At 28.1% G+C, this 72,089-nt stretch overlaps 4 protein-coding genes across 4 annotated transcripts; 2 read left to right on the forward strand and 2 right to left on the reverse strand.

The window, feature by feature from the left end:
- Positions 1–4,882: 4,882 nt before the first annotated feature.
- On the forward strand, positions 4,883–11,033 carry Hsc70-5 (Heat shock protein 70 cognate 5). Its single transcript, XM_011496494.1, has 12 exons — positions 4,883–5,156; positions 6,512–6,570; positions 6,834–6,979; positions 7,110–7,233; positions 7,308–7,616; positions 7,702–7,864; positions 8,107–8,563; positions 9,015–9,311; positions 9,679–9,866; positions 9,947–10,087; positions 10,382–10,467; positions 10,623–11,033. Exons 1-11 carry the CDS (start codon positions 5,064–5,066, stop codon positions 10,463–10,465), a joined length of 2,061 nt encoding a protein of 686 aa, XP_011494796.1. The 5' UTR covers positions 4,883–5,063; the 3' UTR covers positions 10,466–10,467; positions 10,623–11,033.
- Positions 11,034–19,136: 8,103 nt separating this feature from the next.
- Positions 19,137–24,836, forward strand: LOC105360029 (zinc finger protein 512B). The gene is made up of 4 exons (XM_011496801.1): positions 19,137–19,238; positions 20,658–20,846; positions 22,703–22,981; positions 24,666–24,836. The coding sequence occupies exons 1-4, from the start codon at positions 19,227–19,229 to the stop codon at positions 24,834–24,836; spliced, it is 651 nt and encodes a 216-aa protein (XP_011495103.1). The 5' UTR covers positions 19,137–19,226.
- Positions 24,837–31,772: 6,936 nt separating this feature from the next.
- Positions 31,773–33,484, reverse strand: LOC105359802 (cyclin-dependent kinase inhibitor 1C-like). Its single transcript, XM_011496496.1, has 3 exons — positions 33,458–33,484; positions 32,760–33,071; positions 31,773–32,108 (listed from the first exon to the last, which is right to left on the reverse strand). The coding sequence occupies exons 1-3, from the start codon at positions 33,467–33,469 to the stop codon at positions 31,842–31,844; spliced, it is 591 nt and encodes a 196-aa protein (XP_011494798.1). The 5' UTR covers positions 33,470–33,484; the 3' UTR covers positions 31,773–31,841.
- Positions 33,485–51,424: 17,940 nt separating this feature from the next.
- Positions 51,425–57,843, reverse strand: LOC105359803 (zinc finger protein 512B-like). The gene is made up of 4 exons (XM_011496497.1): positions 57,766–57,843; positions 54,289–54,513; positions 53,251–53,412; positions 51,425–51,765 (listed from the first exon to the last, which is right to left on the reverse strand). Exons 1-4 carry the CDS (start codon positions 57,775–57,777, stop codon positions 51,643–51,645), a joined length of 522 nt encoding a protein of 173 aa, XP_011494799.1. The 5' UTR covers positions 57,778–57,843; the 3' UTR covers positions 51,425–51,642.
- Positions 57,844–72,089: the final 14,246 nt, after the last annotated feature.

Here is a 72,089-nt window from a genome sequence, read left to right on the forward strand (position 1 = left end):
GTTTTTATATTGTATTTTAAATATCTTCAAAATCTTAAACAAATTTATAATACAAATTTTTAGCAATGATAAACGAATGAAATAATTTTATTTCCTTGAATTATCAAGTATGAACGTGATTTGCACATATTGATGATAAAATCTTAGAATAGCTTTTAAAGTTTTCCAAGCCTTATTTGGACATATTAAAATTAAAAGTAAAAGTAGACGTTAAATATATTATATTAGGAACATTCATAATGTCCATATGTTCCTCGTTTTTTTTTTGTTTTTGTTTTTATTTTCTTTGTTTTTATTAAGCTTAGTTTTCTATAGATATTCCTGATTATATTTGTTTCTACGCTCATTTATTCATTTTATTCGTGCATGATTTAGTTATTTTACTTTCATGTTGTATCGATTTAATTACTTATCTACCGATTCATTTACTCGGGCATTAATTTAATTCAAAAGCCGAATTTCTATACTTCTTATACTTTGAAAGTTTTAGTAACTTCCTTTGAATTCGTTTATAGATTAGAAATTTTTTTTTTTTTTTTTTTTTTTTTTTTTTTTTTTAAACAATCTTATAAAGAATTTGTAATAAATGATTGTGGATTTCGGGTAATATTAAAAATACAATATTAAAAGTAGCTTTTTATAACAAAATCAATATATAAGTAGAATTGAGTGAAAAATTAATGTTTTTTGTCGTATTTCGAATGCTTAATTATTATTTAAAAATAAAAAATCACTTTATCTAGAATTTGAGATTGAAAGCGTCTTAAATGAAGTGAATAATTACTAAGTAATCGTGATTTTCTCCCTTCTTCTATTACTCAGATGTGAGAATCATAGAAAACGTAAATTGTATAGTGTTGACACATTGTAAATTATTTTATTTGAAATTCTCAAGTATATTGAAAAATATTTTGCATAATTATAAGAGTATTAATATATTGGATGAAAAGCTTTTCCTTTTGAAAATTCGTATACTTTTGTCTTGAATGATTATAAACATGGGTCTTTAATATTATTGTTGCACTCGAAAAGAATGAAAATAAAAATAATAACTCTCTCCTCATCGTAAAACTGTTATTTATTGTAACGGAAACGCCTCGTTCTCAATTAATTACTTGTAAAAAAGATTATACATACGAGCCAATTTAGTTTGTAGTACATATTTGAGATACAAGTGAGGGAATTTTCAAATGGAAGGTCGTCGAATGATGCAGATTTGTTCATATGCTACACAAGAAATCACTGTTTAAAGAAAAATAAAAAAATAAAAAAAATCAAGAAAAATATACATCAAGATTTAGTTGACTTAAGCCATGCGTGAAGAAGCCAGTACAGTCCCACAACGCGATATTTTTGCGTGAAAGTATAAAAACTGTGAAAAAGATGAGCGTAAATGTGTATGTGTTTGATTAAATGTTATGTAAGCGTGAGAGAGATAGAGAGAGATGAGAAAGAAAGTGCAGGAGCGTTACGTGGGTTTTAGGATAAATGATCTATTGACAAATGTTGTATATTATTACGAATTATAATGACACTATTATAATTAATTAATTAATTATTATACCCTAAATAATGTGAATTGAATTTAAACGACAAAAAAAAAATACATGAACGATAAGTAATAGGAAATTTTTAATTGTTAGCGAAGCACACAAGGTCGCATGGCAAATATCGATCTGCTCGAAAATGAAAGACAGAAGCGACAAAAAAAAAATTATAATAAATCTTTGTAACACCAATGCCGATGACGAAAGTTAAACTGTGGAAGATGGACATCGAGCGCCTAAATTATTATTTTTTATTTATTAGGTATTAAAAGAAGTGCATTATCAACGATCATTCGATTTAGAATATTATATAAATCACGTGACGTCATCGACTGTAAATAAATAAGTATAAATTATTTCCTTGTATGTTCTTTTTTTATTCTAGTTTTTTCGTTTTTTAACTTCTTTCTTTTTATCCTTAGCGGTCGAATTGTTGAAAATGCATTTTTTTTTTTTTTTTTTTTTTTTTTATTTTATATATATATATATATAATATAAGTACTGAAAGGATTTATCATGTTGTAAGGCAGATTTAATATAAAGGAATTTTTAGAATGTATAGACTGTGGTGTTCCAAAATTCTTAAGCGTCTCCTAAATTAATCATATTTTGAGCAGTGTATTATTGATTTTTTTTTTTTTTTTTTTTTTTTTTTTTTTTTTTTTTTATTAATTTACCGACTTTCATTGATTTTATATATTTACTAAAAATTACATTAAATGACCATATTTCCTAAAATGTTTATTTATAATATATTTGAAGTTTGGAATTGACTGTGTACCTAGAATCGATTGACAATTTTTATCTTTGAACTGTAAGGATCTTCTACTATCTGGTAAAGGATGAAAAATATGTGTAAGTTTCTTGTTATAGCTCAGGGAATAGCTGGATAATAAGATGTTTTTAAAATTTATTATTGATGTTTAAATCTGAATTTTAAAAGCGAATCTAAGCACGGTAAAGAGCAGGTTGTAAATAAAGCTAAAGCCAAAACAAGTCTAGATTTTATAGAGGAATGACTTGAAAAGTCAATTACTAAGCCTGGAGATCTAGACTTTGAGTTTTGGTTTTATTTTTAAAGCACTTAAAAATGAATTTATGTAGCTTTTAAATAATATCAAATGAATTCGGGAAACGAAGCTCCATGTCTGTAGTCCAAGTTTCTTTGTCAGAGTGTCGGTCGGACGATGATTTTAATAAGAACAATTAATGAGCGACGAATGTGCACCGACATAGTGTATAAAAAAATACTAGCGAAATAGGGGCGATTATTGCGTGCAAGGATATAACATTACCCTTTAAGTGGACATGAGTCAGTTCGGTATATTATATTAATATACATTCAAAGTTGACTCATTGCCATGACCAATAAAGTAATAAGGAAAAAAATTGTCATCTAATTACATTTTTACGCACTCCCCAAAAACAAGTTTTTATCCTTGTCATTTGTATTATAGCAACATGTGTTTAAAAGTCCACCATTATATGTATGTAATCAAAATTGTAACTGAGAAAACGTTAATAAAAAACGATATTCCAAATGCAAGTGTTTGACATTTCTTAACCAGCATATTATTTATTCACTGACAACTATATCCTTATTACACTTATTTCATTTTAATTCGTTATAATCTAAATACTTGAAAAATAAAATTTCTATCTGCCATTTAAGTTTTTTTTTTTTATGTAACAACAGTTAGATAATTTTTTTTTACACTTGCATTCCAAATATCTAAAGTCAATTTGTTCTAAATAAAGGCTTAAAAATTCAAATTTACATCAATCTTGTATTTTTGAAAGATTGTTTCTATCTTAATTATTTTTATTTTTATACTAATGCTTTTTACGCTGATTCACGCTGACTTTAAGGTAAGTATACGATGAATAATTTCTATTTAAGATAAAATATTTGAAACATTTTAATTATTAATGGTGTAAGCTCGTGTAATGTCGCTTCAGAGTTCACATGCAAAGTACTCGTATGATGCTAAATAACATTGAGAGGTTTTTTTAAATCACAATTTTCGCGTTATTTATTTCATTATTATGAATAATGTAGAATAAATGCAATAACGATCATGTAATATACGTAATTTACAAATAAGTTTATAAATACAAATACCCATTTTATAATTATTAAAAATTTATATTAATTCAAAAAATCTACTTCTCAGTATATAAAATCAAAAGATATAAAAAATATAATTATTAGGATATGTTCCTGATGCTCGAGCGATTAAAATTCGATGAATGTAATATAAAATTTCTCTTTAATATTATATTTGCATAAAGATACAGTAATTCCGGCGACCTCACTAATTACCTATTTTAAATTATCGTATCTTAATTTTGGCGAATTTTGTTCTCTGTTTTTTCATCTTTTTTATGCATCGTAAATTATAATTAAACTTCTGTATTAATATCGAATTTTATAGTCATCATATCCCCATTAATTATTAATATTCCATGTTATTGTACATAACTTTTTAAATGCTAAAATAAAAGTCATCCTAGTATCAAGTAATAGTAATAGCCATTGATATTTGTTAAAGTGTTTATTAACATTTTATTTAAAGAAACTTTATATTCAGGAATTTATTTAAAGAAATTTCGGCTTATTTAATGTCAGCTAATTAAGATTATTTATAAATTCTTAATTTTCAAAATTTGAAATCGTTTAGTTCGTAATTTATTAATAATAATAATAATATTATTATATAATCCGAAAAAATTTATCATATAATAGAAAGATAGTAAATTCTAAATTATATACATTTTATTTCAACTAAACGAAAAAAAAAAAATACCTATATATATATATATATATATTTATAGAATGCCATTTAAAAAAAAAAAAATTTTCTGAAACTCAACGAAGAATTACGAAATATTATTATAATATTGTCTTCCGGTATACAGATCTAAAAATGAATATTTAAAGCAAGGAATATTTTTATAAATGTTCGTCCTATGCTTGCGCCGCCGTGTTCGAGTATTTTGTTAAATTGAGTGAGTTCCATCGATGAATTTCAAATACACCGGAAGTCATACGAATTTCATACCAATGGTCGAATTAACTGAATTCTTCGACTGTTTTGACGATGCCATTCGGATAAATGAGCGATCATTATCTCACAAAATAATTAATTACCTGGTCGATGCACGCTCTCTCCATGCCCTCTCAAGCTCAATAATCGTCGGCATTTTCATTCAGCTGTGCGCTTGACTCACGTAGTGCTATGGAACTTTCGCGACGATTCCCGACACTCGGCTTGCCGGCTTATATGCTTTGAACTTGTGGCTCTCGACATCCATTGGCTCGTTCCGTCGGAGCCACGTCACAATTGGCCGGCCCACCGAAGCACGTAGGAGTACATTACAGCGAACTGGGAAGAGGTTGCATCACTACATGTGAATTCTTGGTCGTCGACGTTCGTTTGGTATATTGCCACCGCGTTTCTTCTTTCAGAAGTTTTTCTTGTCGTTTAAAGCCGTGACCAGCGCGAGGAGGACAAAATGCTGACCGCTGCAAGATTGTTTAGCCGCCAAGTTGCCGCGACAACCTGCGACATTGCCAGGAAGCAGCAATTCAGCACCATCCTAAGAAATGTAAGTTTCTTTTCTTTTACATATACAACATTTTTATCGCTAACCTACGAGCGAATTTCATTTCATTAATCGCGGATTCAAGTATTATTCAAGTATTTCGGACGATCACGTTGATTTAACGTTTACGCGACTTTTCCGCGACTGTCTCCGGCCCAACTAACCCGTCTTAACATTATTTAAGCTCCATTTATTCGATTTGATTTTATTTTCATATCTCCCGACCACGTTTTACTTCGAAATTGTCGATTATGTTACCCCGGTGGATGGGTGGGGGGGGGCGCGGAGGGGTGACCCTTTCCTCGACATCCCGTTTTTTTTTCTCCAAAATTCGTCCAAAATTCATCTGAGCCCAGATACCGCGTGATACCTATTGAGTTAGGAAGAGGAAATGTATTCCTTCTTCCATCGCGCCGACACGTGCTAAAGGCTGGGCATTATAGCCTCGTCTTATCGGCTACGGGACAAGAGGCATTTTTGATAATCCACTGTTGCTGCATTTCAAGGAACAAACCATAAAGTAAAGTTTTCGGAGAATGAGACAATGATCGAATGAATTTGGGGTTTCGTCGGTCTCTAACCTGAAATACTGCTAAGGCAATTCTTTCGTCTCGTAACAATTTTTTATTTTTCATGTATTTTCTTTTACGTAACGCGTGAATATCTGTATAGACCGAACGGGGTTTAATGAAGAAAAAAATTACGTGTAATAATTGTAATTGCATTTGAGAATGATGAGGAGGATGATTGGCTAAAGAGAATTTTAAAAACTTATGTAAAGCAATTTTAATGCAATATTTATTAATTAAAAGCCAGTATAGGCTAGTGAGAATTATCATTAACTGATAAATGTTGTAATTTTTTCCTTCGAATTTACCAATGAAGTTTGATGTAGGGACTTATAAGATGTCAGAATTGAAGTTTATAAATTTCAATTATAATTAAACATTCTTCTATTGCTCATAAATATAAGTAATAACATAAATATAAGTAATAAATAATATGTTAACGCTCTTAACATCAATATTAATAACATTATAATTTATTTTAAAGTCAAATGCTGACATTTATTAAAGTTTATTCAATTACTTCTCTTGTAATAATTTATATTTGAAAGTATAATTTATAAGGCAAATTTTATGAAATAACTAGATCTTTTTATATTTAATTTAAACGATAATATTGCTGGCATCTATTTGAAACTGATAACAAAAACAAAACAAAAAAAAAAACAAAACAATAATGAAAGAAAATAACAAAAGATAATAAAAACAGAGAAAAAGAACATCAAAAGATATTGGTTTTATCTTTAAAAGGAAATTTTATTTAAATTTTACACATTTATATTAATATTTCAGGTTGCTGCTGTACCATCGGTTGGTAATCAACAAAATGAACTTCAACAATATCGTTTCAAGTAAGTTCATTGATATAACTTAATTTCAAATATCAATTGATTGATTGGCAAATGGACCAATGATAAAGTTTTGTTACCATAGATTAAGTTCATTTAACATGATTATAACAATATTAAACTTGATTGGTTATGTTAAAATTATACCCAACTATAGCATATATCAAAATGTTATAAATCATTTCTTATTAATTTATTTCTTCAAATAAAATTATCAATGAATTTATATTTAAAAATTTGGTGTTATTTTAATTTTATATCAATAGGTCAGATGGAGTCAAAGGTGCGGTCATTGGTATCGATCTTGGAACAACCTTTTCTTGTGTCGCTGTTATGGAGGGAAAACAACCAAAAGTTATTGAAAATGCAGAAGGATCAAGAACGACACCATCATATGTTGCATTCTCAAAGGGTGTGTAAAACAATTTATTCGAGTTTTTCCGTAGGTTTAAATAAACTTTTTATAAAACTATATATATATCTATATATATATATATATATATATATATATATATATATATATATATAATTTTTTTCTATAGATGGAGAACGCTTAGTCGGAATGCCAGCTAAACGTCAAGCTGTTACAAATTCAGCAAATACCTTTTATGCAACAAAACGTTTAATTGGTAGAAGGTTTGATGACGCGGAAGTAAAGAAAGACTTGTAAGTGTCATGTGTTGTTATTGTAAAAATATTCATAGTAAACGCTTGTGTAGTGTAAAATGATTTTCGTTTAGGAAAATGGTATCTTACAAAATTGTTAAAGCAACAAACGGTGATGCTTGGGTACAAGGAAGCGATGGCAAAATGTACTCGCCGAGTCAAATTGGAGCATTTGTTCTTATGAAAATGAAGGAAACTGCCGAAGGTTACCTAAACACATCGGTGAAGAATGCAGTTGTCACGGTACCAGCATACTTTAATGATTCTCAGAGGCAGGCTACAAAGGACGCTGGCCAAATTGCTGGTTTAAACGTTCTTAGAGTTATTAATGAGCCTACAGCAGCTGCTCTTGCTTATGGAATGGATAAAACTGAAGATAAAATGTAAGAAAATTAATTACTTAACTATTGTTTTTTAGGTCGATGTACGAATTAATCCTAAATTATAATCGTTAAATTTCTATTCAAGTATTGCTGTATACGACTTGGGAGGTGGTACATTTGATATTTCTATATTGGAAATTCAAAAGGGCGTTTTTGAAGTTAAGTCCACCAATGGTGATACATTCTTGGGTGGTGAAGATTTTGATAATGCTTTGGTTAATTATCTCGCACAAGAATTTAGGAAAGATGTAAGTAACGTATTTCTTAGAGAAATGTTCAACTGTCGTATGCTAAGAAATAATTTATTTACGCGGTATGTCGCAATGTCATTAGTATTAATAAGTGTTTTTTTATTAATTTAATATTTGGAATTTCGTGAATAATGAAAGGAATTTCTTCACTTACGTATAACTTACCGTGAATTAATAATTGTATTAATATTAAAGATAATAAATATTTCATAAATAATTGTTTTTTGTTCAAATTACAGCAAGGTATTGATGTAACCAAAGATGCAATGGCAATGCAACGACTCAAGGAAGCTGCTGAAAAAGCTAAGATTGAATTGTCAAGTTCACAACAAACTGATATCAATCTTCCTTATCTCACGATGGATGTCAGTGGACCAAAGCATTTAAATTTGAAGTTATCAAGGAGCAAATTTGAGTCTCTTGTTGGTGATCTCATTAAGCGCACAATACAACCCTGCCAGAAGGCTCTTAGCGATGCAGAGGTATCCAAGTCCGAAATAGGCGATGTACTGCTCGTCGGTGGCATGACGAGAGTACCAAAGGTCCAGCAAACTGTTCAGGAAATATTTGGTCGCCAACCCTCAAGAGCTGTCAATCCTGACGAAGCCGTTGCTGTTGGTGCTGCTGTTCAAGGTGGTGTTTTGGCTGGAGATGTTACAGATGTATTATTACTGGATGTTACTCCACTTTCATTAGGTATTTATTATAGAAATCTATTATTGTTTAATGCTAGAAAGTTATTCGATACGTTAAATGAATAATTTATTCAAATGTTCGTAAACATTTGATGTTCAATAAATTATATATATAACGTTTAAAACAATTGAATACTTTGCATCTTTAAGCTGCAATATATATATATATATATATATATATATATATATATATATATATATATAAATGTTAATATGTTTACCGAGATTCATTAATTAATTATTAGTATTTTATTTTTGCTATTTTTTCACTTTGAAATTTTTTAATCACGAAACTTAACAATGATGTATGACTAATCTTCTCTCTGAAATTACGAGGTTGATAATTGTGAATCTGAGTAAGAAGTAGTGCACATTATTTAAGCATACTATACAAATCAATAATTATTTATTTATTTCATCATTGAATATTAATGGAATATTCTATTATACAGGTATTGAAACTTTGGGTGGAGTGTTTACAAGACTGATTACTCGTAACACAACCATTCCAACAAAGAAAAGCCAAGTATTTTCAACAGCAGCTGATGGTCAAACTCAGGTGGAAATTAAAGTACATCAGGGAGAACGTGAAATGGCCAATGATAATAAACTCTTAGGTCAATTTAGTCTTATTGGAATTCCACCAGCTCCACGAGGAGTTCCACAAATTGAAGTTACATTTGACATTGATGCCAATGGTATTGTACACGTTTCTGCCAGGGACAAGGGTACCGGCAAAGAGCAACAAAGTAAGTTTATTTACCTAAATTTTCTTATTATCGGAATAAATGTAAATAAAAATAATTGATAAAAAAGCAATTAATTGTAATCGAATTTCTATCATGTTAAAAATATTGTTTACTTAAAATGTTATCTAACTGCAAATGATTAATTTTAAATATAACTAATGAATTAACCGAATAGTCGCATCGTAAAAAAATGTGGTTTATTTCATAAAAGAAAAATTTACTATAATGATGCTTGATTTTTCGTCTCATAGAGACACAATTAAATGTGTAAGATGTGCTGATAAAATTAACTGATAAATTTTGAATCGATCAACCATATAGGATATCGTAATTTCTTTATAATAACATGCTGCTTTACATATTTTAGTTGTCATTCAGTCCAGTGGTGGTTTAAGTAAGGATGAAATTGAAAACATGGTGAAGAATGCAGAACAGTATGCCAAGGAAGACAGAGTAAAGAAAGATAGAGTAGAAGCTGTTAATCAAGCTGAAGGAATCGTTCACGATACTGAAGCCAAGATGGAAGAGTTTAAAGCACAGCTGCCCCAGGAGGAGGTACAATTAGATATATAAATAGAAAAATATATGCGCTCTATTGTGTATTAATGATTTTAATTATATTAATGTAATTAAAGTGTGACAAACTGAAGACTCAAGTAGCTGATATGAAGACAACCTTAGCCCAAAAAGACTCGATGGATCCCGAAGAAATTAAGAAACAAACAAATGAACTTCAGCAAGCTAGTCTGAAGCTCTTTGAGATGGCATATAAGAAGGTATTGTTTAATAGCTTACAAATGTAAAATAATAAAAAATAATCAATGATCGGTCATAATTTAGAAGAATTTAATGGAAATTTATTCGTATATGTTAATTTTAATAATAAAAATAAATTTATTGGTCGGGGCAGGCATTTGTAAATTTATAAATAAGAAGCAATTTGTTTGGTTTATTTTTATCTTGTCTGTTCAATTTATATTCTTCAATGAAAAATAATTGATATTGTAAAAACTAATTTTTAAATATTAATAAAATACGTATTTCTTTAATAAGCAAAAATGTTTTTGCAGATGGCTTCTGAGCGCGAGAGCAGTCAACAACAGTCACAAGAACAGCCAGAAAATGAGGAAAAGAAGAAAGAAGAGAAGAATTAAATGTAATTATATATATATATATATATATATATAAATCCATATAATTTACCTTCATTATACTACTCAAAATTGACGTTTATATATAAATTTCATATTTTATTGCATGATAAATGGATCACCTTAATAATACTTGTTTTAATTTCTTTTCATGTAATAGGCATTGGTCTTGTGAAGAAGTAAATAGAGTATTATGAGAATATAAATATTGAAGTTCGGATCACTGACAGTTCAACCAATGAAGATCAGTAATTTCAATTTTACAGATCATGATGAAACATTGAGGGCAGAGCTCTCTACCAACATATTAATAATATACCTGCCGATCCAATAGTATGAGCTTAACTTCATTAAACAAGCCAATATTTTCAAAAAATAAATTTTATATCTTAGGCTAAAAGCTTAAAAACTTCGTTACGTTAGGGTTTTCTTCTGATTTCCTTCGTATATTTTAATTTTGCTTGTTGACAAATCTGAATCGAATAATTTAAAACAGTTGTTCACCACCTTATTAGTGGTAACATTTTAAACCAAAGCTCATTGTATGAATCTCTTAAATTAAGAGAATATATATATATATATGAAAGCATACATTAAATAATAATTCGAACTGTACAAGATTTCCAACTAGATTGCTTGAAGAAAACTTAATTAATAAGGTCAAATATTTTGTTTTCATTTATAACTAATTTAGAATATTACGAAAGAAAATAGAGTGAATCAATATGTAAATTGTGTACATACATGTTTGCGTGATTTATAATCGATTATACAGGCGTTACAGTCTTGTAAGTCGTGAGAAATGCATTTTTAGCAAATATTCTACCGTTTCGATTAACTTCTATCTTTTCGATTGATGGATCGGGATGTTATTAATTAAATGTACATCTTAATTAAAATATCCCAATGTTTTAATAATGGTCAATGCTGTAATTTCATAGTAAAAATTTGATTTATTATTTATAAATTTAGCGATCGCATGGTTTTAATGCCAAGACGTAGAGAGGAAAAGTAGGAGAGAGAGAGACGTGTAGTACGAGTTTCGTAAAGCAGACAAAATTATTTAATTTAAGTCAAACACAAAATATATATAGATTAATGTAAGTCCTAATATGTTAAACAACAATGTAATTGTATACTTTATTCACATTTTTTATTATAGAAATTATTATTAATAGTATTTTGTAAGTTTCTGGCGTGTTTGTTCAATAAAAAGTATTTAAAGTAAGAATATGATCAATATTATTTTCTTATATCTGGTCGTTAATGTATGTCACATCGTTAAATCATATTTAAAATTCTTGCATCTGGTTGGTATCACCAGTAATGCGGAGATTATGAATTGTAGTCGATCATTTAATAATACGAAGAGTGTTTATGTAATAAAATTTGTTATTCTAATTTCAATTTTATATTGTGAAATTTTTTTTTTTATCTTCATTCATTTATAAGCTAATGTAATTTAAAGATTCTTTTATTTTTACATTTTACAAACATATGTTAATATATACCTTCATATATATATATATATATATATATATATATATATTATTCTTTGTGTTTTTAAAGATAATTTGTTAATCATTTTTTATAAGTTAGTAATATTTAGAGCTGGGATAATAAAGTATTTAATAGACAGAACCAGATTGTTAATTAAATAATTGAATGAACGTGGATAATGTATTATATATAATACTACATACTAGATGTTAACATTATTTTTAATAAATTTCACTTGTAATGTTTCGGGAAAATGTATATTCGCCTCGAAAAATTTTCTAGTTTACTTATCCATTCATTCTATTGATTTTAAAGAGTCTGTTTTTCATATCAACTATGATAAATTTTTAATTCATATTCTTCTTGCAAAATAAAATTAATTATTATATGAGAGTAATTATTCAAAGCTTCAAGAATAACGTTTAAAATAAAAATTTTCATATCTGATTTATGCGATGGAAAAAAATATAATAAATATATGCTACTGTTGCCGCGTTATAAGCGGGCATTAAAAAATTTCATAGAGAAGATGTAGAATGTATTTTATAATAAATTGCGTATATAAATTATGTGTATTTATATGCATGTATTATCATATTTACTCTCCAATTACTCTACGGTTGGACCGTAAAAATGGCCGCTCAAGTTTTTAATAATCGAGGCTACTATTTTTGTTATTTTATTTATATTTATTTAATGTCTTTATTAATTAATTATAAATTAATGAAATTCTCATATTGCATTTCATGAGATTGCATAACAAATTTACCATAAAATATAGAATCGAAATTCAAACAATAAGCATTACTTTATGTTACCGATAACGTTTGATAAGAGAGGCCATTCTAATATTTATCAATAGGATGTTAAAGCCTTAATTTTAGTACATAACACGTTTTGTAAATAGTTTATAATATTTTTCAGATATCCTGCTTACTATCTTTATAGCGTATGCGACACGTTTGTGTCACAGTTGCTTGACTCGTCATAAATGCACAATTATGGGATTATGATCCTATTTAGTGCACAAAGTCTATTTTTGTAATACCACATACGGTGATTGGCAAAAATTTATAATTAATAATTAGTAGTAATTTATGAATATTTGTAAATGATTAAAAATTGCTTTAAAGCTCAAATATATATATTCTTTTGATGAATTTTAATATATTTGCAAAGTTAGATTAAAAAACTAAAACTCATAACAATATTAGTTAAAATTAATTGAGTATTTCCTTTTTTTCATAGAGTATTTTCATTTCCGTATTTTAGTGTGAATATATGTTGGACTCGGACGTAATTTTACTTATGATTCAATGATTTTTACATTTTGATATTCATTCGTCGCTATTAAAATTAAAGGGGCAAAAGAATTTCTAAAAATATTTTAACAAAACTTTAAACTACCACCAAGTATTGCAAGATTATTAAAATCAATAGCGAACAATGTTCTTATATTATTTAATAAATTATGATAATAAAATATCAATTATAATTATAAATTTCTTAAATCCTGAGCTCAAAATATAACGTATAAAATATAATTCAAAATTTTGTGTGTAAAGTTTAAGATGATTATAGTGCATATTTTGATTTTTATTCGCGTATCAAATGCTTATAATTATAAGTACATTTACAATTTACAATAAATTTGTGTTAAAAACTTGAATTGTATTTTTAATAAGAATGAAGTGTATGTATCACTGATAATATGGTAACAAATGCACTAATACACTAAAGTATTTAAATACCGAATATAGATAAAAATTAATAGAAATTTTATATAATATTATAATATACAGTTAGGTGATTGTAACATGTGAAATTAATTTATGACGAAATGACACGCGACAAATTTATTTCATCTTGTAACTAAGCATACTCTATCGAGCTTATTTTATAATTGAAAAAAATCATCCGTTTAAATAGAAGAAGACTAATGCAAGAACATATGATTTACGAATAATAAAAGATAAAAAATATTTTACAATTTCCTTTAAAAATTGTACCTTTTCTATTTTAACATATTTTTTTTTCACTTTATGTCATATTACGTATAATCTCAATTATTTGAATTTTTTGCTCCCTACTATTGTGTATGTAAAATCTTTGTTAACGTATATTGTTTACCACATAATTTATGAATACCTGGTATTTTCATTTCAGTATTGCTGTATTTTGTTTTTGTTATTAGTATTTAATAAATTATCTCGAAAAATCTTGGTCATATATATATGTTTTGAATTTGTAATGTCGTTTTTTTTTTTTTTTTAACTTTCTTTCGCGCTGAAAATAACGAAAAATTACAGTAAAATCTTCTACATTAAATACTATTTTTTTTTTTTTTTTTTTTTTTTTTTTTTTTAATATATATTTTAAACTGAAAATATATTTTTTATAGTATCAAGGACTGCATTTATTACACATAATATAGTTTTTATTATCTGATGATGAAACTGTCATCGTCCCCCATTGTCAATTATCGATAATCATACATTGAATACAACAATAATTAGGTACTAAATAAGAATAGTAGATAGACCTTACTAATATAATATTAGTAAATACTTGCAAGCTGTCTTATCTAAAGATTAGCTTTGTTAATGCCAGGAGGCTTCGATTTAAACCTGCGCCTTTTATTTCGTTAGTCCAACATGCAAGTTTTCTTTCGTTAGTCGAACATGTAAACCCTATTTAAAATAATATTTAAGCCTTTTTCTGTCTCTCGAACAAAGTTTTGTACGTCGTTTACTAAGTAGCGTACAATCGGCGAGTACCTAAATTTCATTGTTTATCCCAAGACAACTTTTTTCCGAATGCAGTGAATGCGAAAAAATAGCTTTCGATCCATCTGTTTCTTATGGTAAATGGGTTACGTAATTTTTTTATGTCTTTGATATATCCATTATTGTGATGAGTCGTTACATCGCCAGCGTTATATTAATTATTTTACAATTAAATTCATATGTACGGTTACTTTATTGTGCAACATTCTTAAAATACCTTTCAATATTCTTTAGAAATTCCGGAATAAGAAGTTTTAATATTCCCATGAAAATATTTCTCTATCTTTTGACTTAAGAAAAAGAAAAAAAGAAAAGAAAGAAAAGAAAATTATGCTAAATAAAATAGCCATAATACAAGAATATTTTAACTATTCTAAATCTGCATGTAATGTTGCAATGTAATACGTCATTAAATGATGTAATTAGATAAGTAATTAGAATAATCATAACAAAATCGAATATTTACAAAATTAAAATATCGTTGTCATAAAATCGTATCAATAATTAAGATTGTTTTGATTAAGCTATTTTAAATTATTCTAATACATTAAAACTTATTCAATAAATCTATGTGATGCGCGATTTGTTTATTAATTAAAAATAACTTCTTTTTTATAAGATTTATATTTATAAGATAATTAATATTTTATACAAGCTGTGCCAGTATTGCTGTTACTTAAAAATCGATAACAATACTACCTAGAAAGTAAAATGAAAGGACGTGGCCAGAAAGTAAATTGAAGGTAATGATCTATTAGTAAAAAAATTGTTAGCGAAATTGCTATTTGGAAGATCTTTCTTTATTAGATTTATATATACTTTCTAAGAAACAGAAAGTATATTTCATTCTTTGAAAAAAATCTTATTTTCTATAAAAACAAAAAAGAAAAAGAAATATATATATATATATATATATATATATATATAAATTTCAATGAATATTGCTAAAAAATGTTTATTTTACTTAAGTTATTTTTATTTAATTATTATTATGGATTCAAATATCTCTACAATAAATACTCTTTCTTCTCGTGTTATTATTAAGTGTACACGATTGATCCTTGAAATATAAATCTATTATATTTATTTGTTTAAATACTCTATATATTCTTTATTGTTAAGTATAGTTGGTAAAAAATGTTTAAATGCAAAATAAACTTTGATATTTTTAAGTTAAAATAAATTTTATCTTAAAATTAATTAAAATAAAATTTTTATAATTATTTTAATATTATTATAATCAATTAACTTTTAGTAATTTATAGACAAGCTTGTTCGGCGAGTTTCTGATTTTTCTATGCCATCCGAGTTATACATACAACTTGGTCACGTGTAGCAAAACCCCATACCAGTGATGAAGTTTAGAGATCTTTGAAAATTCACTTTTCGCAGGATTTTGGCAAACGCCGTATATTGATTCACGGATATTTCGGTTGCCTCTTCCTTATTGAAAGTACTTTTCTTTCACAGACTTTTCTTTAGCTAAGTGGAAAAAGGTCGCTAATTATTTTGCTCTGTTTAGGCCACTGACTTATATAATTTCGTTGCACAACGATATACCAAAGTACAAAGTGTGCCTAACTTTTACTGTAATAGAATAATTAGATAATTAGGCTTGAATTCAATATAACTACGATTATTGAGTATAACAGTTCCCTTCTGCAATTAAATTAATGTAAGAAATTCAATCGTATACTGCTTAATATTATAGTACATAAGATTATTCGTTTGCGCAATGTTTTAGGAAAAATTTATCCAATTTTAAGATAATAATAAATAGTACACGGCAATGAAATATAAGAATTGTAGAGGAATAAAAATATTCTTATTTTTATTACAAATTCTTTATTACATTTTATATTGCAATAGAAATTTTAAGTTTTTCCACGATGAAAATTATATAGCCGTTACATTTATTCAATTAGTTTATATGAGAAAGATATATTTGCAAGATGATCAATATTTTACAATTAATGGTAAGGTTGGACCGTGTACTTAATAATAATAAGTAATAAATTTAAGGAACAAATTAGTTTGAAGTAACTGTCGTTAAAATTAAACTTATTTTATAAATTCAAGTTATTATAAATGTGTTAATTTTTATGTAATAATTAATGAACTTGAATCACGAATACATTGTTTACAAAATGATTAGTTTTAATGAAAATTTTTGAAATTTTAAATAACCCATTCTTAAAATTGTAGCTAGAAAAATGATATACTACATATAAGTAAAATAAATGCCGTCGAAAAGATATTAAAATATACTTAAAAAAACACTTTATCGAAACATTACAGAAATAATAAATGTAATAAATTTTTTTTTAACAAATATTGATTAAATTCAATAATTAATATATTTCTAATTCCTCTAATTATCTTTAAATATTTAAATTATGATTATAGTATTTCAGAATCTATAACTAGATTTTCTTTAACAAAAAAAAAAAAAAAAAAAAAAAAAAAAAAAAAAAAAAAAAAAAAAAAAAAAAAAAAAAATTTAATATAAAAAAATGCATTATAAATAAAATGTATATATATATAAATGCATATTGAATAATCAAGTAAAAAAAGTACACGATTATCTCAAAATATTATTACAGTCGAATATTCTTTTATAATCGTCTCTCCAACCAGGTTATTAAAACTTTTATTGGCACTCTGTATGAAGCGACCAATGCATCTCGTAATAAGTTTTTTATTACCGGTATTTAAATTGATAAATAGGTTAATTAACTTTCCATGTATTTCTAAGAAGTTCAATTTAAAGTTCCACAAATTTTGACATAATTTAAATCCTTCATTCGAACAAGGAACATTTTCAACAAAAAAAAAACAAAAAAATAAAAAAAGAAGTAATAATAAAAAAAGTAGTTTTTACAACCGAATTAGTTTGTACCCTTTTTTTTTTTTTTTTTTTAATGGCTTTTTAGTTTTATAGCAGCCATAAAGAGTTTTAGTATATTTTAGTGTTATTTTTTGTTTTATCAATTTTTAAGAAATTCTTTGATACTCCATTGTAATATCAACAATCTTCTTCTTTTCATTTCAATACAAAGGCATAAAGTATTTTATAATGTAATTATATAAATCGACATTTTTAAAACAATATTTATAGTGATATAAAAAATCATCTTTGGCTCATATTAATATTATAATATATAATTGCTTAAACATATTATGATTCATTCCATTAGATTCAGCAATTATATTTTATACAGCAATTATACAACGCTAACTGACGCTTCATCATTTGCTAAATCAATCATTTGTTGATCTATATAGCAATTATCAAGCAATGACAATGGCTAGGCTGATAGATCTATTTTTCATTGTTTATCCTATATATTTAGCCTTCTTTATATTTTATATCCTTTCACTTGTCTTCGCTTTTAAATTATTAAAGGCACTTAGAACTTTCGATGTCCTTTCAATAAACATTTTGCCAATCCGGAAAAGATATACGATTACTGCTTCACCGATATTGTTCATCTTTTTCTATTTCTTTTTCTTATAAGATAATTCATTATTTATTATCGACGGCAGTTGCATACCTTCACTTACAATAAATACTTCGAGTGCAATTTTATTTTATTATTTTCATAAAAAATAATTGATTATTAATAACCAATGTTTTTACTTTTAACACTTACATGCCTTTTCACGCATAGATTAATAAGTTTTCAGTACAAAAATATATTCTTATTGTCTTGGATTAATCTTTTCGAAATATTAAGTGACTTAAATTGAAAGAAATTAACTATTCGTGTAATTTACACGACGAATTCGATTCATTTTTATGAAATAAGTTATAGAATTTTTTTTTACACCCACTTTCATCAATGACCATTTTCCTTTAATATGATTTAGTTAGCCCATTGGTTATTACTCTTATTTCTCGTCGTCTATATCAAATAAAGAAAAATGTATTAAATACATTTACGCTTAATTATATATTATAAAGGATTTTATTTAACATGTAGATTTATGAACAATTTGGTTGGTATTGGAAAATAAGCATTTCATCTGCTTACAATAAGCTGCGATATTCATCTTTTATGTATATTAGTTTATGTTAGTAGTCTATGTTATGTATATTAGTGTATATTAGTGTCGCGTTTGATAGGAAACAATCTGGATGGCATCTTATTGGTTCATCCGTACCTTGGTACCTTGGATCTACGCAAAAGGATCGACGATCGCCGCAGGCGGTTCAACGAACCCGCGCGCAAGAAGGAAAATCTATCGATCAGTGAAGGCGATCTCACAGAGTCGTAAGTAAGTGCATTTTCTTTTACTCGACAAAGATAAAGCAGAAACTGAGCGGCGAAGGCTTACGTATATAAGCCACGACGATCGCGCTATTATTTTCAGTTAGCCATCTTTGCTCAATAGGATTGCTCAAATCTTTATTTAAGACCTTCGGGCCTCTCTTGTTGTTAATTTATTTTTCTTCCGATTTTGTTAATTTCCCGAAGATGTTGCGAATAGTAAGATTTATTTCTATTTGATATGCATAACACTAAGGGCATACGTCAACATAGTCAAATGTCGATATTTTCGAGTGTGAACTCTATCTAGTTAATTTAACTGTGACAGTGCCGACCATCGAAATTATTGTCAAATCATAGATGTACCAGATTAAGATTGATCGAGAATAATTTATACATCGTTTTTATCCAATTAATTTTCTTAGTGTATTGGCTATACAATCGAGAGAATAAATAATATCATTTATTTGTGTATAATGTCAAGTGTTAGGAAGTTAAACTTAATATTAACAAAATTATATAAATAATTTTTGCTTGGGTTAGATTAAAAATTTATGTAAAATCCTAGAATTATTTATAGTAAGCATTATTTTAATATTTCAACTATTAATACAAATATTGCATTTTCATAAAAATACAGAAAATAACAAATGGTTTTCTGATAATGATAAACGGCAGAAATTTACAAATTTTCTGCTCATACGTTCTTATTATGTAGAGAAAAATAATAAAGATGTTGAATATTATTAATCTTTAAATTAATATTTAATATTCAAAATAACAACTATTCGAAAATGCACAATTGATTATTTTGCAATAGATATTGAATTGCAATAGAATTTATCATTGTATATCAGGTTACTTAAATATTATATAATTATCCAATATATTCATGTTAATTTGTTTAATAGATAATTAATGTAATTGGATTATAGCACATGTTTCATTGAAATTTTATAGTAAAATAAACTTTTCGGAGAAGATCGAAGAAACTATGAATTTCCAAAAATAAGAATTTTAAGATATTCAATTTATACAATTTCATTATGATGATGAAATAGATGAATTTTTGTAGAATTAAATTTGCTTAGATTTATTCGTATGATAAATTATGATAGTTTTCAATTTATGATAGCTTTTACTTTTTATTTAATTTTATTCGGTTCAATATTAACTCCTTATTATGATTTTTGATTTAAAATATATTTCAATATTTACTTACACGATGAATAAAATATAATTGATTAAATATTTTTTTAATATCCTGGCGTTTTATGTGAAGAATAAAATTTTCTTGATCAGCCATTCTAATAATTACCTAGGAATAGCGCACCTATAGCTTTTAAGCTAAACTAAAAGATTCGATTAACAGCTTATGCGAAAATATAAAATAATATTTGCCCTTTTATATTTGCATAGAAATAAGTGGGCTGATAATTTATAACAATTGAAGAATTTAAGCATTGACATTATTAGTAAATTTAAGTATTAAAATCTACTTAAATATACGTAATGAATTATATGCAATGAATTATAGCAAATACAGGACGTTTGTTGTATTTGTTGTAACATTGCATGTAATATCATAATAATATAGCATTTATTTACCTCTGCGTGCTTTCGAAAATTATTTTCTAGCTGGCATTAGTGGCGTTTTTATTCACGATGACGAAGTCCTCACAGCATTTTTCATACGGCAACGCGCCCCTCTACCCCATTCATCCAAAGCTGATCTCGCAGTCGGTGCAGCTGAAGGAAGTGCCCACCAAGATCATAAAAATCACTAAGACAGTGGCAGTGAAGGTGCCGGTACCCTATCCCGTCAAGGTGGGTGAACTTTTTGCCATTTTCTCTTTGACAACACCACTGTACACAAATTTTATCACCTTTATTCGCCGTACGCAAATAGTGCAAACACAGGGCTTTCGTATACGCGTTTTTGGAAAAGGATTCGTAATGAAAATTTCTAACCTGTAATATTAAATAATATGACTGGCGGCTACTTTACCTCTCTCAACTCATTTGACACGTTTTTCTCTACGTCAAATAACCAATTGTCTCTCAATGTATCGTAAAGTAAAAATTTTGTGCATACCTTTAAATATTTATCGTTGGCCTTTCCTGTTGATTTCTTATTCGGAAGTTGATTCAAAACCGAAATTAAAACGATCTTGATCTTGATCAATTGCGGATGAAAAGATCGTTCATTTCCCTTCCCAAGCAATTAACCCCAACAATGCTATTTTCATCAAGTGCAACTCATAACTCACGAATACTCTTCTATTGCAAGCAAAAAATTTACTAAATTGTTAATAAAAATATGCCATTGAGGCAGATTTTAACAAGATTGCGTGTCAATACATTTTATCTAGGGCAAATTAAGCAGTGAATAACGAAAGAATAAAAACAGACAGAAGTCATTTAATGCTTATATAGTTTGTTCTGTTATGCCTTAACATAAATAAATATTAAAAAATAATTGATATTAAAAATAATATTTTTACGATTAGAGATACTCTTGATCGCATAATTGAAATGCTTGTTTCTTTCGAGATTTAATGATAATTAGAGTAATAAATTGTATATTGTATGTATATAAATATTCGCCCATTCATATAGATTAAAATTAACGATCTGTACTTCCGAATTTATAATTTGATTTTTAACGATTATTACGCTCGAAATCATTGTAATTGAATATTAATTTAATAATAGCATCATTTTAATAATACACTATCTTTATACAATAATATAAATATTTTATATATAATTTATATATATATATTTATTACAATTTTACAATACCGTAAGTTATATAAATATTTTTTTTTTTTTTAATTTGAAAATTTTTATTCAAAGTACATTCTATTTATGATATTTTTCAAAGTTTTCAATTTACAGTCTTCTAAACTACGTTTGCAATTGTATATTTAGTACAATTTCTGATCTCAAGTCAATTCTTAATTTATCGATAGATATTACATTAGATAGTTATTTATTACATTAAAATATAATCAGTATTAATACGTGTATTTATAAACTAATTTTTAAGCTTGTTAAATGTTCAGTTTAATATTTATTTAAAGAGATCATAAAAGAATCTCTTTGATATTATAAAATCAATATTATAATTTTTATTAATTATATACTCATAGTAATTTAATAATACAAGTTTATATATATATATATATATATATATATATATATATATGTATATAATATAGACTGTATAATGATAATGTAACGATATTTCTACTCGAGGGACAAAATCGTATAATGAAGGTATAATTTGTATATTTTGTCAATCATATTTTGCCTTAGCATTATTTATTCATATTGCCTAAGTAATAATGCACATTTAATAAATGGATATACTTGGTAAGGCGTGAATTAAAAACAATATTAATAGCATGAGAATAGCTTATCAAATTTAATGAAATTAATTTTCCTACTAAAATTACTTTCCATTGTTTCCAACTTCCGAGATCTTAAAAGCATGTGATCAGTGACTTACGACGTATGTCAACCAATTAATCGTCTTTCCTTGAGCTTGAAAATTTTGAAAGCTAGAGCTCGAATAAGTCGTCTTGGATGACATTTTGCAATATGAAATATATAATCGTGGATTTCGCTTTCAAATTTATAATAAACTTCGTGTGTTCGGCGGAATGGACAATTTGCAGGTACCACATCATATACCGATACCGGTACCAGTTCACCATCCGGTCGCAGTACCAGTTCCGCAGATAGTGAAAGTTCCGCATCATGTGCCAGTGGAGATTGAGAAGCCGGTTCCCGTGGAGCTTCCTCAGCAGGTGCCGCTCTACCTAACCAAGCCGGTGCCGCTACCGCATCCGGTTCCGGTGCCCCAGCCGATCACCATTAACAGGCCAGTTTACTATCCAGTGCCGCACGCCGTTCCTTACTCCTCTCACAATGGGCACGAGGTACACGAACAGCCGGTAAGTCGACTCGTTCGGTCGTAAGTCTATAAATAAATCGCGAGCGTTCACCTTTTTTCCTCTTCTGCTTTGTCGAGTATAGACAGGGTAAAGAAGAGCTTTTACAATCCCCGTACAAGCTTCTACATCCTAATTCGAAGTGCGATTACCGATAAGGATGTGAGTGTCTTGTGAGTCTCAAGATGTTGCTGTAGCACTGCTGGGAAAGCAACTTAAATAATGATTCTCTCAATAATCGGTCCCACGACTCGGAAATCGAATCGTCAATTCTTCTTATTTTAAGAATGAAAGCACGCGGTGGAAAAATAATGATCGAAGCCAAATGGAACATATATTTACTATGTATTGACTTATTAAAGTCACGTTTTCATAAGTTTCATGATTCGTGTACACTTTACGAGTGTCAAGGTTTGAAAAATTAGGCAAAATCATGAATTGAAAATAATTTTCTTCAATTGTACTCGGTACTCTGAGAACGTAACGATTCCATTAAATACATATTTGTCTTCTGAAATCTTAGAAGCTTTTTCTTTTTTTTAAGCAACTACGATAAGCCATTAGTTTATAATTTATTTTTTTTTAATGATAAAGTTACATATATGCTTTTCTTCACTAGTCGATTAAATATACAAACCGCAATATTTTCTTAAATTTTTTCGTCTTATAGTGTCTGTTATATTGTTTTGAAAATATGATTGGAATTTTAACGAAAAGCAATTTATTATATGCAAAACATATCATTACCTGATTATTCCAAGAAATTTAATTTAAGAAATGCTCGTAATTCACTGCATAAAAGCTTAATTCAAGCTTTCATAATTGATTAAAAAAACTATAGGAATCTAACGAAATGTGTACTTATAGCTATAAATAATTAAATACTGTTATCGTTTACTACTGAATATAATATTAAGGTTACATTTAGTTTTAGATCGATAATTTTATTAATGAAGTGAATTAAGGTGCTATAACGCTAATTAATCGTTAAATCAACAAAAATGAAAGTACTAATAAAGATCAACATCTCTCTCTCTCTCTCTCTCTCTCTCTCTCAAATCAAATTAACTTTCTTTTCCCTAATATGTAAGAATATATTTCTTCATAATTTTATTTTAATCATTAAGAAATAATATTAATAAGAAATTGTTAATTATAATAAAAAAATATCGTACACACGCGTATCGATAAAAATTGCTCATTGTTCAATTAAAATCATATAATGTTAGAACTTAAGGTAAGTTTTAACATAAATTTCAAAATCCATGGATGTAGTGATTTCGCTAGTCAATTAGTTTTTAAATCAAAGTAAAAAAAAAACTATACTATACTACATATATATATATATATATATATATGAAGTAAATCAACAAATTTATCTGTATATCTATATCTATACCTTTATAATTAATTAACCTACATTATAATTTATTCGCCAATTGTATAAGTCAAAGCAAGTGAGAGGATATGGTAGAGTTATAAAAAAATCAGATGTAACTAGAATAATTGTTAAATAGTTATTTAACTTTTCTTTTTAATGAATGCGCGTAGATAGCATAAACAAAAAAAGAAAATAGTTACCACGTTACTTTCGAGAGCTGTAATTTATGTTTTCGACTGGAAGGTCTCGAGGCAATCGTACGTTACATGAAAGACAAATAAGTAATCGATAAAATCGTCTTCGCAGCAGTACGAGGTTCACGCAAGCCTCTTCACCAGGACATCGGACTTTGATTCGAAGGAGGAGAACGAAGGCAACGCGAAGGAAGGGAAGACAGAGAGCCAGGAGTCCACTGCAAGCCAATACAACTTCGATTACTTCCGGCCTTCGCAGCCTGACTATTCCTCCGAGCACTGACTTGGTAGGCGATAGTCCTGGCTGATTCCCAAGAGGAAGGATTTCAGGAAAATACCACGTCCGGACATGGCGCTGCGACGCCCCCGTCCCACCCATTCACCCAAGTCCTGAAAATCGGCTTCTTTAAATCGGAAAGGAGCTCTTTGCATTTTCCCAGATGACACAGAAATGGCATATTTGTGCATTTTGCTCTCACGAGCGATAAAAGCTTGGCTAACTTCATTCCAGGCCATTCTTAACGTTTATCTTTGTTTTATTTTATTCCGCCCCTTTGATTATTACTTTGACGTTTTTATGTATGAGCCGACAACAACTTTTGTAATAAAATTATTATAAAAAAGGCTTTTATCCTTACAATTTATTTATATTGTCTGATGATTATTATGTTACTTTGGATATATATATATATATATATATATATATATATATATATACCGAGATGAGGTATACGAAAGGTTAAAAATGTATTTTCGAAACTCGAATGAATATTTAATATAACTGATGATAATTTATAATTTTATGCAAATTTTGTGCGTCGCTACGGACGGTAAAATGAACGTTTTGTTACGTTACGATTTCATTACTGAAATTATACTAAACCTTATGTAAATCAATATTTCTCTAATTCTTTTATAGTATGTACCCAATTTATGTGACGCGTGATCGTCTATTCATTAATACGAATTCTCAATTAATAAAAATAGAACAATTGCCAAAGTTTAATAAAATAAATAGGAAAAGGGGCGTTAGGAGAGAGGATTGATATTTATTCGAGCATAATAAAATACGATAGAAATTCATTGAAGACAGCAATGCATAGGAGTGAGTGAGTGAGTGCGTGAGAGAGAGAGAGAGAGAGAGAGAGAGAGAGAGAGAGAGAGAGTTGAAAAAGACGGTATTAAGAGTATGTAAATACAAGAGTACAATCGCTGTCTCTATCATTCTCTTATTTTCTCGCAATGTTGTACGCAATTTACTCTCGAGGTTACTTGCCATAGGTGAATTTCGATCGATTTTTAAAGATAAGAATACGGCGCACCATTGATCTCTTGCAACACGCTTGAATATAATGTATTAGATGAAATTCACTATAAATATATTTAATCGAATTCATTTCAAATCATTTTGAAGAGAATACTATAGTTTATTATTTCATAAATATATAATGTACAGTATATACGGATATATGCAATTTAATGTATACACAGGTCAATTAACAATGTCAGTAGTTAAAAAAAAGAAGAGAATCGCTTACTACATATATATATATATATATATATAATTGTTGTATTTTTTTTTATTATATTCGCGAGGAAGAAATTATTAAAACGGTTTGATTTTATACAAGCGTCTTCGTATGAATAATAGTTTATTAAATTGAATTTAAGAAGATAGAATGTAATGCAACTATATCAATTTTGATATTGAAAAATAATCAAAAACGTAAATTAAAAAATTCGATTCAACATATAATTATAATAATATAGTCGATTATTATATTATATTATATTAGTATATCAGCGCTTAACGGGTAAAAGATTTTTAAAATAGACGCCATTTCATTTGAAAGGTATTTAAATAATAATAAAAGAGATACGAGGATATCTCCGCCCTTATTCACATTAATATCCTTTGTTCAAAAATCTTTTTTGGATGAAACACATCCTGCAGCTTCAGTGTCCCGGGTACGTATATGCATTTTGCCTGCTGCTACTGTGCCTACGTCAATTTCCATTGGATATACGGTCGGTAAACTGAAAATATCAACTTCGGCTTTAGATGCCCTAATATTCATCGGGGCTGCTTGAATTATTCATCAACGGTTTATATTATCTCCTTTGTTCTTTCAATACATACTCTTATAAATATGCACGTGTGCACTTAATTGTCGCTTATTTCTTATTATGAATTGATGAATAACTTAACATAGCATTCGCAAGATAAGTTTTTGTTGCGTACCATATATATATATATATATATATATATATATATATATATATATAAAGTATAAGATATTCTTCTAAAATATCAAATAAATCATTGGCTAAACTGGTTTTCGAATTACAACATCGTAACCAAACACACATATTTTATGTTCATGAACGACATGTCCAATTGCATTTTTACTAAATCTTATGAATTTTTTAATTATAGACCTTTATATCATCATGTATTATTTAAATGTGTTATTAAATAATTCATTTTCTAAAGACTGCCATGATCATGAAAAGTAAATTGTCTGTATAATAGGATTACGGCCATAGCATCGATATGTTATATCTCATTTCAAATCATTTCAAATATAAATATTGAATATTTAACGTAAATAAATAGTAATACGTGCTCCATATAATATAACAAAAAAATGTCTATTTAAACATAAGTCAGAAATAAACATTCAAACGTAAATTAAATTAAATTGAAATTAATGTATTGTGCGCGTAAATTAAGTATTTTTGCATAGTTTATTAAGAGCACTTAAAAATTGCAGTCAAAAATGTAATTATTATCAAACATTCAATGGTCAAGCAGTTTAATAAAATTTCTTCATTATTATTAGAATTCAAGTGTCGTATCAGTATTTTAAGATTTTGTTTTTAACATGAACACGTCTAATAACACAATAAAGTAAACATTTGATGAACATGTATCTTTTCTTGACTTTCTACCGTTTGTAGATAATTATAATAATTATCTTTATACGCTAGTGTAGCATATACTCTTTAGCTATTGATTGTTAATAAATTACATGAATTTCTACCGATAGGCTGGAGTCTTATTTTAAAAGATATTCATCCAATTATTTATAATTGTTTTCAATATTTAATTTAATAACTGATTAGTATCTTTTTAACGTGAACAAATGCGTTCAAATGCGTTAAATTTCTATCACGATATACTTTAATCTAGTTTAGCGTTATTCAGAGATACACAGTCATTTACTATTATCCTCCCCCCCCCCCCACACCCACATAAATATTTTTTTTTTTATTTCAGTCGGAAATTAAATAGTTAAAGTTGCATGCAATATTTCTTTACCTAATTCAACTCAACATGTACTTTCATAAATTTTACAATTCTAAAAGTTTTTAATTTCTTTTATACATTTACGCTATTTTCATTTCGGAACATTTTTTACTTGCCTCATGATTCATGAATATGTATTATTTGTTAAAACATGGAATAGGATGCGTTAAATTATTCCAGCTTCAAATAGTTTTAAAGTAAATAGAAATTTTTACGTTGTGATGTATTGTAGAGTCAAAATTATGAATATATTTTCATTTCTTATTAAAGTAAAATGTTTGATTGTTCAGTAGTATAATTTGGAATGCCATGAGTAGAATGTTTAAGCTAACGAAATGTAAATAATGTTCTTCAGATTTCGATAAATACAATCTTCAAAATTATTTTACTCTTTTCAAAAGTTTATTAATAAATAAAAGTTATGTAGATAACACACACACACACACACACACACACACACACACACACGCACGCACGCACGCATATATATATATATATATATATATATATATATTCTTTAATTTTATACCAATCTAATTACTTTCTACTTTTTTTCGATTTATTGATAAATTTCTTAATTTTTTTCTCTAATTCAATAAAAAATATCCTTTTATATTTAGTAGTAATTTCAATTTTATGTAGAATTACTATAGATACCATCATATGTTATATTTAAGCGATATAATTGCTATTACTATTATTTCTATTACTTTCTATTTCTTATTTTGAAGTTATAATTTTAGATAATGTGTACTCATTTATTTCAGGCATAGAAATAAATACTCTAATACAGTACCAAAAATATTATTTATTAATTGATTACAGTGATACTTCAATGAAATATCGCAGTTTAAATGTCGCACCTAAATGTTTAAGAGTACTTTTTATTTTCGAACAGTATAAATGAATAGTAATTCAAATATTTATTAAAGTTAGAAATAATTTTAAGTTATATTTATTAGATTTCAAAATAATGGGCAGTAAAAATTTTAGAATTAACTCGTAATATAGAATGAAAATTTCTACTTTAAGGAAAAACACATACATACGCATAAATTCTTTAAAAATTTTATATTCCGTTATTAGATTGGTAATTTCTTTAAACTACATTGATCACAATTAATAATCGAAAAAATTAATTGTCCTTATTAAAGAAATTGAAAAAGCAGAGAATTTAATATATTTGAAATCAAGATTGATTGCAATTATGCAATTAATTTAACACCCACTTATGCTTAAAGATTCAAGTATAAGTGCATAGTATTCTTATCAACGGCTTTTCTTTTCTTTTTTCCTAATGAATTAACCTGCGCTTATTAATGGCAAAAGTAAAAGTAAAATATTCTGTTTGTGCGAAAGTGGAATAGAATATTTTTCTGAATTTGTTATTTATGATTATTACGTACTAACGTCAATTGTCTGTGTTTGACAACTTCTACAGTACAAAGTATTGCTCAATCACGATACATGAACGAGGGAAGAAATTTTTTTTCAACTCAATGCATACAGTACAAGGCATTGCGCGTGTGTTGTTAAGATGACAACAACAACAACAACAACAACAACAACAACAACAACAACAAAAATTATATTTAATCATATTCGAATATGCGTTCTATTCTATATTAAAATCAAATTATTTCATCACAATGACAAAATGAAAAAATTATACGCACACGTAACGAAGAATGCTAATAGATTATGTATTAGACAATCAATATAATTACGTAACAAAAAAAAAAAGAAAAGCTACTTTTAGCTTCAAAGCATAAACACACTAGATAGAGATCAATATCAAGTTAAGCTACTGCCTGATTAATTAGCCTTGCACAATACTAACTCGTCGTTAAATAAAATAACGACCATACAAAGAATACCAACCCAGAGTCGCGATATAACACGAGGCATGCGCCTCTACTGTCATAATCGAGTGATTAAACTTACGGGAGAGGTGAGAGTTAGCCTACGCCCTATTGGAGTTAGAACACCAATAATCGGGTAGTATGTTGGAAGAGTCCGAGAGTTTATTAAATTTAGGCATCGCCACAACAACCAAAGGGTTTTCCCGCTATTTATCGAAGCAAGCGAGCTGACGCAACGGCCTCCACTCCTCCTCGACTCCTCCACTTTTACCGAAACTCGAATAAAATCGCCGCTCGACCTTCTCCGCGCAGGTGGCCCTGCATCACGTACCCCGGTTAGAAAGTGCGGACCTGGGCTGGCGCGTGGCGCACAATCCGGTTTCGGCGCCTCCTAGCAGATAAGCGCAATCGTCGGAATCGAGTCGTTGCCGTCCTCCTCTCCGCCTTAAACTTTCCTTTCACGTTCTTTCATTGTGTTATATTTGTTAATGTTGCGCGAGCGCGTGATCTTAACATACGAGCATCTCTTTCATTTTCTTTTTTTTTTTTTGTTTGTTATTTTTTTCGTTATTCTGTCCAAGATTTTTCATTATTCTTATAGTGACTTTCGATCAATGGCTCAATGTCAAAAGATCGCGTTGATCATCGTATCCCTTCTCTAACGCCCGTTGTATTTCGATTCGTCAACATGGACTCCCTAAGAGGACTTTACCCATTGAGTTGATAAACTAATTCTTCGTTTGCTGACTAATCTCGAGTGCAATTATAATTTCCAACGTATATGTAAATATTATGTATCCGGTCGTGGTGGTGGTGGTGGTGGTTGTTGTGTGTGTGTGTGTGTGTGTGTGTGTCAATTGTTAACTATATTATGCAAATGCTTAAATGTCACGATTATTTTATATTGAATTGTTTACAATTACATGAAAACGCGTGTAAATGTGAATTTCTTTCGCTTTGCATTCCTATAACTGCAAGTTTGTATGCAATTTATTACAATCCGTCTTGTAAAATTTATATAAAGCAAGGATAGATGGTGAAAAGTCAATCGTTTAAGCCAGTGTGCTATTTTGAAAAGAAAAAAAAATTGCTTTCAATGTTAACTAATGTTTATGGAAATATATATTACGTATGAAATTAAAGGTGTTATTGCGAAGTTAAGCGAAAGAAGAAAAATTCTATTTCTTCGTTGTTGGTTATTCTGTTGTTTTCCGTTTCCTATTCCTGCTAAAAACGATAAAGTACTATGTGCGTTTAATTTGAGACATTAAATACAAATTTAAGAAACAGCAAATTGTCGTTTGATAGAAAAAAAACTTTTATTTATTGATTATAAAAATAACATAGCTTCGGATATACAGCACGGAATGCTGTAATTTACATTTACACGTGAAATTCAAGAAAATGAAATTGGTAATTCCGCAATCGATGTATTTCACTTTTTTCTTATCACTATTTATCAACATCTAAGGCGCAAACGTAACGAGATTTTTCGGTGTGCGAAAGTAATATCTTTCCATAGTGCATGATTGTTCGTTGTGTTCCCTCTCTCTTTCTCTCTCTCTCTCTCTCTCTCTCTCTCTCTCTCTCTCTCTCTCTCGTATGTACAGAATTAATACTTCTAGGGAGATGCGAGAATACCAATTTGATGTAAAAAGTGATAAAAGCGTCGAAGAGATGTTCTCGTCCAAGCCTATTATAGTCTACTTCCTTCCTTGGAATTAAAAGGATGACTCGTATGTAATGTGACGTGTCCAAAGACCTCTGCCATCGAATCTTCCAATAATCTTCCGATAATCTTCCGATAATCCATTATCCGCACGTAAGCTGAGAAATTTTCTTTGCTCGCATTTCGAGAGTCTTCATCGTTAATAAAAATAAATGTCCGTGCGTGTGTCGCAAGTTGGGCCGGTCACAATGCTACAATAGCCGACCATTTGTATTTGTTGACTAAAAATCGCTCCATCTCCGTCATTAAAGAACTAAAATAATTCACACTATTGTCACAATGATGACATTCTCCTCGATAACTCCTCGATAACTCCTCGATAACTCTCAAGATCCTTCGGATGTAGCTAATCGATCTCAAGGTCCGCACAGTCCCCTTTCCTGCTCTCTACCAGCTGGTATAAGTAGCCAGTCCAGGATACTTGTCAAGGACCAGTGGCTGGGAATAGGGAAGGCCGGCCACTTGTTTAACGATTGGCACGGAGTAAGGTTGAGGCACCTCGACCGCGTAGGGGGTTCCGACGTGCTTGACGAGTGGCACGTGCACGGGGTATGGCACTGGACGATCGACGGGGACGGGCACCGGCTTGGCAACCTCGACGGCATAGGGTTTGGGTACTGGCACGGCGACTGGACGATCTACCGGCACGGCAACCTGAATGGATAGGGAAGAAATAAGATTATTGGATGAAAGTAGTCGACGATCGAGAATTTGACGGAGCATTCGATCGTGACAGCTTGATCTGGGATGATCTACTACGGGCCTTGAAGCCCTCGAAGATGGATTCGTAGGTCCTCGCGTAAGTCTAATTAAAAGATTGGCTATTTCATCGATTATCGGTCCCCTTTGGATTTCCGATTGATTTTTCCATTCCTTTGGTTAGTCGGGATATATTAAATTTTGGAAAATATATTTCTGAGAAGAAACAAGTTTTTCATACTTTTTCGTAATAATCATATCAACTATCCGTTTAAAATTGATCGAGTCAACTTCCCTTTGGATGTTTGTGATGTGAATTTTTAAAATTTGTTCAAACAAGCTCGTCCGTACAATGCTTTAAAAACTCAATCGGCTCCCAATAGATGATTAAATGATCGGCGCTCGTGTTGATTTTAATTAAAAACTCAGAATAAAAGAGATAAATGTAACTCTTAAAATAACTAATCCGGCAAAACGACATGATTTCTTTTATTTTAAATTATCAAGAAAAGTGAATTGAAATAAGGGGGAATATGAAAATGTATACACATCGACGTATCATCCATCCTCGGGAATTCTAAATTCTTCACTCGGCAAACAACTTACCTTCTGGATGACGGGATACGGTACGTGTTTCTCCACGGGTACGGCGACGGGATGTGGTACTGGATAGGGGACTTCCTTGGTGATGACGGTGTTAGTGTGTACGCCAGCGGTGTATAGCGAGGGCGCTGAGTAAGCGGAATAGGCGTAGGGCGAAGCGTAACCGTAGCCAAGATCGAAGAGGCCACGTTTGTTTTTCTTCGTATCATCGATTTTCTTATTGGTTAACGGGATATCCTTCGTATTCTCCGCTGCGTATAATCTGGATTCGCTGGCCGCGAGAGCGACCGCCACCATGGCAAGAAGAATGAAAATCTAATAGGAATGGGATAATAAATAGTATAAATAGTTATAGAATGTCGTTGAATCTCCTGTCGCAGCTGCACTCCCAATGATTTTATCCAATGATCGATTATTCCGATTAATACCGCGACATAATAATCGAGCTGATTAAGTTACAACAAACAGAGGACGCCTCGAACTACGACAAAAGCGTATTGTTTATTATGGATGAGGAGGGGTTGGTGGAGAGATGGTTAGACTCAACGAAGATGACCCCGAGGCCAGGACGCGTGGAGAAAGCCGATTAACCGATTGATTACACGGCAACTGCGTATCATAATAAACTGGAGTAAAATAGTAGTAGTAGTAGTAGTAGTAGTAGTAGTAGTAGTAGTAGTAGTGTTTGAGCTAAAACTCACCTGAGGCTGCATATCGTCGATAGGTCTGCAGGATAGGATAGATACTGCAAGAAGTCGGAACGCGCGTTTAGCCAACGGAGATGGGACTGAGAGTGTCGAAGAGCTCGCGAGCTTTTATAGGAGAGGAAGTTTGGCGTGCGTCGAGCAGATCGGACGGGTCGGGTGGGCCCGATGATGATGATTGTGGTGGTGGTGGTGATGGTAGTGGTAGTGGTAGTGGTAGTGGTAGTGGTAGTGGTAGTGGGAGTGGTAGTGGTAGTGGTAGTGGGAGTGGTAGTGGTAGTGGTAGTGGGAGTGGTAGTGGTAGTGGTAGTGGGAGTGGTAGTGGTAGTGGTAGTGGGAGTGGTAGTGGTAGTGGTAGTGGTGGTGGTGGTGGTGGTGCTCGTGGACACCACGTCGGGCCCGAAAATGCCGACAGAAAGAAAGAACAAAAATGAAGGAAAAAAGGAGATCGTGCCTTGGCTCGCTTTCCTTGCGCAACACAGCCCGGACCTCGGGCCGCGATTAAGAAAGAAGCGCCTTACGCGTTACATGCGCGCTCGGGCAATTTTGCGGATTGCGCCAATGAGCGATAGAGGCTCGCCGCTTCCGAAGCCCATCGGTTCACGTACACGGTGTCAAGGATACTTTTGAGATTCCGGGATGCAGGGAGTGCTGCCAGGGTCAATCCATAAGCAGCCCAAGAGCTGCCCCTGCTTTTCTTCAATTTCTTTTTTCTTTTATTTTCTTTTTTTTTGTTTTGTTTTGTTTTTTGTGTTTTATTTTTTGCTTTTATAATTCATACTTTGTGTTAGATCGTTGAAATGTGGATAGCGATCGTAAATATGTCCGCTCGTTGATTCAGTAAGGTTGGTTCGGTGATGTTAGGAGGCGGCGAATAACATATAGAATGTTGTTTGAATTTAATCTGCTACTCGCGTGTTGTTTTATAATACTCGGCCGGTGTTTGTTGACTCTCGAATGGAATATCAAAGCAAACATTGATTCAGAATATTTTCGTCGATACGTTTCTTAATTTTATGTTAAGTAACGTGCTTTCGTTCACTCGAACAATATCCCATTCGATTTCGTCAGTAAAGTGTTAATAAATTGTGCTAGGAAATCAGGTATAAATGGCTAGATTAATTGGGATAAAAACATCCTAGCTTTATCTTTCGATATAAATTAAATTATCGCTTAACAGGGCTTAAACTTTAGAGTGACAATAATACATTCGACCATGTTGTCACAGCTAATTGTGATTCTAAGGGAAATAAATAAACTAAAGGGAAAATTACATCCCAATACAAAATACTTATTTAGTAGCTTGTAGTACTGCTTGCAAAAGATATTATAATAGCGGCGTAATAATAAAAGCGACATTCTTTTTAAAAAGTGACATTAAGTTATATAACGAAAAAAATGGCGTAAACTACATAACTATGTAGAACGAGAATGAGAGAGAGAGAGAGAGAGAGAGAGAGAGAGAGAGAGAGAGAGAGAGAGAGAGAGAAAAGTAAATACATTGTGCATTTATATAAAAAGTAAAATTACAATGGCTACAGTTTATGTGTAATTAATTTATTTTCATTAGCATATCGCAGCATGCTGTATAAAATTATTTTATCATTAGAACTAACGGATACGTCGAAAATAACTGTGAAGTTAATTATTTGAGGTAATAAAATGCCAATATTGCAATACTTTTTTCATCTAGCAACAACATGATTAGACTATTAATTTATTACATCACGATATTGCATGCATTATTTGCAATATTACTAGGATATGTATTGAATAAAAGATTAAGCACGAACAAATTACTAAAATTTATATCACCTTCTTGAATTAATCATTTGATTTTTAAATCTTATGATTATTTTACAATCGAACTAAAACTCGAGTAAAGGTCTGGCAATACTACATTATGCTCATAAATAGTAAACGAATAGTTTTAAATATTGATAATCTTGTTTTATTAAAATTTTGTATACATTTATTTGCTTTTAAAATGCAGTAAGTACTTTCTAAAAGAATAAATTAATTAAAAAAAGGTTTAGGTATATTGTTAAAAATCATGTTTATAAAAAATAATCTTCTCGAAACTTGTATTTAATTGTCAAAGAGCGTTAGTTCCACTGTAATAAATAGAAATATAAATAAAATTTTCGATGTAGTTGATGAGAAAGAATTAAATTATTAAATTCGTATTATAGTACAAAATTTTTTTCTTTTTCTTTAATAAAAGTAAGAGAAGTCAGAGGTAAGAGAAACATTATTTTTTCTATTTAATTGAAATATTTATTAAGCTTTTGATTGCAATTATACTCGATCTTGCTTAAAAATAATTCATCAAAAGTGTTTATTATGATTTAGTAATTTGATTACGAGATATAACATTTAAACAGCTTTAGTATATATAATATCAAAAAGAAATATTTTTAAGAAATCTTGGAGCATTTTATTTGAAACTTTTCAAATTAAAATTAGTTAAATACAAATTTTTATATTACCATAAATTTAAAATAATAATAATAATAAAGATCATTTCTAAGGAAATTTCTTTAATATCATACTATACGCTTTCTTAATATATGTACCACACATAAAACGTTATATACGTAAGATTACGTAATAATAAAAATGTTAATGTCTCTTCAATCGATTAAATCTTCATTGATTTCATTTTGTTTGTCTACACAAAATAAATATTTCTCGAGGAAAACTTGAGCGATAACATATAATCCCTTAATTTAAATAGATTTTTAATTACTTTAATTCATTATTAAATTAATAAGACATAATTCTTTGTAAAGGAATTTTACTGTTATTACTAAGAGATAATGTTAGCATAATTCGTAAAAATTAACATTTTTTATTTTATTTTCAAATACACTATTGTATTTTTATTTTGTATACATATACACACGCGCGCTCGCACACATTATAATAATATAATATTATAAATAATAAGAATATTCCACTGATAAATAGTCACTAAATAATTAAGTCATATTTAAAATATTCACAAAGTTAAATTAATCCTAATCGTCTCTTTAATTTATGCAAAAATTTCATTAGACATTTTGTTAATTTTTTAAATATTATCGCTTTTTATCATTACTTTTTCTTAAGACTAATAATGTATTTTTTTATTAATATGAAATTTTCAATAAATTTAGATGTTGATCGATCTACGTATTTGATTATTTACCTTTTTCACTCTTAATTATATGCAAAAGATATTATGGTTTTGAATATCAGTAATTGAGCCGAGATAAACTGGTAATATATCAATGTGATTATAATCATTTCACAAATGATAAAAGTATCAGGATCATAGTAAGGCTACAAATAAAGTTTGTGCTTTGTAGATTCATGCGAAAATATATTTGTTAAGGTGTAAAAAATTAAGCATTTGAATTATAAATTTTTCAATGAATGAAAACAGTATAAAAAAAAACATAGTTCAAATTACAAATAGATTAATTTATTCAAATTATATAATTAATTCAAATAGATTAATTTATAATCATCCCTATTATTTTCAATAAATAATGCAATGAGTCAATAGAAGTAAGATTGTAATTTAAAATAAACGTTATTATTAAGTGTCACAAAGAGATTATTTAAAATTAAATTAAATTAAATGACATAATCAATTTTGACATGATTTCTCTTCGATTACAAAAATTATTTTTAATTTTTATTAATTTATTAAATAACTTTGTAATCGATAAAATATTAAATTATTTTAACGTTTAAAAATATTTTAACCTGAGTTCTAAATTATCGATGCGATATGCAATTATAATAGAAATTAAATCTAAAGACTAAGATTTTTATACTTTCATTTTGTTTATAACTAAGCAATAATACCGATTATTATTATTATTATTATCATTATTATTATTATTATTATTATTATTAGTGTTATTTATTATATAATTTCCATTCAATTTTCAATAATACAAAAACATGTCGGCTACATTATTTCTGAATCCAATTTTTTATCCGAGCGATACATTAAATAAGCAAGCAAATGTTGAATTCACAGAATTATTATCATTTTTAAAGTGATAAAAATTTATAATTATTATTTATATCCTTTTTCATGATTCTAGTATTAAATTATGACTGCTGGGCGTAGCAATTTTTCCTATAATTCGGATGAATTATATGGAAACGAAGAAAAAAAAAAGAATTGAATAAAATGCTCACTTTACCAATTTCACCATAAAAGTACATTGCTTTTTTATGGCAAAAAATTTCCTCACTCCATCTCTCTTATTTCGTTTAGTATTACCACTACAAGTGCGAAGCACGAATTTTAAAAAGTATGCACATTGACTATAAGGTCGGTAGCGGCATAACATACGCGCGTCACGTGATATATACTATTGCTCCTCGAACGAAAATGAAATGATGCAATTTGAGTGTGGTTCACTCACTCTCTCTCTCTCTCTCTCTCTCTCTCTCTCTCTCTCTCTCTGTAAATATACACTAGAATTCACCTCCATTCTTTACATTTCGTATGAACATTAATTTAACGGAACGGATTCTCTTTTACGAGTCGAGGTGTGTATTTCAAAAGCTACCATTCCCACAAGCAACATTGGATCAAATGACAAGGATAATCTCAATAATAGTTTGCTTCTTTACCTCTTTTACTCATTTTCGCAAAATTTAACATATTTTGTTTTATAATGTTGAGCGATTATTTGATGAAGATTCATTAAAATAGTTGTCGATTTTGAAGTTTAAAAGTACTTTCACATAAAGTTTTATCGAACAGTTAAACATTCTCTTCGACGGGTGTATAATCCAATCGCATGTGTTTGTTTATTAAGTTATCCCTTTGCGAATAGACAAAATTCCTGAACTCAGTAAGCAATAATTTATATTTTTGTTGTAAAAATTTACCGATATTTTTTTATACTATCATTACAATTGAATCAGATAGTTGATAAATTTCAATTATAAATCATAAAATTTAATATAATCGTAATAATACCTGTTTTATAATTACGTTGTTAAAAAATATTTTATTCTTAATAAATTATCCGGTCGCTAAGCAAACATTCATTCTATTTTTATTCGTTCATTAATTTTATTCATTAATATGCTTTATACAAATTATATTTTTAATAAAATATATTTTATTTATTAAAGTAGGTAATTAAATATTATTAAGATAAGTACTCGTTGTAAAACCGAATACTTTACAATATTCAAGGTTGGTCTTTCATCCTCTCATATTATTTTTCTTTGATTTTTATTAAAAAAGAAATAAATAAAATTTTTTTACAAAAAGTAGGTTTGTTATAAAATTTTTATTTTTAGCGAATCGTTAATATGTACTCAATAATTTTTCAAAAATGACGATATTGCAAGGGAAGACACAAAGCAGCAGAAACGTATAAAAACATGTGAAATCGGTATCGAAAGAAATGGCTTAGAACCTTAAAAATTATTCAAATAAAACAAAATAGATCGGATTAATTGGATAATGATATTAAAAAATTCTAAAACAAAGCTGCGAATCAAAAAACGTGGGTAATAAACCGTTTTGTATTATTTTTCTCTCTTACATTTTCTCTCCTAATTTCCGTTTTTAATTTACGATTATATATATATATATATATATATAATGTGTCTTAAATATATTAGAAAATTGAAATACAATAAAAGCCATTAGAGTTTTTGCTATTAATGTCATACGTCCGTACGAGTAGAAAAATGTCCAATTTTCAATTAGCGATTGCAGATTGATCGATTAATTATTCATAGATCAGTAATATGAAATAATTTAATCTTCTCGTTTCCGTTATCTTTGTTTTATAGAAGTAGAAGTATATATATATATATATATATATATATATATATATATAGATTGTAATTCTCAGAGCCGTACGATGGAGACATCGTGACCTGAAAAGTATTTTCATCGATTTGGCATATCGCTTAAGTGCAATTCACCAAGCACCTCGGCAAACTTTAAATGCGTGACTGCATTTTAAGTTAACACAGTGACCGCGACTAGCACTAAAGTATTATTCCAAAAATATTTGCTAAGCAGAAGTTCGAAATTCATCATTAACGTTAAATATTTTACACCTAATGTATTATCACCATCATCCCTAAAAGAGACGATGCAAAACTACATAATTTTTTAAAAAACAAATCAATACTTATCCGAATTGCTTTTGTTATCGCTTTATTCTGATTAATTCAAGTGATAATGGTATTAACTGTTAAAGATATGATAGCTTCGCAGTGATATTAAAATAACCGTATTTTTCTAACATTCTGAAATAACGATTGGAATAATTGAACTTAAAATAATTATAATACGGCCGACCGATAGACTTACATCTGTTTAAAGGGAAAATAAAATAAATTGGGTGAAGGAGTAAGGATTAAATAATTTTTTTAGTTCAATTACAACATTTCCAACTTTTATTCCTTTCATCGTACATATGTACTCGGGCGATCGAAGCTCATAGTCAATGGACTACTTATGTTTATTTTACATTTTAATCATCATCGTCCAAAAGTTCAAAAGCATATTAATTAATAGTAACTTATAGAAGAGGAATTTTTAAGGAAACGAGTATCTAAATGAAAGGAAAAACGCCATTAGTACTACGAAGTGTTTTACAAAATAACTTTAAAGAGAATGGATACGTGGATTAAATGATTTTCAACAAAATCATAAATGAACGTCATAACGGAAAGAAGAGATTTAGAAACGAATGAATAATTGTACAATCGTGTTCTCCGCATGTCATATAAAGTTACAATGCACAACCATCAAAGTTGTCATTGTCGTATATCCGCATTGAAATTTAGATCTAAAATTCTTCACTGACAAAAGCCATCGGCTGCAACGCCTCTCTGGCACGAAAATGTGCCCTTCGCCCTGACGAAATCGAGAGACGCGGACACGCCCGCAAAGTGGATTCAACCGCAGATCCTACGGCCCTTCCAAAAACTAAGAAACCCATCCCTTCGTTTTCGCACGGGTAGTCCGCAGAGTAGAAAAAAGGGAGTGGGAAAGAAAGATGGAGGAGAATGGCATGAAAACGAATCCTCGCGTGCCCCTTCTCGCATGACAATATTACCTAAAGCGTCAAACTTTTCAGATGCACCAAAACTCTCGTCCTCTCTTATTCTCTCTTTTGCTTCTTTGCCTCCAATCATAACGGGAGACCCACCTCATTGTGATCCTTACGCGGATTTACTTTTCCTCCTACTTTTTTTTTTTTCTTTTTTTTACCAAGTTTCCATCCACATCGCGCAAGAATACTCGGCTTCTATTTATGCGCAGACTTTCGGAATTTTTCCACTTCCCATTTTCGAGAATATTATTTCTTTGTGTAACGCAATCGAAAATTTGGTTCAATTATTGCATTCTCTTTCTCTCTCTCTCTCTCTCTCTCTCTCTCTCTCTCTCTATCTATCTATCTATCTATCTATCTATCTATCTATCTATTACATTATAACAAAAATTCACCGTAGAATAATGAAAAGGTTTATGTAAACGAAAGGAAGATCAAGTATGGAAAATTATATGATAATTATGAAATTACATAACGTCGATAAAAGGAATACTTAATTTTCATAAAATTAAACGTATTTGCTCTAGCATAAACAATAAAATATGTTAATAAGAATTAAAAATCAGTCAGTTTTTATACACGACGTAAAACGTTGGAAAAACATATAATATTGAATGAAAAGTCAATTAAGCAAAGTCGTAATTAGAAGAAAATTGGTTTATCATTACATTATTTAATATATACCACAAATAACAATGTATACGTTATCGTTCGAGCAGCTTTACTAAATCGCGTAGCAGCATTAAAAGTGGCGTTCCTTTCCCAATAAGCAATGAAAATATCTCGAACTAAACGTTAAACCATTTTAAAATTCGAAGGTCAACAGAAGAGGACACGACATGTCTAATGTACGCTCGTTCTCTTCTGATTCGTAGAAAAACTTTTGTGGCACAAATTTCAGCAGCACTCTCACGAAGCCTGATTCGTTGATGATCATTAGCCCTTTTTGAAACATAATACATGTTCTTATTTACTTCCGAGCCTAATTATCATTGGCTTTTCTTCGCTGTACTCGATTGCTTTGCCATACTGTAGCATCGCACAGAAACGACATAACTGATCATCATTATTGTCATTTCGTATTTTTGTATATTTCTTCGTACTTGGAATTAGAGCTTTCTGCTTTAAACAAATTGTCTATGATCTGGAATTATCTGTGATATTATATTTAAAAAGAAATTTGACAAAGGATTATCGAACGAAATTCTTAAAAATTGTTCTTCTATTTGCTATTAACTATAACGAATGATTATTGAATAAAATTTAAATACCTGCATAATCAAGCGATTAAAATGAAATAATTGCGAGAATAGAAGGGATTTTTGATGAAAGTATAGTCGATCTCGAAATTATAGATGATCATTGCTTATCTAACGAATTATATAAATGCATATAATTATACAATGCATATATTTTTTCACAGACAATTATTTGTAATATACATTCTGTCATAATAGCATAAGTTTATCAATTTTTGACAATTAATTCTTTATTTAAAAATTTTTTTTTTTTTTTTTTTTTTTTTTTTTTTTTTTGTTTGTTCTGTTTTTGTTTTTACAAAACATTCATTCATTTTTATATGAAAAGAAGACTGTTTCGCGGATTTTTTTGTTTATAGAAATAGCATGGAAGTTTAAGATAAGCTCGAAATAAATAAGTGATCGAGAAAGAAATCTTTCGATTCAGGCCGTGTACTTTTTCAATTAAAGATATAAGTTTAAAGTAACTGTGTTATTGTTAACTGAATTAACTGAAATAAAATTCAAATAGTTCAAGACTTAATAGCTGTTAGCTCGCGTAATTGCAAATCGTCTAATTATTTTTCTGTACTATCATAATATATAGTATAATAATATATAGTAAGAATTAAACATTAATTTATTTTATAGAATTTTGTTCATATAATTACTAGAATGTGCATAAAATGAATATACGTGCGCATAAATTGAAATGTTACAATACCTTATTGATAAGTGTTAGAAAGAAATTTGTTTTTTTTTTTTTAACTTTTATCAATACTTTCGGAATATAGCTCGTTTGATTTATTTTCTACATTTTCAGATAATAGTCGCAATTTTATTTTGAGATTTATTAATATTAAAATTATAAAAGATTTTAAAAGGCAGATTGAATCAAAGTATGCACGTTACTAATGATTAAAATGATTAAACTTCGCTCAAAGCCCATATTATTCGCATTTATTACTACTTTATGTTTAATTCATTAAAATTTAGTACAGAAACAGTAGATATTTGCCTAAGTACGTATGAACAACTATCATATACGTATGTACGTTCGGGCGCGCGCGTGTGTGTGCATGTATGCCGTCATGCCGTCAACTAGATAATAATCTAAATTTTATCGTCGTATTATCTTTCTAGCAAGTGAATAGCATTTGTAAGTAAAAGAGATTGTAAATTTATGTAAACATAACGATTTTTTTACCGATACAAGCTGAGTATCTTAGTATTCCAAGTATCATAAAAACTTAATTATACTATGATTCGTTTGATATGCGACGAAACAAAGATATTACACTAAGTTGTTTCACACGCATGTCTTATTTACATTAATAAAGTGCATGTCATGGAAAGAAATGTTTCGTTTTATATTACGGTAAACGTAACCTTAAAGCAAAACTGAATAAGTCCAAAAGAATAAATTATCCTAAATTATATTTGAATAACGAATAATAAATTTACTTTCCAGTCATGCACAAAAATAAAAACACAGAAAGAAATATAAAAACAAAACGGAAAAGCAAAAAAACGAAATTTTTTTTTTTTTTTTTTTTTTTTTTTTTTTTTAATAACATTAAGAATATAACGATAATTTGTAAATTTGTAAATTAAGGTGTGTCAGAGATGTATAACATTGATCGATCGCATCGTTATTATACATAAATCATTGCATGCATTAATTGCAAATGGAAATCGTCACTTGTTAATAATACAATAACATTTCATATCGCAATGCACATTTCATATGCACGAGTAAACTAAACGAGGACGTAATTAGAAAGAAGAAATATCAAAGCTATTTTTTATTTTTGGCTGATATTGTGGCGAATGCTCAGAAGCGAAAGAGGCGCGATCGGTTCGATACATATTCAAAGGTTCTCGATTGTTTTTCATAGCAAGTGCCAATCGCACAAGCGAGTCTTCGTGCGGCTATATGCCTCATTTAAATTGTAAATCCTTCATTAGGGGATTAGAGTCTCCGTGGAGCGTGTCCATCCATCAGCACCGTATGTCGATTGCTGATTCGGATCTTGCAAAAGGCTTTTAAGAGGCTCCATTTTTACAGCAAGTTTTTGAGTGTCGTCGGCAGCATGTTAGGCTCTCGCAACAATAAACTATAATTTTAATTCCCACAACGATTGATCGAAACTCTCACTTACGTCCACTCGCTTCTTTAAGCCTATTTATCGAGCAGATAATTGAAGATATAATAGATAGCGAATAGCGGATAGTGGATAATAGATCATTAAAAGCTTCATCTTGTTAATAAAAATTAATTTTATTATCTTACAAGAATTTAATCAATAAATTTATTACATTTTTTTATTTCAATTTATTATCTACGGATATTATTGTCTCTGTCAGGAACAGAAGGAAAGTGATATTTTTGTGTGACAAACATATATAAAAAATATTATTAATTTCGATTCATTTCATTAATTTCATCATCTATACTTTTCTTTGAATTCACTTGGCCGATATATTAATATCAATTGACATTGCTAATGCAAGATTCGAGTAAGTGAAAAATTTCAACGTTTTATTCAATTAAATCTTAGACATTTAAAAATATAAAGCTAAGCCTTATTTTCCTTTGAAAGTTGTCAATCTTCTATCAGCATTGTTCTTGTAAATACAAATTGAAAAATAATATAAAAAATAATCTTTATTTTCGCTTTAAAATTTTAAAATTTAGCTTCAATGATTGTACTCAAATTTCAAATTTCACGCAAAGCTTGAAAATTCGAAGCCATCGTAAACCTTTACGAATAAAACATCATAAGAATAAATCATTTTGTAAAACTCAGAATTTCACATGCATCATCTCTGAATTTAAACATTTATGAGCTTAGCATTAAATACAAAACTCCATTCAATATTCGTAAATACGCCAGTTGATGCTCAATTTATTATGCTCCACCAATAATAAAAAAACAATGATATACTTTGTTATTAATGACTTAATTATCACATGTTATTTGTAACATTAATGAGATTTGGTTTTTCGGATATTTGGAAAAATTCGTCTTACTTTATTATTATTATACCCTTCTTTTTTTTTCTTTTTTTTTTTTTAATATATAAATCTATTGTCTAAATCCGGAATTAAGAGAGATAATTTTGAAGGTTTTATCCTTTATGTGATACGGAAAGTAGTTTATGTTTCTCCAACGATCTCTATAAATTTTCAAATTTGTTGTATAGTTAAACAATAATCGACAAAAACTTATTTACTTATTAAGATAATAATAACGATATGCTTATACTTATGTTAAGAAATTAAAGTTTATATTTTAAAAATCAGCCTTTATCGGTCATAACAAATGCAGTAAAAACTTATTTTAACATTATAAATTCAACTGCAGTACTTTTGTAAACGAAAAAGAAAAACATAAATAAATAAACGACTATTAGATATGAAATGTTTACAACTCCATAAAATATTCGCTTTATTGAATATTGCTTTTCACCGATTCTGTTTTCACGATGATTTTCACTAGGCTGTTCGCTAACATTCATGGACGCGAAACACGCGCGTTAAAAAAAAAATCTTACCTTTTATTAAATATAATATTCATTATTATATTCGTACAAAAATGAGACAGATTTTTTAATTTTCTAAGCCGAGTAAATTTTTATACTGACAAGTCTATTATATAATTAATAATATATACTACTTGGGAAATATCTAATCGTATCCAAGTCCACGATCACTGTTTAATATTTAATTCACACCACACGTCGATCAATCAAAGCCCTTACATTAATGTTGTAATGTATTTAAAGTTTAATTATACTATACATAAACTACGCGTTGGCAAATTTGTAAAATTCAAAGTACCAAGTTCAAAAAAAAAAAATTTTCTTCGACTTATGCACTTCCACTCAGTCGATTAAATCCTACATGTATTTTGTCTATTTATCAGAGTTGTAAATATTCCTTATAATCGATTCGATTTTTAATGTAAACTTCCGGTTTATCATTGTTCCTACCCGAGTCCTCTGACATATTTGACATTTCCTTCATATTCATATAATTAATTTAGTCCATCGCTCTAAGTCGCTCTAGTCTCTTTCTCTCTCGCTTTCAATATCACCTGCGATATAAAGGCAACCAAGCCTGAACGGACACCGTACCCACTACCATACAGCATCTCTTTCTCTATGCTTCGACCGTACATACGCGACACGTACGCGTAAGCAAATCGCTTTCTTTATTGCGAGTGCGGGCTTTTCTATACTCTTAGCATGCCTGCTACCGGGAAATTGTTGACTATCGCACGACAGTCACGGGTATGACAACACACACGATTCTATACCCGAGTTGTATAGAGTATATGCACTGAATGTCAATATGTCGAGAGAGAAATTTTTCATAAATCCGAAACGCTATGTCGGCTTTACGAGCCACTGGCTAAACAACGTCGATATCATTTTCTACACACTTATTGTCAAAATGTAAGACCGTTTCAAGGTCAAATCATCCGATTAATATTAACTTTGAGTAGCGTGGGTCAGCTTATTCCACATCTAATTACGATTGCTTTATAACTATAATACGAATTGATGAAAAAAAATTTAATTATAAATCAATATCTTGGCTTTTTCAATTTATACGAATGCAATCATTTATACAAAACAAGACAAAAAAATAAATAAATACATAATAAATATAGTATAATTTATATATATATATATATATATATATATATAAATTCATTGTCATTCATTTTTCTGTTGCTACAGGTAAAACGTATTTTATTTGCAAAATGCGAATTTGCATTTATCAAAGCAATGACGAGTAATATATATTTTTACAAAGCCATAAATACGTGCGTAAATGGTATCTTTAAATAAAGTAATTTTTGTAAGTAAGTTGAAATGCACGAATAATACATACATACGTGTATAAGCAACCATAAGTACGAAGTAAAGTTTTTTCCCTCATAAATTGAAAATTATTATTAACAATTATTTCTAGTAATAATACTTGTATTAACTTTGTTGCTCAAGTCAATATGCGTGCGAGTATATTTATATGATCATGGAAGAAAGAAAAATTTACAACAAAATATTAATTAGACGAAAACAGTAATTTGAATTGATAGCGCTAGAGTACCTAGGTTTGACCTATTTTACAATGAAGTTAGTTGCGAGCAACTCATTATCCCGAGTGGTAGCGCACACAATTACTATTTATATACGCAGGTGACGTTGCGCTTCTAATGAGACAGTATCACAATCACGTTTGTGATTTATCCGATTCGTTAAAAGCACGAGTTTGATGTGAAACGATAATCAGACCGGCTAAAACTACTTTCTCAAGGTTCAGAGATCGAGAAATTCCGTAAGTTCAATGCATAATAGCATAAATCCATTATTAATTGAATATTCAGCTGCTTTATACAATAAATATCGAATAAATAAATAGGAAATATATTAAGATATGAAACTGTTGATATCAAAGCCCTTAATTTTTTAACGATTAGAAAATATCTTCCTTTATTACATTAGCATACTTATCTCAGTTTAGATATTGTAACTAAATTTATTAGCCACCCCATCGTTAATTGCTCAAACTCTCGTAGCGGAAGAAAGAACAAAAATACTATGTATTATATTTATTCAGACAATATTGTGATAATTACACTGTTTACATACCAATATTAAATCAATATAATAAAAGATTAATTGAATTTACATTAAATCACATCTACGTGTTAGAACCTAATAAGCCAATATCTATATTATGATAAATATATTCTCTCTTTCGATTGGAGGGATGGCATCGTAACATTTATCGTTGATGTTCATTGGATTATACATTTAGTCTCCAAGTTTTTAAAATCTTATAAACAAAAGCAATAAATCAATGGAGCAACAACTCTTTTACAACATTTATTGGAATTTTTTATATCTACAGACGTGATGTAAGCACGTGATTAGATAATTCACATTATTCCGAGGGTAGTCGAATTCTATTCCTCCCCGTACTTTCACATCCCACTGCAATCTCACGTTCGCCTAGATATTTCCATTCGTCTATTTTTATTATTACTGTTATTCTTATTGTCGCTATTACTATTCTTGTTGTTGCTATTGTTATTGTCATCATCATCGATCATCATCAATCATTTTTCGTTTTTATTAATGTTTTTATTAAATTATTACTTGAGTTTTGTTTCAAAAACAAAGTTAGAACATTATTTTTTAAACTAAATGCAAATTTTTATAGATAAAATATTCGAATAAATCTCGATAAGAATTCTTTTGTATTGTCAATAGATGCTTTATACTCTATTTTTTTTTTTTTTTTTTTTTTTTTTTTTTTTTGTTTTCTTCAATTATATTTTGAAATTCTTTGTAGAAAATTTTTATGATATTATAATTTCAAGCACAAATGAAATTCTGTATTTTAATATAAATATGGTATTAAAGGAAAATCTTAAATGAAAATTATATTCAATAGATTTATAATAAATTTATTAATATAATAAATGAAAGATATTATTTTTTATGATTTTATCCGTAGATGCACGTACGTAGATCCGTAGAACCATAAAGCCCAGTGGCATTAAAATAATCGGCTGAATGTAACTAACCATGAATCTTTAAAAAAAAAATTAATGCGGCGCGGAAAGGCTGAGAATATACGATGATTTAAACTTTTATAGAAAATGAACATTGCCATTGTAATGATAATACGAATGATGTTACGGTATTGTAATATTCGCTGTTAGGGTGATTCTCAATATGCTAATGATGATTTGATTGCTTTATAGTATATAAGCGTGTTCATTAGGGAAGATTGTAGAAGTGAAAAAACTATAATTATAAAATTGTATATCAATCAAGAATGAATGAATATTTCAAGAGTTTAGGTTCGTATTATCGCATTACTGTCATATAAATTTATATTAATATTTATGATAATTTATATTCCAATGCGACTGGTTTGCGTATTCTTTGTTCATTCGAATCATTAAATAAAATTCTTCAGCTTTATATATTTTAATTCTTACAGATAACTTATCTCTTAACGTTGCTTAAGAAACTATTTTAAATTAAAGATACATTATCCGCAACTATTAAATAAAGCAAAAGCAAAGAAAAAATAAAATGCACATTGTTAATTTATTTCATTACAGTTCAAATTAAAGCAATTGTTCGCAAATATTTAGCAAAATTTTTATACGTATACTGTGTCCTTAAATTGTTTAAAGTAATCATACAAAAGGGCATTATATATTCTCGAATAATAAGATATTAAAGGATAAGAGGATAATGGGATTAATATACATTATAAGGGCATTTCATCATGCAAAATCATAATGTAACCATCAACATATGACTCTTGCAAAATAGATTTACTCATTTAATAGTAATTAGCGAACGAAACATAACACGGAACATTTCCTAAGCAAAATTAAGATCATAGCTTCTGCTTTCATTAATATCCCATATTATATAAATATAAACTAAAGAATCTACGAATCTCCGACACTCACTCATATAAATGACTTAGTATTTATTTAATTTTTAGACACTCCGAACTTATAGAATTAGATTAGAGTGCTTCTTCATTGTTTGTTTTCTTACGCTCATCCTTTCAAGGCTTTAAGTTAATAAATGCGTTAGCGATTAGATTACCAACGTAGTCGCAATGGAATTACCATGTTGCGTCAGAATGTCGAACTAATAAAGACCATAAATGTTTATAATGAAATGTATGTCAAATATAATGACGGCTTTCGAATCGATTATGTAATTCTTCGATTTTGAAAAGTTAATAGATATACAATTCTTTTGGATCAAGCTCATATGAACCAATATTTTTACACAATCTAACAAGCTCAAATAAAAGATTCAGTAGACTGAGAAATTGATTTTATGTTAGTTCATACGTTTAACTGTATGAATAAGTGATTGAATTCTGTTGTTAAAGTCACGAATCCCTTTTTGCTATTATGTCCATCTTTATTCGATCGAAATATAGATTGGTAATTGGTAATTTGAGCATGAATTTGTTAGCACAATTGGCACAATTGTTAATGATTATTCGCATTTGATTATAAACAGTTCGATTTATAAGAAGAAGAACAATAGATTTTTCACTCGATTCATAATTGCAGCATCAAAGTGAAGTCGACAGCTAACGAAACTTCCTCCTCTCCATACTAATACATGCGGGTATTCATTTTTCTGACTCATTAGAAGTATTATGAAACCTGCTCTCACCACCAACACCACCACCACCACTCCCCCCCCCCTCTGCCGCCGCCGCCGCCGCCATTATGAAATCAGGCGTCGAAATTGCGACCTTTTCATCGATATGAATCTTTCGTCGACGATATTCTGTTACATGTGCGAATGTGCGTCTTGATTAATAGCGAGTTAATAGCCTTTATCCGTTTTTCTAACAAGTCCATATTGTGATAGTCTAATGGCAGTTTCATTCTACGCAAGAATAAATTAAAATGTTGGCCAAGACTGTTCTATTTAAAGAATTGGCTCGCGTTCGTACGATTATGAGAATCGAAACGTGGGCGGGAACGAAAGCACGTGGCTGACAAAAATTGTCTTTTAAAAATCTTTTCAAAATATTAACAATATCATTAGTGTATTACGTGTATATATTAACGATGTGAATTATAAAACAAAAAAACAAAAAAACAAAAAAACAAAAAAAAAAACAAAACAAAACAAAACAAAACAAAACAAAACAAAACAAAAAATGCATCTACGTCGCTAAAGATTTACGTATTTATTGTATTAAGAAAAATGTCTGATAGTCGTGAGTAATCGTATAATCGATTAATGTTCCAATCAAAAATATCGATTGAGTATAAAAAATTTAGGGTAAAAATAATTTTGTAACCATTTTTAAACTATGGAACTATGGAAATATTGTCGACTTAATGGTGAACGCTAGAATTTCCACATTACGGTCGATGAATTATCGAAGCATCAAATTTACAAATTGTTAAGTACATTATTACGAAATATCTACAAGTCAATAGGAATTTGATTTTCAAATAATATTCAAATATTCAAAAGTCAAAATTACAAAATGGACATATATTACGAAAGCTTAGATGTTCTGTAAAAGTCACTTCAGCATTGACTCTCAAGGTGGATATAATATTATATTATGAGCGATTAAATTAATTTTCTAGCCTGAAAAAAGTTTATGCAATGATAGAATCTCGCCGAGGATGAATTAAATGTATATATTTTATGAATCTCAACGCGATAGAAGTAAGTTGTATCCTGCAACTGTACATTTCCTATGCAGCTTATTTGCTAATGTAAGGATCGTTGAAGGAATAAATTGCGATATATGATACCGATTGCGGTAACATCGGTTGGCTAAATTTCACCCAAGGCAACGCTCCCTTTTCAGCAATTAAGTCGTTAATAAAGCCACACTGTCGCTGATACATATTTAAGTTGCTTAAGCTATGAAAAGCAGTTGCCACTTGCGTAAATTCATAGTGCACGGAATAATCCGTCGGATCGATAAGAACGGTGATGATGATGATGGGGTCGGGTATGATACGAGTGACGCAACGCAATTAAAAAAAAAACGAAAAAGATCTAGACGAAGAAGAAGAAGAAGAAGAAACTTTACAAATTCCTTTTATTATGCTATCCTTTCGTGGTGATGTAATTACATTTAATGGAGCATGTTTTGGTTGATCGCGCGCCCTGACACGTAATGTCTACGTAATGTCGTGGCTTATGTTGCGCGTACATCGCAAATTAATATTTATTGGTGGGTTGATCGGTCGACTCGACGTCTGTCTGTGTCGGCTTTGGCCGCCTCCTCCGATGAAATCGCCGCTTACAAATAATCGTAACCGCTAGGAAAGCTGTAGCCGTAGCTTCCGTGCCCCTTAACGTAAACGGGAATCTTCTCCTTGACCACGACTGGATGGGGCACGGGGACTGCGACTGGGACTGGGACCTGCAATGGCGATAATTCATTTGTAAGCCTGGCCCCCGTTTATAGCTTTACCTACTGCAAATTTAATGTTGATATGCCCTTTACACTTCATTGTGAATGCCAACATTTTTTTTTGCCTTTTTTTTTTTTTTTTTTTTTAACTTATTAAGTAAGGGTAGTCGTTAATCTGCTAATTTGTGGCTCGCAATTTTTTTATTCGATATTATTATTATTATCGTGTCATCATTATAAAGGATAATAATTCAATAAACCGTTTGATAAATAAATTATACTTGGTAATAGTAAATAGTAAATAAATGACAATTATGTATTTAGCAATTCGGCATTTTAATAATTAAGGATAATCAATCAATAATCGGACGGAGCCCTTAAAAATAGTCTTGTTAATTAAAAAAATATTTTTGTAGTGTGTTAATTGAAAAAAAGTTAAACTCACATATACCTTTGCGACTGCAAATAATTCCATAATATGGCTTTTGTTAAAATTTGTATTTTGAAAAGATCTCTTAAAATATCAACGCTACTCGACTCTACTCAATCCAAGTTACTTTTTTTCTTCTTCGATTTTTTGTTTCAATTCAAAGCCAATTCCATATTAATACTTTCAAATTAAATTATTTCAATAGACAATTGCGCATTTCTAAATTTTGGTAATATTCGCTTCAATGAAGGTAATGTTTATGCAAATTTTTCAACTCTTTATTACTCGCTGAAAAGCATCAAATTGTAATAAAATTCACTTCTTGTGTTCAACTTTTACAATCTAATAGTGAATTAACGTAGACAAATCTGTGTAAATATATTTTATAGCAATATTACTACCTACTGAGCCTATAAATTACATTTATAATTATCTACAATTAAGTTTTTGCGTTAGTTAAATATTTTATCGATAAGTAATGCGATATAATATAATGTACTTTTGCAAAATTAATTTTTCAATTTCAGTCTAAGTAGATTAAAAATTATCTGAAAGCAATATTATTATTACGAACAATTTTTTTTAGCATAACTTAAACTTAAAATTATTGAAATTTCAACAAATATTGATGAATTGAATTATTATTTACGATAGCATTGCTTTAATTAATATTAGAGGTAATATGCTATTTTCACATACCAAGCAACAAAGATCTTTTCCGAAAAAAAAAAAAATAAAAAAATAATAGTCTTGCATAGTTACTTAATTTAAATAAGGCAATAAATTCTCTTATGCAAATTTTTTCTCCTCACTGTCGCTATTTCATTAAAAGCTATATAATTGTTAACAATCACTATGAACTCAGTCGGTGAAACTAATTTTCCTCGTCGCTTAAAGGTAGTTGAGCTTTTCAAACTAATCGTCCTCGTCTGTACAATAATCGGTCTAACTATTGAAAATATCAATGTTCATATATCAAATATCAAATCATCTTTTTCCATTCGTTTCTCGGATCATTAATAATTGTACGGCTCGTTGATTTTCGCGGGCGGGGTTCAACTGACCTTGACCGGGTACGGAGCTGGTACATGGACGGGGACCTTAACCGGAACATTAACCGGGTAAGGTCTGTCCACGGGGACGGTGATGGTCTTTGTGTGCACAACTGGGTAAGGCTGCGGCACTGGTACAGCAACCGGGTAAGGCTTCGGAACTTCAACGGGAACCTGCACGAAAGAAGTCAATTCGACATTTTATAGGCATTATTACGTTGTCTTCATTCTTCGAGTTTTGTTGAAAAATTCTTTGTTACCTCGTTGTAAGAAACTTTTTGGACAAACTGTTTTAATCATAAGCTCGCTTTTATTCCTATTATTTTCTCTATTAAATTTTTCTCTTTTAAACGTATAAATTTGCAAATTATTGACTTTAAAAGGAAAATTAACGTAAATTACGTCAATGCTCGTGTGGTTATTTATGCAATAAGCTATCATGATACGTTCGATCCTTGCCTAAATTGAGCTTGTATTATATATGTGTATATATATATATATATATATATTAAAGTAGTTCAATATAATAAATTATTCAATGTTATAATAAATTTTGATGTAGGTTTTATTTACAATATATAGCGTTACGATAGATAATTACTTTACACACCCAGAATATTGAAAAACTTTGCTATCGTTATATTGGAATTATTAAATCAAAATATCTTTGTCCATTCGCATTGAAATATTACGTAAGCAAATTCGTTAAAGAAACACTTACACATTTGGATCTCACACGTTATAGGCTTTCAAATTACGCGAAGCCATTAAACTATACGAAATTAGAACGTGAATTGTAATGATTACACGTCAATAATAACAGAATTTTAAATTCAAATAATGAAAAAATTAATCGGATGGTCGTATGGAGGAAAACTAGCATTGTTTTTCACCGGCATCGCTCCTACAAGACGCTTAAAACCATATTGGGCAACAGTAGCGTCCAATTACCCGTCAGCTGACCGTAACTTACACCATTCATTACAAGACTCAAGGTGTGCAAGGGTGTGTCCAAGCGGAGGAGTTTTGATCGTACTTTGACTTACGTACTTTGACAGGGTAGGGGCGATCGACGGGTACGGTGACGGGGTAAGGCTTGGGCACGTGCACCGGTACTGGAACCGTTTTTACGATGGTATGGTGCTCGTGTCCATTGTAGTGGCCGTAGCCAGCGTAGGTGCCGTAATCGCCGAGAAAGAGTCCACGCTTGTCCTTTTTCGATTCGGCGGCCTCCTCGGCTAACACCACCACTGCCGCCATCATTAACACGCTCATCTGGAAAGCGAATTAAATTGTGCTCTCATACATTATTTTTATTGTGACGGTTATAGTAATCCAAGAGTTATTAAGTCTTCTCTTATTTACGTATACTTTATTTTATTTTAGGTGTAAAGAGACAGAACTCTTGACTGAAATTCAGCCGTGAAAGTTTAAATTTTTATTAATCACTTATTTACTTTGCTTTTATTCGTGAAATTGCTCTATTATTGCTACAAAGCTTATAATGCTGGATTCTTATGGGAGAATTTTTATTTATTAATATTATCGATGACGCGGCTGATTATTTTAAGGCTTAATCTCGCGCAAATGCATATGTCGATGGATCATTTAACATTACGCGCGAGATCACATGAAAAAGATAAAGAGTTGATTTATTTCGCTGACTTTACTCAAGTGTAAGATAAGTATGAATTCAAAGGAAGAATTCAAATGTTCTCGAGATGAGAAACAAGAATAAAAGTAAAAAAAAAATGAAAAAAAAGTAGAGCGCGCATAAAACAAATATTTCATATGTTGAAAGTTTTTGCTAATTAATTTCCCACTTAGCTTTTCATAAATCATATTTCCGTAACGTCAATAATGTTAGATAGTTATTTTATTGTTTGTTTTTTATTATTTTATTTATTTTATTTATTTATTTTTTTTTTATAAAGACGGTAATTTCAGCCCAGTAGTGAAGTGCGATATTATTTTAATTTCCATCAAAGCCGTCTTTGTTATCTAGTTAACTTGAACATAAGTATAATTCAACGCGATAATAATTCAATTCTGACTCATGATATTATATAATTATATATGATTATAATTTATTATCATTACAATTTATATTCATACTATATAATTATAATTCTAAATATAAGCAATTGGAATATTAAAAATGAAGAGAGGTTAAAGAAACTATTGTCATGTGGTGCAAATGAAAGGTAAATGGTAAATAAAGGGAAAAAATTATTTATTTTTTGTATCAATTAATGAGAATGTAATTTGTGATTATTACAAGCACTCGATAGATCTCATAAATATTCCAATACCCGCTCAAGTATATAAAATTATTTATGTCTGTTGATAGTTGCCAAGGATATAACAATTGATTTCAAATTTCGGGTTAAAATTTCTTTTTATTCGCAATTTACCGAAAAATTTTGGACTCAATGTGTACCATAAATTCGAGAGTACCATGAATTCCAGTGGCACAATCCATCATGGAAGCATTCCACATAATAAATGCCGATAAAGAAAAATGCCGATAAAGAGGATATACACAATATCGTTTTCACCCTTTTACGGTTGATTAAGTGCCGAAAGCGAAAAGAGATTCGTGCTCGAGTGCGCGACGCATGCGTATACGGATGGATAGGCACAATTGATTGTCTTGGTTCACCTACGCCCTTAAACAAATTATTATTATTATTATTATTATTATTATTATTATTATTATTATTATTAAGCTCAATGTCGACATATAATGATTTTATATTTATTTTTCTTACGAGCATACAAATTTGATTTCACTGACATATTTGATTTCAAAAACAAATGGTTCCGTTACCTGACGAATGAAACAAACGAATTTTAAATCGACGATATTTCTTTTTTTTTTTTGGAATAATTGTATAATTATGTTTTAAGAAGCAACTGATTGAAGAAATCATAAATATTTTAATTTACTAAGGAAATTAATTTTCAAACTTCTCAATTCATTTGTGTTTAGTTAATTATTAAATATTTAATTAAAATATTAAAATAGATGATTGCCACTTTTAAAATGTATATTTGATTTCAGTTACAAACACATATGTCAAATGTGTTATTTTGTAGAACTTGAATACGATAAGTTTTTAAAGTACTTACCACGCAACCCTATTAAAAAATTTTATTATTAAATATTGCAATACTTTATCTTTATCGGCATGAAAGTAATTAAAAAAAAAAAATAAATAAAATAAAATAAATTAAATTAAATTAAAAAGTACATTATAACTATAGTAAATTAATTTTGTTTTGATGTAACTGTATATGGGTTAATTGATAAGACAAAAAAGCATTGGTTTCGAATTGGAAACAAAGTGATTCGTACAAAATTTCCAAACGATTTTCTACCCTCGTACAAACTTTTTTTTTTGTGTAAGAAACCACACACCCAGGATGCACTTTTACACCTCGATCAGCTTGACTGATTAGCCAATTTTTCGCTTCACGCAACAAATAATTTTTGCGTTTGATGAACAAAATAACCTAACTTCCGACGATGACACGTGTGCACTTTTTATAGGCCTGGAAAGACGAAAATGAGTTGCGAAGAAAAAAGACGAATTGAGAACAGGAGGTCGATGTATAAGGACTAGCCTATAATAAAGTGTATACAAGAGTATACATACATATATATATATATATATATATATATATATATATATATATATATAAGAGTTAGAGTGTTCGTGTGACGACTTCACAAGCTAATGAGAACGTTTGAGCAAAATATAAAGGCTTTGATGATAAAAATAAAAAAAAAAATATATATATATATATATACATCAATATTTAATAACAAAGATTTTTATTGTAAGGTAAAGTTATATGCAGTTAGCAAAAGTTTTTATTTAATTCTTAAATTCATAACTTTACTAAATTATAATTATTTCCAAAAAGTAAATACTCTTATTTTTATTTAATATTATTTTACATTTAAGTTTACATTTTATTCCTTCTTCTTTTATTTCAAATAGTCATTCAGCGAGGCGAAACATGTGTTAAAGACTAAATATTGGCATTTAAATTATATTTAGTAAAAAAGATAAATTTTGAATGTAAATGAACAAGATATATTCATTAGTAAATTAACTGATAATTAAATGAATTTAAATTTGCCGTATTAAATGAATCCAATGAATACATATTTTTAATCGTACTTAATAAATTATATGAAATAATGTTGATAATGTAATGTAAAGTGGCTATTGATAATTAGCAAATTTTATTAAAACATAAGCTTATCATCACGGTGTTTCAGTGTCTTCGCCAAAGACGACCTTGATTGATAAGAAAGAAGCGTGTAACTTATTATTATAAGAATTGCGACGATTTGTATCGTAGAGAAGCCTTAAGTGATGTTAATAAAAGTAGAGGTAGAAGAGGATGAAAAAAGGCAATATACGAAGGTGGAGAAAAAGAAGAAGAAGAAGAAGAAGAAGAAGAAGAAGAAGAGGACGAAGAGGAAGAAGAACGAATGAATGAACGAACACGTACCAGGACCCTCATGTTGACCACCTAATACTTCCGGTGTGCGTGCTCGAGCGAATGCGTCCTAATGTACGCAAAATTGTAATCTGGTATGAACTGAAGCAGCTGACAATCCACCCTTTATATAGGTAATTCACTTTCATTTCGCGTATCACCCCGCCGCCGTCGTGGCAAAGCCAATAGTCGAGCCGCTCACCAACTATTCTTAAATGCCACACCTAGTCTATCGCACTCTCGCACACGCGGAATTGAAGAAAGACAGAACGTACCGTATTATAATGCATATTGCACTCACTAAGATTGTATAACGAAACGATCGCATGGCTCCGTCTCGTTTGTGCACTTCTTATGTGTTTGTTAAGCAGAGTCTTGCCTCATTACTGTTTATCCCTTGTCACTATCGATAGGCGAGATGCGGGATCGTGGAAATTCGACTGCAAGCTTCATTCGTGTGCTTTATGTCTTTTTGGTGCGCGGATGGTAGGTTTTTACGCAAATTCATTAGAGCTCAAAATATCGACTGCATTACATTCTTCTTCTCATTATAGTTTGTGTGAGGGACAATGACAATTGGAAAAGCGAAGAGTGATTAATTAAATTATATTATCATGAAATTTTCAAGGCTTTTACGGAGTTACTTTATTTATAATTCCGGTTCACACTCATACCATTGACTCATGATTATTTATCAATTTTGACAAATCCATGTATTTATCGTTAAGCATTACAGCTAAAAAATTAGAAAAAAAACTGAATTACAATAAATATATATGAATATAAGTTATATATTAAAAATGAAATTTTTGTTTTAGTTTGGATAGTAATTTTTCATAAACTAATTCATTCTGTCTACGATATTATGTATATATTAACCATTCGAGTTTTAATACTAATAAATTATATAATATTTTGGATAAATTCTATAAATATAACTTTTGTAACATACCATTTAAATAAATAAAATACGCAGCAATCTCATCTTTAATTTTTAATGCTATTAGAATTCTATATATTGTAAATGTAAGAGATATACATATGTCGATTTTAATTTAAATTTCTTAATAATATAATATTTGACTTTAATGAAGTATATAATTTTATAATTAATTCTCTTCCGAACTTCAATGTAGTATTAAACTTCTATGAAGTGTCAAACTTCTAGGTAATGTCAAACATCATTTATTAATTTACATTAAATTAAAAATTAATTTATTGAACCAATGGCTATAAATAAAATATTATATATTCTATTAGAATCGATGTGTATATTTTTTCAATTAATACATAATATATATATATATATATATATATATATATACATAGAAAGAGTTAATAATTGTTAAGCAACTATTAAAATAAAAAAATCATTAATAAACCTGCTTAACCTGCTAGAAAACAGTAGTTTTATAGGAAAAAGTAAATTCATTATAGACATTATACAAATTCCGTCAAATAATACAGTTGGAAAATGTGTATTTTATAAATTCTAGGAAAGAAAATAAATATAAAACATTACGCATTCACGTAATAAAAATGTATTTAAAAATGAGTTCTTTAAACAAATAATATCGTATTTCCATCTTAAAAAATATCATTTCTCTAAAAATATTGATTTACTTTTTATTTAACGTTTAATTAAGCATTCAAAAAGATACATGAGAAATTAAATTTAACATTATATCAACATTTAAAAATGTTCAATTCTTTTTAAATATTCACTTATAAATTTTTAAATTAAAATGAACTTTTTCACGTTTTCTCACTAGTCTAACAGTGTATATTTTATTATTCAATAAATTACATTTATACATGTATTATATACCTATGTGTCTGTATTTATATATTCTTTGTAAAAACTTCAAGTTTACCTGAACTCTGTTGCTATGATTGAGTCATTACGTGTAAGACAAAATAAGACAAATTACAATACATATTTGTGACATTATATTATCGATACAAACTTTATATTAAAATGTATCTAATATTTATGAAATAAGTTAAAAATACTATATTATAAGATAGAATATAACTTGAATCGGTCATTTATAATTTATTCAAAAGACTACATATTGAAAAAAAAAACGCTAAGTTTTAAAATTAATAATTGATTAATTTACTAGTTTATAAAATTTATATATATATATATATATATATATTGATAATTGACTATTTAATGTCTACTTTCTAAATATATGCAAATGTTAAGTAAAATATATTATAAATAATTGTAATTAATAACGCATCAATAATATATATAATGATTTAATTCTGATATAGATTTTAATTAATTATAACGATATTTTATATACTTAGAGCTGTGATAACTGTTTTTACAATCCCATTAAAAAAAAATTCCTTTATATTCTTATATTATAAATATACATTATTTATTTAAACAAATAGGCGAGTTATAATTAATATATAATTAATAATTAATATTATACTTTTTATTAATATATAAAAAAAATTAATAATAATTAATAATATATAATTATAATTAATATTATAATAATAAGTTATAATAATATATAATTAATAGCATAATATAATATTACATCTAGTATGAAATTATAAGCCAAATAAATTTCAGTATAAATCTGACAAAATAAACAAAATTTATTAGTTATGTCGAATAGAACTGTTTCTAAAAATAGTTTTACATAAACGAAGAGGTAGATAAATCTTGATATTACTTATTTTCAGCTATATATTTCATACAATTTTTATTATTTTAAAAATTTGGATAGTATAGTACCTTGTTTATAGGTAAATTTATTAATCTTACAAAATCGTATCGCAATCCAGTTCGGTTGCAATCATGTTATTCATAATAATTATAATAATTATTCTATGCCAGATTCTAGATCGTACTCCACTTAAGTCGCTCCAAATAATAATTATTAAGTCATAATTTCAAATAAGTATACTATTTCTATACAGAATCAATCCTTCTTCATTAACAATTAATTTTCCTTTTTAGCAACAGTGTGAAATCTTTTGATTAGAAAAATGTTTATTTGAAATATTTTTAGAAGATTGAATATGTATGATTATCGATTGAATAAATATTGTTGCTCTGACTTTTTGCTTAACTGAGAATACAATTTATGTGGGTTTATTTTAGATAATACAGACTCACTTTAATTGATTTCGGCGTTCATAAATTGAACCTGAATCTAATTTTTTGTGAATAGTCATTAATATCAATTAGAATTAGAATATACTTAAGAAAGAATTGAATTTACAAATCAATTTGGAGTTCGATTCAATTTCGATTCAATTCTCATATTTTTTTCATTTAATGTATAGAATATTTTTATTTTATAAAGAAACTAAATAGCTAAATATTTTGAAATTTTCAAATATACGATTATAGATTACTGCACATAAATTCCTCATATTACGAGTAATTGGATTAAAAAATACTAACATATCAATAAAAATAAAATTTTCATTAAATATAATGCAATTACTATAACTGGCAGAATATCGTAAATAATTCGAATTATGAATAATTTTAAGAGACAAGTATACAAATCTCGATGGAAAAAATTATTGATAAAGAGCATTCGAATGTCTACATTGTAATAAATTAATCAAGGCTTTGTTAAAATGTTTGGATTTTAATTCAAATTTACATACAATTTTCAATAATTTCATTTAATAAATGAATTTGTTATAGCGTAATATTCAATGGTATAATGACTTATATTTAAAATTATAATCTTTAAAAGAATTGGTTGATTTTCTAATTTTTGAAAGTTACTGTACTAAATAATTCCAGGTTGAACAAAATATACATAACTATAACTGATTTTATTTAAAATACTTTTAAAATATATTGATAATATATATATATATATATATATATATATGATTTAATTAATATGATTAAATATATTATTTTTAATTCATTGAAAAGGTTAGTTTTTTTTAAAGCTTAGTCACACACATTTTTTCATTTAATATTCACGAGTAAATAAGGTATTGATTGCATTACAAGTTTTTTAAATTAATGAAATTCACGTTTTGAAATGAACAATGCTATTTGCAGGTATATAATAGAATATAAAATCTCATTATACTACTTCGTGTCAAGTCTGTTAAATATTTCAATTATTATGAAATAGTACAGAGCACATTTATTGTAAAATGTAAAATTATATATATTAAATAGTTTGATGTAATTATTTATTTTTATTTTATATTATATATTCTAATACATGCAATGATTATGACTTTATTAAAAAAATGTATACTTTAATTAATAATTTCAACCAACTAATAAACCATAATATATTACCAGTAGCATTGATAACAGAAAATATATGGATTTTAAAGCTTTATATAAAATATTAAACACTTTATTAAAGATTAAAGAACTGTAAATTGTATAGCAAAATGATTAGCAAAGGGATAGAGTCGCCTATTTCAAAACCAGTTGATTACGTAATAATATTATCTAAGCATATGTTTTGCGTATAAGCGTAAACTTTTTTTTTTATCGCCTTTAATTGAATTATCTATTTGAAATTAAATCTTATACTTTTTAATTTCTATATAAATATTATAATATTTGACTATTAATATAATGAATATTTTTTGTAAGAGTATTATTCGTTAAATCGTTTTTATCATATAATTATTAATTAAAAAAAGTAACAAAAAACAATTTTGTAATTATCAGAACTCACAATTTTCTTTTTTACGTATAGATACAAACAAAATTATGGAAGAACTTATATATTATTACGTTACACATCAATATAATAGATTTATTTTGTTTTATTTTTATCTAATCTACTATTTAATAGAATTCTAAAATTCATTATGAAGTATATCAAAAGTTTATTATATATATTGTTTATATTTTTTTTATGCAAAACTTACATATTGACTTATAACTATAAACATTCAACTTAATCAAAATTCTTTCAGTCGAATGATATTAAATAACAATTCTTTAATTTAATTAAAAAAAAAAAAAAAAAAAAGGTTAAATCTATTAAATTTAAATCTACTTATTTGCTTTAATTATAACACTTATTATTTTAAGAAAACGATTTATTTATATGAATACTAATTCTTGGATAATAAGCAAACTACAATTTTATATATAAAATGAATTAAAATAATCTTTTCTTAAGAATTTCAGAATTTATTTAATGTATCACTGTAGTATTAAGGATTTCGATATTTCTAATGCATCCACCCATACATAATTAATAAAATCATTGATACTATGAATTATAAGGACTAAAATTATTATTCTTATAAAGAATTTTTAAAGAATATAAAATTTAGTCTTTAAATCAATAATACAATTGTATATGATGCATATCATATAATTAAATAAGTATGAAAAAATTTTAATTTTTCTAGTGTTGTTTTTAAGTCTTAAAATATTTCATGAAAGTATTATTCTAATGAAACACTAAAGCATTATTAAAGCGATATATATTATAGGGAAATACTCATTTATAAATAAAATTTTTTGTACTTGATTCAATATTTAATCATTTAATGCTGAACTCGTTCCTTTAATATAAAAAAAAAAAAAAAATTGATGGAAAAAAAATTTACTATATAGAAGAAGTTTTGCAAATCTTTTTAAAAATATTAAGAAATTAATATTGAAATTTTAAAGATAAATATCATGATAAAAGCGTTCGATATTAATTGATTGAAATAAGCATAGCTTCTGTTGTATTATTAATCTAATTTGAAAAATATAAACAACTAATAAGAACAAAATTAATATAGTATATACAAAATCAAATGTAATCAATTATCTACTTTCAGATCAGTATCATACGCCCATGTTCCAATAAGAAGATTTCATATAGTAATATAATTACTTTTTGAATATATTTATAATATTTGATTAATAAATATTCTGAGCAGTTCGTAAGAATATCAATGAAAAATGTTAATAAATCTGGAGATAATAGAATTTACATGATTTTATTATTATATATATTCTGAGCAGTTCGTAAGAATATCAATGAAAAATGTTAATAAATCTGGAGATAATAGAATTTACATGATTTTATGTCTAGATGCATAGTAATATAATCAATATAAACTCTACATATTAAAAAATATTTTCATTTGTCTATATAATTTGCATTAGTATTGATTAACATTTGCAACTGTACGACCTTGCACGTAAGAACAGCGTATCAAAGTGCGTAATGATATGATAGATCATTTGTGAAATAAATAACAATGATAAAAAGTCACGTAACAGTCGATTAAAATGCATATCGATTAAAAGGAACACGAAAATCACTGACATCATATCATATTCGTTGAAAGTCGCACGTGAAGCTGCAACTGCGAGTACGCGGACGGACACACAATTATAGACTTTTGTATCCTCGAGTTTGCAACTATAAACAAAAGTTTATTCTCAGTCAATTTCGTGATTTCGATTACGTCCAGCATTAAAATGCTCATTTTATGAATAGCAACTCGTTGATCATGACGCCGAAGCTCCTCGTTAGATGACGGGAGATAAGTGATGAATTATGGTGGGGATAACAGGAGTAGGAGTAGGCGATGTTGGCTTGAACCCATGTCAGAAACTTCAATTTCTGCATATGAAAGTCTCAACATCAAAGAACGAAAGCCTGAGCTGCATATAGAGGAAAACCACGACGAGTATAAGAAAAACTTCCATCCTACGACTAAATTACTCCATCTCTCTCTCTCTCTCTCTCTCTCTCTCTCTCTCCCACTAAATGTAAAATGACGAATGTGACTTAGCCAAGCGCAGACATTACTTACGCATTACAATATCCCAATGTGTGGGTCCATAAGTATGTGAGCCTAAGTGTACTTAAATATTTTGTTTTTCTATAATAAATTATATATTAATTATAAATAATAATTTAAAAAAGACATAAAACAGTGATAATGTGACGTACAATTTGAAATATCCAATTAACAATAATTTACTTATTATATTAAACGTTCTTTTACTCATAAATTCTTATAACCAAATATTTATAATATATATTTCTTTTTATATGAAAATAATGAGGCAACAAATGTTCATTTTATAAACATTGAATATATATTTTGAATATCGTATTTTAATAAACAATAAGTCAATAAGAATATATAATAATTACAATTAATTATATTTATCAAGCAAATCAATATAAAACATGCCTAATGTGAAATAATATAAAAATCCTTTTACATGAACGTATCTCGTTTAAAAAATATATAAAATAATTATTCCAACTAGATAGAAGAAGGAATTCTGATATTATCATTACTTTCGCTATCCCGTGAATGGAAAAATACATCTTATAAACACATATATCCCTATGCTTTTATATATATATATATAAGGATTTATTATAAATATATGCTAATATCCGCATGAACTACTTTCACGTCCTAGTTAATAATATTCTTATTCTGCTAGTCCTTATTTTTAGCAAATATTTTTTTATTGCGTTATTATAATCAACGAAAATCCTAAGAAAATCATTAACTCATCATTGTTACATGAAAATGAAAATGAAATGAATAGCTCCACCTTCGCTTCCTTTATTTTTAATGGGAAATTATGGACAGATAACAATCTTAAGAATTAAAAAAAATCATCGATATCGAGCATTTCGGCAATTCATCACATCTCGTTTAAAATATTTAATTAATCAACGAGCATAAGGGCTCGGGATTTAATTAATTCTTAATCGAGACACTGAAAATATAAGCCATGCATTTCTTCGTTCACAACGAGATGTGATAACTCGCGGTGCTTTGATTTTTAATTATCGTCGATAGCGCTTGTAATGCACTTACCGTCGAGCGAAAATAAATTTTAAAACCGTAAGTTGATGAGCTGACGAGGAAGGATGAAAACGGTAATATAAACGCATCATCCCCTCTATTCGATTTTTAGGGCTTCATTCTACGAGCAATAGGTAAAGATAATAAGTTTCATCTCTTCTTTATTAGCTGCTGTACTTTCATAAAGCTCACGGGAGAAAAAAAGGTGAAATTATTATGTTAATCACATAGTCAAGTTATCCGGCAGATAAATTCTGCATTTAATTGTAATCAAATTACTTGATTGCGAAAGTGAAGGAGTCGTCGTTTTCCAGTTAATACAAAGCTGTTGATTTAATCGATTCAATTTATAACGAATATTATGCGTTGATTTTGCTTTTATTATAAGAATAATATCCTGTTTAGGCTTCTTTTTTTTTTTTTAAGTGTACGTAATTTAATGTTTACGTAATCTTACACACGTTATATTACAATCGCGTACTCATTCTTTATGTAAATATGATTTTCAAATGTAGTATATTCTGCAATATTATAAATTGCGCTTATTAAAATTATGCTGATATTGCATCATTCTCAAACTTCTCCATGTAGAGCACGACTTATTCTATGTAAAACTTGATTTAACTGTAAAAGTGTGAAATGCGAATCAAAGCATAAACAGAATGCAAAAATGCATATTATATAATTTACATGAAATTGTTTATGTGCTCTAAGTTACGAAAACGAGAGAATACACGAGGATAAAAAGACTTGGGATATGAAGTATTTCAAAGTACTTTAAATAATAACAAAAAATACTTTGAGCAGTAAAAAATCCTTGTCTCTAAAATAATAATGTATGTATGCGAACGGAATACAGGATACACACACGCGCGCTTCGACTCCACATTTTCTGTATTTGAAAACATGAACAACGAGCTTTCGCCAATTCAAATGTGTCTGCATACAATTACAACCAAAACAATTTAGTTTTCAATGTACGTTGTTTGGGTCTGTTCCGGGTCGCATGCTCGCGCATGCGTGTATGCACCAGCTCCCTTACGACTGCACTCATTCGGAAAAACATCATCCTTGCCACGTGTGGCATAAACAATGGAGAGCCCCAGCCTTTTGTCGCACTTTTTGTCTTTTTTCTATTTGTTTCGAGTTCGTTTTTGCGGGCCGATCGCAACGCGATAAGTTAACAAAATTGTGTAACGGCCGTCCGTATAATCGCTTTGGTAATGAAAACGTGAGCGGTGAATTGCTTGCCCCCCCCCTCTCTCTATCTCAACCCCTCACACCCACAATCGCTCTCTCTCTCTCTCTCTCTCTCTCTCTCTCTCTCTTCCTCTCACTCTCTTTCTCCCGCTGTCTATCGCTCTCTCACTCACTCCTTGTACAAGGAGAACGTATGGCGTATTTTTCTAGGAAATAAATACAGAATGTTGACACTTTGCGAGATTACAAACGATTACGCGGAACGAGGATTTTGTCATTTTGCAGTATTTATTTAAATGAAATATCGTACAATTCATACGACTACTCAATATAAAGGATATACATATATATTTAATTCAATCACTCTTTGATAATCAGCATTGCTGCACTATTTAAATTTTTTTTATTAACTATTTAATAATAATAATAATAATAATAATAATAATAATAATAATAATAATAATAATAATATTAATAATAACAATAATAACAATAAAAATACCAACAAGCAGGATAATAATAAATATTTTATTAGGAAATACTCAATTACTATTATTCGTTATTGCTCGCTAATAAAGTATGATAGTCATTAAAATCTATAACAATTTTTATATAATATTAGAATATAATCTGCTGTAAAAACTTAATATATGCCATTTGATATGCAATTCTTTAAATTTATCTTTAAAAGATATCATTAATTTATTTGTGGATCCAGTATTACATTTATTCAACGTAACAGATTTCAAAAACAACAAAAAAAATTCACATATACATTATCATAACCAACATGTAATTTTTTACATATAATTCTTGAAAAAAACTTATGTGCAGAAGAGATAAGTTTTTATGAATAAAAGTTATCGATTAAACCTTTTGCAGAAATAAGATTTATATTCCAAAGAAAAACTAATACAGTACATTGTTAGCAATTATAGCTTTAAGATTCTTAAGAAATCGTAATTTTACAATGCTCTTATTAAATAAATTCCAAAATATTCAACAAATTTCACATCATTATATCAAAACAGATGGTTTATAGTATCAAAAATTGGATCTAATATGTATTAATAATATTAAGTTAAATAAATTTGAGTAAGGGAAGATTGTGGAGAAGAAAATTATAATTTATTAGTTGTAATAGATAATTTGACAATATAAAAATATTTTCATTTTAATATAATTATTTTACTGAAATTAACTTACTTAAATTATATGACATTTCAAGATATTATTAGTGGAAATTCGGTTTTGTGTATTCTAGATCGCATAACTTATGAAAATATTACATTTTTTAATTTCTACTTTAAATTATATATTATATTTGCAAATATAGAGAATAATCAGAATAATTTAGAATAGGATACGATAGAAATGAAAAATTATTATATCATTCAAAAACAAAAATCGCAACTAATTAAATACTGTTTTATAGTGCATTTTGAATGTTTATTTTAATATATTTAAGAATATTTAAAATATTTAAAATAATTTTTCTACAATTCTATTGCAAAACTTTGCGTATTAAAACAATATACGGTATAAGTAAAGTATTAGTTAATTAATATTTAATATATAGATTTATAGATTTTTATAAATTAGAAGAGAAAAGTAAAATTGTTTTGCGTGGATAATAACTTGTAACTATAATGTTTATTTCGTATAATTAACTGATTATTATCATATGTCTTATTTTTTTTAATTGATTATTAATAATATTATTATTATGTTTTTTTATTAATAGATAGTAGTGCTCTCTTTAATTCATCATGCTAATCCAATTTTTTAGTCTTGACTCTTATATATTTGGAAAAAGTTTTGTTTAATTATCATCATTTTGTAATTAAAAATACATTTGTTTATATTTAACATTAGATATATTTGTTTAAATATTTATACTATATAGATTTCAATTTATATGAAACATTAGAAATCTAATATATATATATATATATATATATGTGTGTTAAGATTTTATTAAAATCATTATTATATTATATTAAATTTGTTATTTTATGAGAATTTTAGTAATATTATTATTGGACTTATTTTATAGGCAAATAGGCAAGGAATTACGTAAAAAGTTTTATTTAGTTAAATAAATCATATTTCCTTCTCAGATTTTAACTCTGTTTAATATATTAATTTTATAATATTTCTAAAAATTTCCTATCAAATTTGTCATACAGTAATTGGATTTTTATTAATAATTATTAAATGTTTGGATGCTATGATTTATAAAGAATAAAATAATTTAAATATTTTAGTCGATACATTTATTGAATTGAAGATAAATAAAGTATTTTCATTTTATTACTTTTTAGCGAAGAACTGAATTGCTGTAACGAAATTATTTATTAGAAGAAAAAAAATATATAATATACGTAAATATATACAAATATATTTAGAAAATAATATAGGTGCAATGGAATGTTTATTTTAATTTTGATTTATCATTTGATTTTTATTTTTTAATTTTGTAATTGAAGCAAATGTAAAACCAATGGTTAATATGGTAATTTTGTATCATTTATATACAGTAACTAAAGTACCCAAATATTTTTTTTTTAATCAATTAGCACAAATTATTTATATTTCAAATTTTACAGGAAATTTCAATATTTAATCTTTTAAAGAAAAATTTAATTAGATAATGAATTAAAAATACAAATACGATATTTAGTAATAAATTTAGATATAAAATATACTATTTGAATAAGCAAAAATAAGTAAATTTCGAAAATTAATACGATTGTAAAATACTGCATAGTAAATTCAATTAAGACAATTAGTATAATTGAATATTTAAAGAACTTTAAGTAGTTATTCTTTTACCATTTATTAATTAAATAACACTTGGAGTATAAAATAATATAGAAAAATAATTTAGATAATTGAACAATTATTATAATTATCCAGATTTTCTAAATTTCAATAAAATATTTTAAAGCGATAATATTAAATAATATTGTAATGTATTATATAAAATATTATCTCATATCGTATAAAATATGATGGAATATATTTATAAATTTTCATTTTGTATTAATTAAAATTATTTTCATCGAAATTTGAATGATTATGTATTTTATTATCAATCAAAATATAGTATAAATACAACAAAGAAATATGAATAAAATCATGAAATTTAAAAACTTTTAATATGGATGAAAATACATAAAATATTAAAAATTATACTAAAAATTAAAAATAACGTTATATACCTAATAATAATAATAATAATAATAATAATAATAATAATAATAATGTTATTTATGTTAAATCAAATACAGGCTTTATTTGGATTTGTTTTAATACAATTTGTTTCAATTTTTATTTTTGTTTTTGTTGTAAATATTTCATTAATCTAATACAAACTATTTTAAATTAATATTTAATCTATGATTGATTAGTCATGAAATTAATATAGAATTATATACTTAGTAACATGTAAATTGATACAATTTCATTCGCAAATCAGATGAAGTAATACCCAAATTATCATCAGATTTCAAAGAAAAATTTAAAACAGATATATACTTTTTTTTTTTCTTAAATTATTGATATAATACAAATTATATTTAATTATTGTTAATTATCAATATAAATAATATATGAATATGTTGATCATTTGTATTACTTGCCTTAAATACAGAAATATTTACATTGAGTGTTATGTATCTCTATTTTATTCTAGTTCTATATATAAATTTTTATACTTAGAAGCACTAAATTTAGTATTTTTAAATAATATCCTAATAGCTAATTCCGTGAAAAATTGATTTCGTTACGAATCTTATTATTATTTTTAATTATTATTGTATAAATTTTTTAAAATTGTTCTCTTATAAACGTGAAAGAGATAGGGAGGGAGAGAGAGAGATAGGTGCTTAACATATAAATTCATATGTACGATTTTAAATAGTATTTTATAATTTCCATATTATAATAACCATTATAATTATAATTATAATAACCATCATTTTATAATTTCCTAATTAGAATAAGTATTGTTTCATCTGAAAATTATGCATTATTTTTCATTTACATAAGTTTGCGTATTATTATATTTTACAAAATTAATTTATTGTTTTTAAAATAACTTTTAAGTTTTTTCTTATATACATACCGTCGTTTAAACTTTCCTTTTTTAAAATGATATTACAAAAATTATTAGCGTACTATTATTGAAAAGTCACTAAAATGAGACTAAATTAGTGAATCTTTTTGCTTAGAAAATACAGCAGAAATTAAAAGAAAAAACTTATAACGATGATATTTAAATAAGCATAAAGGTTTTAAATACATAAAAATGAGAATTAATAACCAATGTAATACCTGTTAAATATTTAATTAACGAATTATAATTTTCAAATGTTACAGTTCGCGTTATAATTTTATTGTTAGGATGTCGAATACTTAATATTTGCAGTTTCGTTATCACATTTTGTATATAATTATTTATTATGAGGTCATTTATTGCACATTCCATCACAGAACAAAATAAGATCCTATGCATATTTGTAGATAATAAATTCCTACTATTCTGTCAGAGACGATTGAATTGCTATTTTTGCTCGAGCACTTCCTGCTTTATAATGTTTGTCTAAAATGTTATCATTGTCGTTTTTTCTCATCAAAAGAGCTTTATTTTAGCAATTTCACATATTTATAAACGTTAAATTATGTATACTCTCAATTCCAGGCGCATTTATCATTAATTCGACTGTTATCGCAGATTGTTTAAAAGTAAATCAGGCAAACCATAAAATTCTATACCTTCCCCAATGAAACGAATCGAAGAAGCTAATAATATTATTTCCCAATACTTTTAATCCACTAAGTATGTATCTCCACATCTTATTACAACCTTAGCTATTAAAGGTCCTGTATAGGAGGGGGAGGGGAGGGGGGGGGGAGCGTGGGATGGGCTTCACCGTCATCGCAAACACTGATTACTTCCGCCAATTGCCGGTGGCTGGAGCGGATCGTCCTTGTGGTTTAAGACGAGCAGATGGCAAAAAGGAAGGCGGTGGATTGCTCCAATTGGAACATTGTTCTAAGGTTGAGGATACAGTCGCCCTGGGAAGTTTGACTTAAGAATGTAGCAACAACGTGGCAGGTGGCTCCGTTGGTGGCGTTCTCGTCGCTCCTGTCGAACTTCCCTTCTTCGTCCTTTAACTTTTCTTATATCTCATAGATTGGGGCGTCCATTTTTATTGTACTTGCCGTCGAGGTTGTAGATTTACGCCTTTAGTTTTCATTTAGCTTAAAGAAAAAGTTTGCTATATGATTTTTTAATTAAATTTTGTTAATAACTG

The sequence above is a fragment of the Ceratosolen solmsi genome, unplaced genomic scaffold (genome assembly GCF_000503995.2).
Source record: "Ceratosolen solmsi marchali unplaced genomic scaffold, CerSol_1.0 scaffold29, whole genome shotgun sequence".
NCBI classification, from domain to species: Eukaryota; Metazoa; Arthropoda; class Insecta; order Hymenoptera; family Agaonidae; genus Ceratosolen; species Ceratosolen solmsi.

Bases quoted from the DNA above. Each gene is read 5' to 3' on its own strand.
- LOC105359803 (XM_011496497.1), bottom strand. The intron at 53,413-54,288 runs GTACGTAAGTCA...TCTTTCGTGCAG, and splicing joins ATCGCCCCTACCCTGTCAAA to GTTCCCGTTGAAGTTCCGAA. The intron at 51,766-53,250 runs GTCAGTTGAACC...TCGCCATTGCAG, and splicing joins CAGCTCCGTACCCGGTCAAG to GTCCCAGTCCCAGTCGCAGT.
- Hsc70-5 (XM_011496494.1), top strand. From the start codon at position 5,064: ATGCTGACCGCTGCAAGATTGTTTAGCCGCCAAGTTGCCGCGACAACC. The intron at 7,865-8,106 runs GTAAGTAACGTA...TTCAAATTACAG, and splicing joins CACAAGAATTTAGGAAAGAT to CAAGGTATTGATGTAACCAA. The intron at 10,088-10,381 runs GTATTGTTTAAT...ATGTTTTTGCAG, and splicing joins TTGAGATGGCATATAAGAAG to ATGGCTTCTGAGCGCGAGAG.
- LOC105359802 (XM_011496496.1), bottom strand. The intron at 32,109-32,759 runs GTAAGTTGTTTG...CTATCCATTCAG, and splicing joins CGTATCCCGTCATCCAGAAG to GTTGCCGTGCCGGTAGATCG.
- LOC105360029 (XM_011496801.1), top strand. The intron at 20,847-22,702 runs GTGGGTGAACTT...GACAATTTGCAG, and splicing joins CGGTACCCTATCCCGTCAAG to GTACCACATCATATACCGAT. The intron at 22,982-24,665 runs GTAAGTCGACTC...TCGTCTTCGCAG, and splicing joins ACGAGGTACACGAACAGCCG to CAGTACGAGGTTCACGCAAG.